The 72089-nt window shown below is 36.6% G+C and overlaps 1 protein-coding gene and 2 long non-coding RNA genes across 4 annotated transcripts; all 3 read left to right on the top strand.

Annotated features, from left to right (window-relative positions):
- The first annotated feature begins 37425 nt into the window (after positions 1-37425).
- On the top strand, positions 37426-38971 carry LOC145823264 (uncharacterized). The gene is made up of 4 exons (XR_014365545.1): positions 37426-38025; positions 38247-38309; positions 38392-38464; positions 38836-38971. It is a non-coding gene; the product is annotated as an uncharacterized LOC145823264 (long non-coding RNA).
- Positions 38972-41551: 2580 nt separating this feature from the next.
- Positions 41552-43311, top strand: LOC114319666 (uncharacterized). Of its 2 annotated transcripts, none has more exons than XR_014365543.1 (3): positions 41552-42118; positions 42203-42281; positions 42959-43311. It is a non-coding gene; the product is annotated as an uncharacterized LOC114319666 (long non-coding RNA). The 2 variants fall into 2 exon arrangements; XR_014365542.1 differs by having other exon boundaries at positions 42203-42368.
- Positions 43312-48943: 5632 nt separating this feature from the next.
- Positions 48944-51193, top strand: LOC145823599 (uncharacterized). Its single transcript, XM_082923087.1, has 4 exons — positions 48944-49318; positions 49493-49692; positions 49779-50220; positions 50870-51193. Exons 1-4 carry the CDS (start codon positions 48944-48946, stop codon positions 51191-51193), a joined length of 1341 nt encoding a protein of 446 aa, XP_082779213.1.
- The last annotated feature ends 20896 nt before the right edge of the window (positions 51194-72089 follow it).

The following is a 72089-nucleotide window of genomic DNA, read 5'->3' as shown; positions in this document are numbered from 1 at the left end:
TGCTCGAGCGCAAGAAGTGCCGCTTGAGTGGAAGAGCAAAATTCTAGGCAACAAGAGTTGGGAAACCAAACAACGAACCTGTTCCAAACACAACCACAACAATCCCATAACCAAGTTTAAGGGAAAAGAAGATAAGCAAGACATATTCAATAGTACGAAACCAAGAAACCCATATCCATATTACAACATGGGTCGGGTCAAAACCAGAATCGCTATAATCTTCTCTCCTTAAAGAATTTCGTCCCCGAAATTTCAAATCAAATTTTACAGTTATGTTTAAACCAAGCACCATAACGATAGATAACCAATTCCAATACCATGACCCATTCCCGGTCATCCATTTTTATCAACTTGATTCACAAGTCCCAATATTGAAGTAAATTCCACATTTTCCAAAACATTTACAACATTTACATTAAATTCGTGTTTCCAAAACATACACAACATATACAACATTCTCATATATCCAAAACATATACAATGTTTTCATATTTTATTAACATAACAAAATTCCATTACATGTTCAAACATCAACAAATAAGTTTGGACATTTCTCACGGACCTCCAACTTGCGTTCCCAAGTTACTTCCTCATTCCCGTGATGTTTTCACAATACCTTCACAAGGGGATCGTCTTGCCTCACAAGACTTGGTCCTAGGTATCCAAGACCCTCACTAGTCTCTTCTTATACGAGGCATCATTATCTACCTCTAAGTTGGTCCAATCTAACATATGCGAGGGATCCGGCTCATACTTCTAAAACATGCTAATATAAAACACATTATGAACCCCGAAAAGCTATGGCAACAAAACCAAACGATAAGCTACATCCCCAATCCGCTCTAAGATCTCAATAGGGCCAATGAATCATGGGGACAACTTCTTACTCTTTCTAAACCTCATCAAACCCCTCTTAGGTGATATCTTCAAGAATACATGATCTCCCACCTCAAAAGACAAAGGTCTCCTCCTACGGTCGGCATAACTCTTCTAGCAACTCTAGGCTGTAGCCAACCTTTTACAGACTTTCTCCATCGTTTTTTGGATTAACTCCAGACCCAACATAGGAGCATCACCCACCTCTACCCAACATACAAGAGATCTACACGGTCGACTATATAAGGCCTCAAGCGGTGCCATACCAATACTCGACTGAAAGTTGTTGTTATAGGCAAACTCCACTAAGGGCAAGTGCCTTTCCTACGAACCCGTAAAGTCAAGGACATAACCTCGAAGCATATCCTCAATGATCTAAATAGTACGCTCGGACTGCCCATCAGTCTAAGGATGATACACGGTGTTAAAAGTCAATTTAGTACCCAAGGCACTCTGTAGGCTCTACCACAACCGAGCCGTAAAACACAGATCTCTATCCGATACAATCGTCACTAGGACCCCGTGCAATCTCACTATGTCCCTAATGTACATGTCAGTAAGGTAGTTTACCAAGTCACTCACGCGTATAGGAATAAAGTGCCCCGAATTGGTCAACTGGTCAACTATCACCCAAATGACATCACTACCATGTTGAGTCCTCGGAAGGCCCACAACAAAATCCATTGTGACATGCTCCCACTTTCACTCGGCTATAGATAAGGGTTGCAATAGATTCGCTGGCCTCTGATGCTCAACCTTCACTTCTTGACAAGTAAGACACCTCGATACAATCATAGTCACATCCTTTTTCATACCTCTTCACCAAAACTGGCGACTAAGATCGTGATACATCTTTCTGCCTCCCGGATGCACCGCAAGGCGTGAATGGTAAAACTCTCGGAGTATTTTCTCTTGGTAAGACTTCGGCACGAACAAACAGTTACGGTATCTCACACTTAGGTCGGGATACATATTCAAGTCTCTTTTTACCTTCCCACTAGAGATCTTCTCCCTGAGGGAATCTGCCACAAGGTCACCCTTCTGTGCTGCTAACATTCGGTTCACGAGTGTAGGTTGTGCAACTACCGAAAATAAAGCAGCAGACTCAATAAACTCGCCAAGATGGAAGTCAAACTCCCTAATAGCACCCAACATTTCCCACTCCCGGATAGCAATACAAGCTACACTGTTAATTGATTTCCTACTCAAGGCATCGACCACAACATTTTCCTTTCCCGGGTGATAATGTAACTCAAAGTCATAATCTTCTATGAACTCCATCCACCTCCTCTGCCTCAACTTTAAGTCTTTCTGTGTAAACAGATATTTCCGACTCTTATGATCATAAAACACTTTAAACTTCTCACCATACAAATAATGCCTCCAAATCTTCAAGACAAAGATCACTACCACTAACTCTAGGTCATGAGTAGGGTAGTTCATTTCATGTATTTTCAACTGCCACAAGCCATAAGCTACTGCCTTTCCCTCTTGCATTAAAACACAATCCAAACCCTCCCGTGAGGCATCACCATATACGGAATAACTCATCTCCTCTCCCGAATAATCAAAATCGGAGTAATGGTAAGTCTAACCTTAAACTCTTGAAATGACTTCTCACAAGACTCACTCCACACAAACTTGATTTCCTTCCTCATCAGTCTAGTTAACGGTGAGGCTAATCCAGAGAAATCATTCACAAACCAACAGTAATACCTAGCCAACCCCAAGAAACTACGGATCTCAAAAGCATTCTTAAGTTATTCCCAATCTTACACTGCCTCTATCTTGGATGAATCTACAGTCACCCCTTCCTCGGAAACCACATGGCCTAAGAACTTAACTTCTCTTAGCCAGAATTCACACTTCCCAAACTTAGCATACAGTTTGTGAGCTCTAAGTAACTCACGTACTACCCGCAAGTGTTCCTCATGCTCCTCTTCAGAGGGTGAGTAAATCAAGATGTCGTCCACAAAAATGACCACAAAATGATCTAGGAACTCACGAAAGATCCGGTTCATCAAGTCCATAAACACAGTTGGTGCATTAGTGTGCCCAAAGGGCATCACTAGTGTAATAACCCCGACCTCTGATTTACGTTAATTCGTGGTTAAATAAGCTTAATCAATAATTGAGAGAAATTCTGAATTAATTGATTGTGTGTGTGTGTGTGTGCAATATTGTGCTTATATATATTTAGCGTAGAAAGATCTGTTCGTGTTTTCGTTTTGGTTTGTGAATTGAAGGCCTCATTGGCGTTCGATTCAAAAATTGACTTGATTTATGTGTTAATTAGAATTTTTAGAATTTTATGATATGTTCAATTGAAATTCAATTTGGAACAATTGAATTAGATTAATTAATGCCACTTTGCTTAGCTTAAGCCAAATTAATTAGGTATCACTAAGTAGGCTTATATAAGGCCACTTCTATCACTCCTACACATTTTTGACACCCTTGTTTCCTCATCTATGAACTCAACGTGAGAGAGAGAGAGAGAGAGAGAGAGGAGGATGGATCTCAACTAGAGGATTGAAGAATTGATGAGCAATAATTTACTAGAATTGAAGGATTTGGACTTAGGAACTCAAAATTACGCTTCTAGCTCTCATCTTGACAAGCCTAGGTAAGGAATGTAACCTTTAGTTGTGTAATTGAGTTAACTTTTGTAAGAATTCAAGTTAAAGAGGTGGACTAACATGAGAATGGGCTAGGATTAAAGAATTGTAACTCAAATCATACATGCATGTCCATATTATGAAGTTTTGAAGTTGTTTTCATAAGAATCCTCACATGCATGTTCATATTTTGGTTGTAGACTAAGAATTCACTATGTCTTTGAGTTGAATATTTCATTTGTTCCTGTTTTGGAAAGCTATGAACTCAAATTACACATGCATGACATGATCACATCATATTCTTACATTTCAAGTTGAATGTTGTACAATTGACATACTTTTGGGCCTTGATTTCATGAAATGATCTTTACACCTTCATATTTTACAAGTTTACACATGTTATCTTAAGTTTTGGGCCCAAAAGGATGTGAAATATAGCTTTGGATTTGAATTTACAGCTGAGGAGTGCAATCTAAAAATTCCAAATTCTGCACTTCCGCTCGAGCGTGAGATTCTTTGCTCGAACGGAAACTTTTGTTTTTGGATTTCTGCTCGAGTGACGTGAAGTATGCTCAAACGTGAAATACATACTTCCAGAAGTTTCATGTTTTTATAGACCGCTCAAGCGGCGAGAGTTGCACTCGAGCGGGGGCATGAGTCTCACGCTCAAGCGTCCATCGCACGTTCATCGAGCATGAAAATAGCATAACCAGCACTTTTCAAAATTTGCAAAACACTAGAGCGCGGGAAGTTACGCTCGAGCATCCCCTCACATATTACATGTCCGCTCGAGCGGGGGAATATATGCTCGAGCGGGGACTCTGTTTTCAAAAATTTGACCAAGTGTTTACCAATGCGTTTTAGTATCCTCATTACATCCTAGGCATTCTTAAGCCAAGATTAAGACATAGTAATGAGGGTAAAATGTAGAAACACACTAAGAACGAAACGTAATGAGTTAAATATATTCCAACGTGTGTTTCAAATGTGTATTTGTTATGTGTTAATGTAGGTCATGCGCCTCGGGTTAAGTGAATTACCTACTCTACTCGTCTACTTGGAGCGATCTGTTAATTGTGAGTAATAACTCTGTAAAGCTATGTTTAATTAGAAGTATTTTCTGACTGATATGATACGATCTGTTTTCTGAAATGCTATTTTATGAATTATGAATGAATGTCCATTTTTTTGAAATGTATTTGTGGCATCCTTAGTTCACGTGGCCCTCGCCCGGAGGTAACAATATCGTAGCCAATATACACGTGGCCCTCGCCCGGAGGTAACAATATCATAGCCAATATGCACGTGGCCCTCGCCTAGAGGTAACAATACTATGGCTTATATTCACGTGGCCCTTGTCCGGGAGTAACAATACCAAGGCCTATATTCACGTGGCCCTTTGCCTAGGGGTAACAATACCATAGCTACTTGCGCGCAAGATATGGACCTTCATGGTTGTCGATACCGACTATACATGTGAGCCTCAGGACCAAGTTGATATGATAGCTAATGGATATGCCACGTATGATTTTATGCAAGATCCAAATATGAATATGATTATGAGCATGAACATGTATATGATCCTATTTTGATTTGAAAATTTGAATATGCATAAGACCCTGTTTCTGATATAAACTATGATTTCTAACTCTGTGATGGACATCATTTGCTAAAACCCCTTTACCTTGTTATTATTCACTAGCTCTCGCTCACTATTTATATTATGTATGTAGGTGACCAAGCACGTGATCAGGGCCAAAGTTGATGGCCTGGGATTCCATTTTGTCATCCACCCTTTGCGCCTCCCAAGGAGGTTCTGGACCAAGTCAAGTTGTGTGGTTATGTCTTTTGAACATTCAACACTTCGTTTCTCTTGTTAATGAACAGTTTGTTTTTGATTATCTGAACATGGGGTAACGTATAATTACTGTACTTATGTGATGCCTTGGGTATGTTTATAAAGTTTAAAATTATTTTGTTCCATGTATGTCTGCACAACTCAATAGATGATGTTTATTTTGTATATTTGTTTCTGCAGCCCCTATCTTATGTTATCCTGTTCAGAGGCCTTTGGTAATCCAAGGATTACTAGCTAGTTACGACGCTAAACACCTAGGAGCAGGTTTGGGTCATGACAACTAGAAACTCGTAATGGCCATACCACGTATAGAATGCTGTCTTCGGAATATCCTCCTCCCTTACCCTCAACTGGTGGTAACCCGATCTCAGGTCTATCTTAGAAAAGTAACAAGACCCCTTCAACTAATCAAACAAATCATCTATACGAGGCATCAGGTATTTGTTCTTGACAGTTTCCCGGTTCAATTTTCGGTAATCTATACAAAGTCACAACGCACCATCTTTCTTTTTAGCAAAAAGAGACGGTGCTTCCCAAGGCGAGGTACTAGGGTGAATAAAGCCCTTATCTAACAATTACTAGAGTTGAATTTTCGGCTTAGTCAACTCGATAGGTGCAAATCTATATTGTGCCATAGAAATCAGTGTGGTACCAGGCACTAGGTCAATAGAGAACTCGATCTCTCGATGAGATGGTAAACTGGTAAGATCCTCCAGAAAAACATCCGGGTATTCACAAACTACCCTTGGCAACTCAACTTGGACTTTATCACACTCGGTACTCAAGAAGTTGGCAAAAAGGCAACTAAGTTCATTTCGCCCACGTGGATCATACACCGGTGATAAGACTCTATCCACCTGGTCCCCCCGATACCCCTGTTTCAAAATAACCTCACCACCAATAGGTGACTTTACACAAATAGGAGACGCTAATCGAGCCAACTTTAACCCTAAAATCGATGCAAATGCAAACGAGATAAATGAATGGGATGCACCAGTATTAATCAACGCATTAGCAACTGAATTACAAAACAAGAAGGTACCTCTTACTACCAAAGGAGCTGGTACCAGATCTGGCGTGGTAACAGCATACACACGCCCTGTTGGCCTCTGATCTACCTACTCTCCTATCGGAGCATAGGCCTACTGCACTAACTGAGCTGAAGAGGCTCCTTGATTGGTCCTTGAGGCTTGCACTAACTATGCTGGCTGGTGACTTTGTGTCTGTCTCGAACCAGATGCATCAAGTGGGCCACCCAATTGTGGGCAAAATCTCTTCATGTGCCTCGCCTATCCACACTGCTAACTAGTGACCAACTGCCCTCTCCCTTGACTCTGGCTCTGAGAACGAGCCAAAGATGATGCAGACCGTTGCCCTCCTCCTCTCTGTGGGCAAGCCGGAGACTTGTGGCCCAACTGACCACATTTGAAACAAGTAATGTCTTCCTGGCCACCCCTCCCAAAACCCGAACTCGGCACTGAAAAAGTAGACCTCGACTGAGCTCCTTGGGACAGCTGTGGGTTAGAACTCCTCTACCTCTTACTGTCTCCCTGAATGTCCTGGCTCCTCCTAGAGCCCCTAATCCTCTCATCTTCCATCTATATCACGGTCTCCAGATGAGCCACCGCCTCTACAAGGCGTCAAGATTCTCTAATCATTGACCTAGCCACCTTGGGCATTAGCCTGGTCTTCAATTCTTTTCAAATTCTAAATAACGGCACTCCTCAATTGCCACGAGTTTCAGAGCAAACCTCGACAGACTAGTGAACACAGCCTCAAACTCAGCCATTGGTGTGCTCAACTATTTGAGCTAAGAAAACTAATCCCTCAACTTCTCTCTGATCGCGGAAGGCAAAAACTTGTCCTTAAAGGCACTGACAAAAGCGTCCCAAGTCCCTCCAATGCGCCCATGTGCATACTTCCACCACTGACCTACATCTTTCTTCAACTGGAAGGATGCCAAGGTCACTCTTAATTCGTCGTCCTTAATGCCAAGCATCTCGAACATCTTCACTATCTATTCTAGCCACTCATCAGCCTTCAGTGGCTCTTTGGGATCACCCACAAATTCATCTGGGTTCGACCGGAAAAACTCTTGCTTCAGAAAAGATGGCCCCGCCTCAGCTACTTGGGCTTGGACTTGATTCTTAGCCCTAAAAATGTCCATGGATTCCCTCAATGCTCCGGCCATTTCGTAGGCTAAGGCGTCCATGGCCTATTGACCAACTGGTTCAGCCACATTAGCCTGATTAACACCCTTTTCCTGCGCCAAAATTTTATCGGTAAAGGCACTTCATGCCTCCTAGGCCTACCACAACTACCACTGTCACTTCCACGTCCTGACATCCTAATAAAGGCAACAAAAGAGATTAACACATTTACAAATGTGTCGAAGCTAACTCACTCGCGTCCTAATGTGGTGGACAATAGTAATTCATTCCACATAAGCACATAGTCACGTAGACACATATGAATTTCATTTCCGGATAATGACCGTCCTACGGCGTTGCCAGAGTTTCGGCTAGAAATAGTAGTGATCAAGTGCCCTTCTAATAGGATTTCTAAAAGCCTGTAGACTCAATCAACATCCTAGAAATTTAAATCTCATACCCATATAATGGCATAAACATGTTAGCACATAGCATTGCAAGCATATAAACATCTCTATCAAATGAGATAAACCTATTGTGGTATTAACCACTCCCTACATACCCAAAGTATTCAAACCCAGTACACTCTGATACGAAGTTGTAATGCCCCGAAAATAATACAATAATTCAATAGTAAAGACTAATACAAAATGACATAAACAGAGTATTAGGCTTTCATTAATTAGAGTCCATTTACAAAAGAGGCATATGCATTACACATTCATAAGCTCTACCCTGAATCTACAACATGTGGCACTAAACTAAATGATCAACGAAATAAATGCCCTATGGGCTTACAACTTTCCAAGATAATGCTTGGTTACAATAAAACAAGTCAGAAGCTCAATCCAAAATAAAACCCTAGGCTTGTACAAAAGTAAATACAAAATAAACAGAAGTGAGCTCTCAGCTCCACAACCCTCCCAAGCTACTGCCTTGGTGGAGGCATATCACAGGCACCTGAAAATGGTTTTTCCCAAATAGGGTGAGCCAAAGCCTAGTAGAAATAATCTAGCACAATATATGGACTTTAACAAGGTTATAAACATGATACACATGACCAATGCTCAAAGATAAAATCATTTATAACTCTTTTTCCAAAACCATATTAAATCCCAATTCATTTTATATCAATTTTTTTCTTGTCATTTCATATCCCATAAATTCATGAGTCATATCCATTATTGTCCAGACAATCTAATTGAGATTACAACTTAGTAGTTTTCTTACCACACAACCATTACATACCAACACTTCAATGCCATTTTACGAAAATTTCGTCCGCAGGAATCGGCACCCATGTATACATATTGTTTTCAGGACTTTCACCCTGGACGCACAGGCCAACTTGATTCAATGTCCATCACATTTCTCCTCCCAAACATAGAGTACATCCCCTTTCTCCTTCCAAATGTCATACATATACAATCTATTAAACACGGTCATATTCAATGACAATCAATAAGAGATTAGTTTCAATTCACCTAATCCTCATGCAATTTCTACAACAATCATAGATATCCTCCACCGATAGCCCAAAACAGATATTTCTAAATAGATATACAATCTTTAAAAGAGATAAATTATTCAAATTCCCATAGCTGATAGATGACACATATCCAACTTCACCATTTATATAAACATTAATCTAATTTCATATTCCCACTTCCAATTTCATTTTTTATGCAAAATAATTGCTTGAACATTTTAGGGCAAAACCCTATTTCTTTCTAAATCTCAACCTAACCACCAAATCATCTATTTTAACACAACACTAGTTCATATTCATTCTCATGATCATTTCCAAGACATCCTTTTTAAAACCCCTCTTTTGAATTTAAACCCCAAACCGAAGGTTTGTTAAGATCACCTCAAAACCCAATGTTTCTCACACATCAAGGAATAGCCAAGTTAAAACTCATAAAGAGTGTAGAGAGTCCTTACCTCAAGCTTAGAAGTCCAAAGGAAGAGATAGAGAAACTTCAAAGACGTTGAAACCAAGCTTTAATCGGATCAAAAGAGAGCTCTTGAGACGCACTACCTTTTTAACAAAGGCACACGGGTAGAGAGATGACTAGATCTAGGTGAAAATATAGAGAGAATATGAGTTTTAGAGAGAGAGTCTCGATCTAGGGCTTTTGTGGAAAAAGATATGAAAAAGTGATGTAAAAAGGTGCTACTGCGAACAGATATATGCACAATCTGCTCGAGCGTAAGAGTTGACACTCGAGCATCAGACACAATAAGTTGTTCCGCTCGAGCACAAGAAATGGCCGCTTGAGCGCAGAATACACACATCTAGTAGTTTTACAAACAGAAGAACATCGCTCGAGCGTAAGAATGGTCACTCGAGCGCAAACCTGCTCAAGCGTAGAATATACTCTCCTAGTAGTTTTGCAACCTGCAAAAGTATTGAGAGTTTGCAAAGCTCGCTCGAGTGTAAGAAGTGCCGCTCGAACGGAAGAGCAAAATTTTAGGCAACAAGAGTTAAGAAACCAAACAACCAACCTGTTCCAAACACAACCACAACAATCCCATAACCAAGTTTAAGGGAAAAGAAGATAAGCAAGACATATTCAATAGTACGAAACCAAAAAACCCGTATCCAAATTACAACAAGGGTCGGGTCAAAACCCGAATCGCTATAACCTTCACCCCTTAAAGAATTTCATCCTTGAAATTTCAAATCAGGTTTTACAGTTATGTTTAAACCAAACACCATAACGATAGATAACCAATTCCAATACCATGACCCATTCCCCGGTCATCTATTTTCATCAACTTGATACCCAAGTCACAATATTGTAGTAAAATCCACATTTTTCAAAACATTTACAATGTTTACATTAATTTCGTGTTTCCAAAACATACACAACATATACAATGTTCTCATATATCCAAAACATATACAATGTTTTCATATTTTATTAACATAACAAAATTCCATTATATGTTCAAACATCAGCAAATAAGTTTGGATATTTCTCACGGACTTCCAACTCGCATTCCCAAGTTGCTTCCTCAACTCGTGATGTTTCCACAATACCTTCGCCAAGGGGATCATCTTGCCTCGCAAGACTTGGTCCCGGGTATCTAAGACTATTACCGGTCTCTCCTCATATGAGGCATCCTCATCTATCTCTAAGTTGGTCCAATCCAACACATACGATAGATCTAGCTCATACTTCCGAAGCATGCTAATATGAAATACATCATGAATCCCGAAAAGCTGTAGCGGCAAGGCCAAACAATAAGCTACCTCCCCGATCCACTCTAGGATCTCGAAAGGCCCAATGAGTCGAGAGGACAACATCCCACTCTTTCCCAACCTCATCAAACCCCTTCTAGGTGATATCTTCAAGAACACATGATCTCCCACCTTAAAAGACAAAGGTCACCTCCTATAGTTGGCATAACTCTTTTGGCGACTCTAGGCTGTAGCCAATCTCTTACGGACAAGTGCAACTTTCTCTATCATTTTCAGGACTAACTCTGGACCTAACATATGTGCATCACCCACCTCTGCCCAACACACTGGAGATCTACACGGTCGGCCATACAAGGCCTCAAACGATGCCATGCCAATACTTGACTGGAAACTGTTGTTATAGGCAAACGCCACTAAGGGCAAGTGGCTTTCCCATGAACCCTTAAAGTCAAGGACACAACCCCGAAGCATATCCTCAAGGATCTGAATAGTACACTTGGATTGCCCATTAGTCTGAAGATGATACGCGGTGCTAAAAGTCAATTTAGTACCCAAGGCACTCTATAGGCTCTTCCGTAATCGAGTCATAAAACGCGGATCTCTATTCAATACAATCGTCACTAGGACCCCATGTAACCTCACTATGTCCCTAATGTATAGGTTGGCAAGATAATCTACCGAGTCACTAATGCACATAGGTATAAAATGCGCCGACTTGGTCAACCGGTCAACTACCACCCAAATGACATCACTACTACATTGAGTCCTCGAAAGGCCCACAAGAAAATCTATCGTGACATGCTCCCACGTTCACTCGGCTATAGCCGAGGGTTGCAACAAATCCGCTAGCCTCTACTGCTCAACCTTCACTTGTTGACAAGTAAGGCACCTCGATACAAACATAGCCACATCCTTCTTCATACCTCTCCACCAAAACTAATGACTAAGATTGTGATACATCTTTCTGCCTCCCGGATACACCGCAAGGTGTGAATAGTGAAACTCTCGAAGTACTTTCTCTCAGCAAGACTCTGACACGAACAAACAGTCATGGTATCTCACACTCTAGTCGGGATACACATTGAAGCCTCGTTCTACCTTTCCACTGGAGATCATCTCCCAGAGGGATTTTGCCTCAAGGTCACCCTTCTGTGCTTCTAGCACTCGATTCACAAGTGTAAGTTGTGCAACTACCGAAAACAAAGCAGCAAACTTAACAGACTCGCCAAGATGCAAGTTAAACTCCCCAATAGCACCCAACATCTCCACTCCCGGATGGTAATACAAGCTACACTATTAATTGATTTCCTACTCAAGGCATCGGCCATAACATTTGTTTTTCCCAGGTGATAATGTAACTCAAAGTCATAGTCTTCTATGAACTCCATCCACCTTCTTTGCCTAAATTTAAGTCTTTTTGTGTAAACAAATATTTCAGACTCTTATGATCAAAAAAACACTTCAAACTTCTCACCATACAAATAATGCCTATAAATTTTCAAGGCAAAGATCATCGCCGCTATCTCTAGGTCATGAGTTGGGTAGTTCCTTTCGTGTGTTTTCAATTGCCGCGAGCCATAAGCTACTACATTCCCATCTTTTATCAAAACACAACCCAAACCTTCCTATAAGGCATCACAATATACCGAATAACTCAAGCCCCTCTCCCGAATAATCAAAATCGAAGCAGTGGTATGTCTAACCTTAAGCTCTTGAAATGACTTTCTCACAAGACTCACTCTGCACAAACTTGATTAAGACTTGGGCGCCACTGATTGATCACTCAATGATGAATGTGTACGGTTGTCAAATGCTTGACTTCCTTAGTAGAAAATCTCAGTGTTGAACCTAGAAACCTTATTTTGGATGAAAATAGTGTTTTTTTTAGGCCTGTGCATCCAGAGACTCGCAGACCCACTAGTGTGGCATGCCGCCCACTAATGTGTCATGTCGCCCACTAGTGCAAAAACTCAGATATTTTCTACCAGCTGTCCCCCCATGTGTATGCACCATTCCAACTGTATGTATACAAATATTTTGAGTTAGACACATGGTTTTCTATATATAGATGACCTCCCCTCATGATTTAAAGGTTGAAAAAATTGAGTGAGAAAATATTTTTAGAAGAGCAAAATTTTGAAAAAATTCTCTCTACAATTCTCTCTCTCTTTTGCAACTTACATAGCCTTTGTTCTAACACTTTAAACCAAACCTAGAGAGTTCTTTGCTGAGGTGATTCTTGAATTTTAGCTCTTGAGACGATTAAGAGTGTGAATTAGTGGTTTGTAACTCAAAGGATCATTTCTCCTTCAAGAGGTATACATTCTAGTTCTTTTGTACCATATCTACACTACTTGTTTTCTATATTTTCTTCCTATTTTTGAGGTGTTTATAACCTATCTTTTTGGGATGAAACTTGTGGTTTAAGGCCATTAAAGGTAAAGGGGTTGACAACCCTTCTTTGAACCTTGCTTCTAAGGCCTTTGCCCTTGTATTTCCCACTTTCTCATCAACTTTTTTTGAGATTTTTACCATTGATTTTCAGAGATTTTTCACAATCAAAAATCATGTTTTCAAGTCCCAAAAGTGGAGGGGTTAACTTCCTCTCATTGTGCTTGTGTGCTAGTTTTAATTCCCTAATATTTTAGCTAGTTGTTGTAGTTGTTTTTTTTCTTAATTCCAGCACTGTTTTGGACTGTTTTAGGACTTTTTTATGATTTAGCTTCATTCATGCTTTGTATAGTGGGCTTGTAGTGTAATGGTCCTCATAGGTTTGGTGGTTTAGGCCTTAGCCATCAACCTATTTGAGTTGATAACATTTTTTTTCTTGCTTTCCATACTTGTTTTCACCTCTAATCATCTCTACAACCTCCCTCTTTTCTTGGCCTTTTATTTGCTTTGAGAGTGGTTTCAAACCGATTGATTGTTTAAGCTTAAGATTGAGGTTGATGTGCTTAATGGTTTAATCTCTTTGGGGATTCATTACCAATGACATGACGTCTCTCTCATGCCTAAAACAACATTTGGTTAGGTACTTCTCTCCATTAGAGGACTTAAAGCTTATTTTTGAACTTAATTGATTAAGGAATAGAAGGTAATTAAAATGAAGTAACCAAACTTAGACTGAAATGGAATAAGATAATAAGCTAATTTTGTATTCAATCAGATGTTAATTGAATACATGAAGACTTCAGTCATTTCATACTTGTTAAGTGATGAAATGGTTCAAGTTTCCAAAGTCAACCACTTTCCTTAATCAATCCATGATAGGAAGGAGGTTTTGTTGATCTTTTGTTATGCATTTATTAAAATTGTGTCCCTTAATTCATAAGACATCACGCAATGAAATTGCATCAATTGATGACTTGCGAATCAAGCCAACCCCTTCTTTTACCTATTCGTTGATAACAAGAGGCTAGATGGACAAACATCCCCTGAAAATACTCTAGTTTATGCTCTGTTTGTCCTCTATTGCTGCAGGAAAGAACCAATATCAGTGGCTAGTAGGCCACTTTTACTGGACGGCAACCCACTATTAGTGGCCTACTGGCCACTACTTCTAGGTTGTCGGCCACTTTTTCCAAGCAGGCAGTGTCCTTTTTCCAGCAGAGCAGAGTAGAGACTGAGGTGGAAAACATGAGCAATTTTCTAACTGTGCAACAGAGGCATTCTAGTGGCAAAACAGAGAGCATTATCGGGTGGACATCTACATCCATGCATAAGCCATCCCTCGATTCTCAGGATCCGTGAAATGATGTTGTAATGTTAGCATGTTGTAAAGAGCGGACTTGTAACTAATTAGTTAGAATAGCTAGTTAGTTTTGAGTTGTACTTATTTAATTAGCTAAAGTAATTAGTTAATTTGTGATGTTGTAATAATTAGCTAGTGTAGTTAATTTATTTCATTTGGTTTGTAATAGTTAATTAGGTAATTACTTAGCTAGTCCATTCATTCGAACCCTCCTGCGTGAGGGCAAGCTTGTAATAATGTGTATGTCTTCCAACCCCACGTCTTTCTTCCTTTTATTTACTTGCTTATGATGGATAGAATCGAACATCATGTTTCATTTAGCATATTCCATGATTTGCATCCATTTGTTTTGCACGAATCAAGGCTCGGTTCATCATTCTAACAAGCATTGTCGTTTATTACTTCATTGAAAACATGTTTAAAATGCATGCTATCAAATTAATTCACATGTCATAAGTAATAGCCGAGCCTATTAGTCGCATCATTGCATGTGTTGCATTAGTTAGGAGAGTGCATGTTTCTAACTCTTTTGTTTCTTTTTGGCTCGCCTCGGAGTACTAGGTGAGCATTTTTGTGCTTTAGCATATCGCATGTGTGTGATTGTTGCCATGTCAAGTATGCTTGCCATGAGGCTAAGTGCTTAATTGATAAATTGCTTGAATGCCTATAGATGAAGGCTTATTGCTTGAATTGGAATAATTTGAGTAATGTACATATGCGATCACTTTTTCAAGTCGTATATATTCAAAACAAGTTTCAAAACAAACATGAATCAAATTGTTCCAATTTTTGCAAATTAGTCTATACTTGTGTGCGCATCACATAGTAATGTTAGCCTAATAAACCGAAATAAGAGCATATAATGTAAATAAATATCACATCATGATTAGTAGAGGCCAATCTTTGATCAAACGAGTAGGGTGCTCAATTCATAACCTTTGTAATGCCCCACTCCCGGGTTGTTAAATATACTAAAATAGCCTTAACAAAAATTACAAGTTTTGCTCCCAAAAATAATAACTACAAAATTGTCTCCAAATGGTACAATATCCTCCAAATATTCTATAGCACAATTACCTCCAAAATAAACAATATTACAACTATCTCCATATTTAATAATTAAAGTGGGGGATCCCAAATCTTTGTATTAAAAAATCTTTCTAATCTCAATTTCGAGCTCTGCTAAAATCTGCTCCGCACTTGAAAAATAAATTGATTCGGGAAGTATGCAATACGACAGGAATACAAGGCTCGGATAAGGAATAAATTAACAAGAATCCAGTAATTCATGTCATTAAATCAACGATACGATAATCAAGCAATTTATCAAATTGCACAACAAATTAACTATAATTTATCTGGACCAAATACCCGGTCCTACTCAGTACATGACCAGTGAATAGATTCATTTATTCACCCACCTCACCCAAGCTCCACGCTTATCCGGGTATATTGGTGTAAACAATTAATAAGATTCACTCGATCCATGTACAGAGTATTTCCATGTCATTCAGTCAGACAAATCACCATTTTAACACAGAAATATTTGTAGGAAACCTTACCAAATGATCAGAATATCAACGATTCGACTATGAGATTATTTTACAAAATCTATTAATAGCCACAATAATCAAGTGGATTACAAATTGAGGATAATTAAAAATAGAGAACTCTTTGCAAAGAGATTTAAATTGAGCATATTGTATACAACCCAAATTTACCGCAAAATAATTAATTCCTTCACCATAAATCTGAAATTGCTTCATGGATCTCTAAAAATAATTCTGATCTCTTATAAAATTACTAACTCTCATTTTAAATATTCCTACGTCTAATCTCAAAAATTTACATCACACAAATGGGGAGAGAGCCGAAAGTAGGAGAAAAGAAAAAAAGATGAGAGAAAATTGAAATTGAATGTTCGTAGAAAGGAGGAAAAGAGGGGTTCAATTTATAGGAAAAAGAAGTGGTTGGTTTAGTAGGAAAACTGTGGGTAGCCCATGGTTTTGTCTTCTCTTTTTTTTTTTATATTGTTTCTTTTTCCACGTGATGGGGAATTGTGGGTAAAATTAATTTATTACTATATCAGAATAAATAACAATAAGATAGATATAAAAGGGATGAGATAAATACAAATAAATAATTTAAAATTAGATTCTTATCTAAAAATTTCACCATTAAATTATCATAATAAACCACCAATACCACTCACTAAATATTAATACTTCAAAAATACAGGGTGTCACAATCTATCCCCCTTAAATTAATTTCGTCCTCAAAATTTCAATCCGTAATGCTCTAAAATTTAATCTCAACTAAAACTCCAAATAACACGGTTCCGCTACACACTTTGATATAAAAATGATTTTTTTTTTCACCTTAAATATCAACCCCTTTTTTTTCATAATACTCACCACCCAACAGATCCCATGTAAGGCCTAATCCCTACGCTCTGATACCATTTTGTAACGTCCCACTCGTGGGTCGTTAAATATACTAAAATAGCCTTAACAAAAATTACAAGTTTTTCTCCCAAAAATAATAACTACAAAATTGTCTCCAAATGATACAATATCCTCCAAATATTCTATAGCACAATTACCTCCAAAATAAACAATATTACAACTATCTCCATATTTAATAATTAAAGTGGGGGATCCCAAATCTTTGTATTAAAAAATCTTTCTAATCTCAATTTCGAGCTCTGCTAAAATCTGCTCCGCACTTGAAAAATAAATTGATTCGGGAAGTATGCAATACGACAGGAATACAAGGCTCGGATAAGGAATAAATTAACAAGAATCCAGTAATTCATGTCATTAAATCAACGATACGATAATCAAGCAATTTATCAAATTGCACAACAAATTAACTATAATTTATCTGGACCAAATACCCGGTCCTACTCAGTACATGACCAGTGAATAGATTCATTTATTCACCCACCTCACCCAAGCTCCACGCTTATCCGGGAATATTGGTGTAAACAATTAATAAGATTCACTCGATCCATGTACAGAGTATTTCCATGTCATTCAGTCAGACAAATCACCATTTTAACACAGAAATATTTGTAGGAAACCTTACCAAATGATTAGAATATCAACGATTCAACTATGAGATGATTTTACAAAATTTATTAATAACCACAATAATCAAGTGGATTACAAATTGAGGATAATTAAAAATAGAGAACTCTTTGCAAAGAGATTTAAATAGAGCATATTGTATACAACCTGAATTTACCTCAAAATAATTAATTCCGTCACCATAAATCTAAAATTGCTCCATAAATCTCTAAAAATAATTCTGATCTCTTATAAAATTACTAACTCTCATTTTAAATATTCCTACGTCTAATCTCAAAAATTTACATCACACAAATGGAGAGAGAGCCGAAAGTAGGAGAAAAGAAAAAAAAAAGATGAGAGACAATGGAAATTGAATGTTCGTAGAAAGGAGGAGAAGAGGAGTTCAATTTATAGGAAAAAGAAATGGTTGGTTTAGTGGGAAAACTGTGGGTAGCCCATGGTTTTGTCTTCTCTTTTTTTTTTATATATTGTTTCTTTTTCCACGTGATGGGGAATTGTGGGTAAAATTAATTTATTATTATATCAGAATAAATAACAATATGATAGATATAAAAGAGATGAGATAAATACAAATAAATAATTTAAAATTAGATTTTTATCTAAAAATCTCACCATTAAATTATCATAATAAACCACCAATACCACTCACTAAATATTAATACTTCAAAAATACGAGGTGTCACAATCTATCCCCCTTAAATTAATTTCGTCCTCGAAATTCCAATCCGTAATGCTCCAAAATTTAATCTCAACTAAAACTCCAAATAACACGGTTCCGCTACACACTCTGATATAAAAATGATTTTTTTTTTCACCTTAAATATCAACCCTTTTTTTTTCATAATACTCACCACCCAACAGATCCCATGTAAGGCCTAATCCCTATGCTCTGATACCATTTTGTAACGCCCCACTCCCGGGTCGTTAAATATACTAAAATAGCCTTAACAAATATTACAAGTTTTGCTCCCAAAAATAATAACTACAAAATTGTCTCCAAATGATACAATATCCTCCAAATATTCTATAGCACAATTACCTCCAAATTAAACAATATTACAACTATCTCCATACTTAATAATTAAAGTGGGGGATCCCAAATTTGTGTATTAATAAATCTTTCTAATCTCAATTTCGAGCTCTGCTAAAATCTGCTCCGCACTTGAAAAATAAATTGATTCGGGAAGTATGCAATACGACAGGAATACAAGGCTCGGATAAGGAATAAATTAACAAGAATCTAGCAATTTATGACATTAAATCAACGATACGATAATCAAGCAATTTATCAAATTGCACAACAAATTAACTATAATTTATCTGGACCAAATACCCGGTCCTACTTAGTACATGACCAGTGAATAGATTCATTTATTCACCCACCTCACCCAAGCTCCACGCTTATCCGGGCATATTGGTGTAAACAATTAATAAGATTCACTCGATCCATGTACGGAGTATTTCCATGTCATTCAGTCAGACAAATCACCATTTTAACACAGAAATATTTGTAGGAAACCTTACCAAATGATCAGAATATCAACGATTCGACTATGAGATGATTTTACAAAATCTATTAATAACCACAATAATCAAGTGGATTACAAATTGAGGATAATTAAAAATAGAGAACTCTTTGCAAAGAGATTTAAATAGAGCATATTGTATGCAACCCGAATTTACCTCAAAATAATTAATTCCATCACCATAAATCTGAAATTGCTCCATGGATCTCTAAAAATGATTCTGATCTCTTGTAAAATTACTAACTCTCATTTTAAATATTCCTACGTCTAAACTCAAAATTTTACATCACACAAATGGAGAGAGAGCCGAAAGTAGGAGGAAAAAAAAAGATGAGAGACAATTGAAATTGAATGTTCGTAGAAAGGAGGAGAAGAGGGGTTCAATTTATAGGAAAAAGAAATGGTTGGTTTAGTGGGAAAACTGTGGGTAGCCCACGGTTTTGTCTTTTCCTTTTTTTCTTTTTTTATATTGTTTCTTTTTTCACGTGATGGGGAATTGTGGGGAAAATTAATTTATTATTATATCAGAATAAATAACAATATAATAGATATAAAAGGGATGAGATAAATACAAATAAATAATTTAAAATTAGATTCTTATCTAAAAATCTCACCATTAGATTATCATAATAAACCACCAATACCACTCACTAAATATTAATACTTCAAAAATACGGGGTTTCACATCCTTCCCCTCTCGTACCTAAGTTTCCGAACCCAATAACGGACACGTAACCTTTGGCACGAGCCGCGGGTTTCCTAAATTTTCCAAAAACGTTTAGGTGGCTACTCTGTATCTAGCAAAGCAGTCCATTTTTGGCATTTTGATTCAAAATCAATTTTCCAAAAGAATTACTAGATTTGAACTCATTTGTGTTTATCTATTGCACATTGCACTTGTGGAATCTGATTCAAAACCACCAGCGGCACCTCCGACGACAGGGAGAAGAGGTAGACAGGCCCCAACACGCGGCCGAGATGAACTCCAAGGTCGAGGTTGAGGCAAATGCAGGGATGCTCAGAGCCAGAGCAATGAGTCCGAGCCCGTATTGAGTGGGGATGGCATCGAGACCCGCGACTCTAAGGAGGTAGTGTGCTGACATTCTAAGTCGTCTGAGAGCGGCGGTGATGATGCTGGCTCGGGGTCAGAGAGCAGAGATAAAACCGAGGCTGGCTCTGAGGCAGAGCGTGGAGACGATGAGACCGGCTTCAGCTCAGAGTCTGATTCTGATAGCGGTGCTGATGGAGACAGTGCCCCTAAGTCCCCTCTAAAGAAAAGGACGAAGCGGCCCTTTCGAGCTTGAGATGAATGGCGCCGGTTTTTGTACTTTTTGCTTAGTTTCTTTTATTTTGGTAGTTCAACACATGTATAGCTCCAAATAGGCTTTTATTTTTGCTTTTGAAAACTTATACTCTCTTTTGTAAAAACTATGATCAGGAGAAACTCTGCAGTTTTATGAAAGAGTTATTGTTTTGCATCATGAGCACCACATCTACAGAATGAAAATGGAGTTGAATTTGAAACCAAAAATAAAAACTTGTATTGGTACGATGTTCTTAATCGGGTAATGAGTCAACTAACGACCAAAATACAAAATACAACTCAATAAACAAAGCAAAAATAGCCCAAACACAGATATGCACACTTGCTAAAACCAAAAGACTCAAAACAAAACCTCAAAACACAAAGACCAAGACAAAACCAAACTGCCAAAACTGCAGACCTACAAATGGACGACAGGCCAAAAAAAATGGACAACTGGCCACAAAAAGTGGGTTGCCAGCCAATTGTGATGGATCCACCAGACAGCTGACAGCTGGACTCCACTCACAGCCTTATCTTCTATAAAAGGTCTTTTTTCGTGATTTCTTTACCAGAACCTCATTTTTGCTGCTATTTCTTCCACAAATGGAGATGTTTCTTAACGAGAAGCTCATGAATTGGATAGCCACTTTAGACGACACGGAAAAGAAAAAATTTTGAGGTTTCGACATAAACGCGCTTTTTCTGTTAAGTCATACTCCACTTTGCTTTCTATTCCTCTATGTTGCGGCCCGATGCTGGGATCTAATTATGCATGTATGTAGCTTCGAAACACAGGAAATGTGCCCGACTCTTGAAGAATTTTGCGCATTGATGGAAACCTGATGCGATGAAGAAATCATGCCTCAACCTCGTTTTGGCTACGCCCAAGCTTTGGGACGAATGTGTGGGCTCACTTTTCATGAAGCTTGGTCGTTGGCCCATAACAGAGAGCTAGATATACCCAGCTTGATTCGTTGGTTTTCTAACATTGGTGACAGAGGCGACCCTCTCTGGCAAGATTTTCGGCAACATGCCCTCTATTTATGTATGCTTGCACTCGTAGTTACGACGAAACTAGCATTCGGTTGATCAAAGTGGCCCAATGTTTGAAAGAAAGTAAGAGTTGTATCAGTTTGGTGTTGCCCGAAACCCTGATGGGCTTAGATGCTTTTCATCCATGAAAGACCACCAAATTTGCAGGGAGTCCACTACTTCTTCAGGTATTGTTTCCCACCCTTTTTGATATATGCCTCGCACATCACTCGGCACTCATGTTTTATTTTCTCTCAAAGCCTTTTCTTTACTTTTCTCTTCAAGCACATCTCTCTATTCTTTAACCTCTCTTATTTTTCATCTCTTCCCATGTATGGCTCATGGATAAGCTGAACGTGGTGGACCCTTACCCCGAGTATTCAACTCAAGCTTATTTCTTCTGCCAGCAACTAGTGGACTTTCCCAATAAGGGATGGTGGTGCAACTAGATGTGCAACAAGTCTGCAGCTAACATAGCTTGGGGTTGCCCCTGGCTCAATCTAACTGAAATGAGTTACAGCATGACCTGGCATCCTGGCATACAGTTGATTGGCCTCACTCACTGCGTGTTCTACTTTCCCTTCCGGTTCAGACGCCAATTCGGGCATGATCAGACCTGCCGAGAGGAGGAGGTAGAATATCTGGCTTCATTCTCGATTTGTGGTTCACACCTGGCTAGGTACCTTGCTGCTTGGAGGATGAGAGAGCTTCTGGGCCCTATGCCTAGTTTTAGTTATGCCCTTTCTGGTGAGTGCTTGGCTTGGCTCGGCTCGAGGATGAGGCACAAGTCAGGCCCACTTTGGCTACAGAAGCTTCCACAAGCACGAGTAGAAGGTGTATGAGCACCTAACTCACCTATGCCCCTAGTTTGTTGCTTTGACCTTTCTTTTCAAGTTTTATAATGTAAAGGAAACTTTGATTTGTATCAAAGAGTTAGAGAATGTACTTGTGTTGAAATCAATAGAATTAAAGTTGTGGGCACTAAAAATTTTCCTTTTGGTCCCAAAAATGGTCTAAGTTGTAAAAGGTAAATTTTGAACAAAATCAACTTTTATTAAAAAATTCCAAAACCATTTTCGAAAACGATCACTACCTGACACGCATAGAATCAAACCCTCAAGATGCACAACCTCGAATCAAAAGATCATAATGCCCCTGATTGCATGCCGTTACTGCTATGCATTGTAACCAGTTTTTCTTCCCAAAATGAATATCACAACCAAACTAACAAATGATGAACAAAGATGACCTGATCAGAAAAATGGACAGGACAGTTGAGTTGGAGATGGTTACGATCGAACTTCAGGCTGAAGTTGCCTACGTATCCCAAAGATAGAAATCAGGCCTTACATAGTTCGGTTCAAGTTCACTCAAGTATTAACTCTCTCCTTTTGCCAAAGTCGCCCTTTAGGGTTTTCAACCTTGCGAGCTCTATTTTTCTTTATTTCTAATTTTTCATGCTCTAATTTTTGCCTAGATTGTCATTCCGAGTTTTCAGCCTAGGGAGCTTTTCAGGGGTAGTATTTCTTCAACTTGTCCATATTGATCGGCTGTAAAAATTCCAAGCCATCTAAGTCTATGAGAATAACTACCCCTCCTGACCAGATAGCTTTAATGATGTAAGAACCAGTCCAATTAGGTCTGAACTTGCCCTTAGGGTCATGGATGGGTGCTCGGTTGTCTTTCAGCACCATGTCTCCCTCTTTGAGATTCTTGGACTTAACTTTTTTGTTAAAAGCCCTGGAAATTCTACGCTGGTAGCCCTGAACATAATACAATGCCTTTAGCCTTCTCCCATCAAACAGCATTAACTCTTCAAATTTGCTCTGTTGCCAGTCCGCCTCCATTATTTGACACTCAGCCATAACTCGCAACGACGGCACTTCAATTTTAATTGGTAAAGCGGCTTCCATCCCGTAGACGAGAGAATAGAGGTTCTATAGTCCCAAAGTGTGAATGACAGTTTATCCAGCCAGTCCCTGTAGGTCCCAACCATCTTCTGCAAGATGTTCTTGATATTCTTATTGGTGGCTTTAATAGCTCCATTGGTTTGTGGCTTGTAAGTGGATGACTTATGAAAATCCACATTGTATTTCTCCAATAAATCTATCACTTCTTTCTTGAAGTGGGAGCCGTTATCTGATATGATCTCGTTCGGAACTCCGTACTGGCAGATGATATTGTTTCTAATAAATTTGGCCACATGCGATGCCTTCAACACAGCATAGGACTGAGCTTCCACCCACTTTGTAAAGTAATCAATTGCCACCAAGATATATTCATGTCTATTCGACTCTTTTGGTGAGACAGCACCGATGACGTCAATTCTCCATACTGAGAAATGCCATGGCGAAGTCATGTTATAAAGCTTTGACAGTGGAATATTCATGAGATTGGCATGAACTTGACATTTGTGGCATTGCCGTACAAAACCAATACAATCCTCCTCCATGGTGGACCAGTAATAGCCTTGCTTGAGAATATTCCGGGCTAGCATCACACCGTTCATGAGTGCCTCGCATTCTCTATCGTGGATAGCCTCCATAAGGCGCTTCGATTCCTCTTTTTCCACATACAATTTATACATTCTCAGATGACCTCTTTTATACAGCTTACCCCCGTAGATGATAAATTGCACAGCTATAAGCAGTATTCCCTGTTTGTCCTTGGCATTTGCCCCTGGTGGATACGTCTCATTTTCTAGAAAGTTTCAAATATCGTAATACCAAGGGTTTTTGTCTTGCACTTCATCTATCGCCGCAATAGTTTTATAAGCTGGCATGTATTTCTATTCAATGATAATCGGTCGTATCTGGACTCCAAGTGGGATGTCCACCATAGAAGATAGAGTTGCTAAAGCATCAACGAACTTGTTGTTCTCTCTTAATAGATGCGTGAATGTCAACTTTTCAAACCTCGGAATTAGAATGTCCAGGGTCTGATGGTAAACCTTCATCTTCTTTTCTTTAACTTTCCAGTCTCTATTTGCTTAAGAAATAACCAAGTTCGAATCCCCGATGACATCCAACTTTATTGCCCCTAATTCTAGGACGGCTTCTAAACCAGTAATACACACTTCATATTCTGCCTCATGATTGGACACTTTGAACTGGAGTTAGAAGGTTAAGGATATATAGGAGTCGTCGGGTGCTATCAGCAACACACCTATCCCATTACCATACTGATTGGACGCTCCGTCAAAGTACACCATCCAAGTTTCCTCTTCAACTTGCAGAATGTCTTTATTTGAGAACAAATATTCCACTGCCTCATCTCCTTTTACCGGGTGGTCTGCTAGGAACTCCACTACAACTCTTCCTTTAACTAACTTGAGGGTGACATACTTGAGATCAAATTCGGAGTGAAGAAACAACCAACGAGCCAACCTACCCATAAGCGCTGGTTTCTCAAAGAAATATTTGATAGGATCTAATCTCAAAACCAGAATTATAGAGTGAGCTAACAAATAGTGCCTCAACTTCTTGGTAGTCCATACCAAGGCTAAGCAAGCTTTCTCCAAAGAAGTGTAGTAGGTCTTATAATCCAGCATCTTCTTGCTCAAGTAGTAGATGGCTTTCTCCATCATATCTTCAGATTCTTGAGCGAGCATGTATCCCATGGTCATGTCTATTACTGACAAGTACAGAATCAAAGGCTTCCCCGGCTCCGGTGGCGACAACACAGGCAGATTCTAGAGGTACTACTTAACCTGTTCAAAGGCAAACTGACATCAATCATCCGATCGAAATTTCTTCCCTTTTCTTAAAGAGACCAATAGTGGTTCACAAGTCAAGGTTAATTTGGAAATAAACCGTCTTATGAATTGCACTTTACCTAGAAAGCCACGCAACTCCTTTTCGGTCCTTGGTGATGCCATTTCTAAGATGGCCTTGATTTTGGAAGGATCTACTTCAATTCTCCTCTGTGTGATCAAAAAGCCTAGCATTTTCCCTGCCATTACGCCGAATGTGCATTTTTGCGGATTTAACCTCAATCTGTATTCCCCGATCCGTTGAAAGAATTTCTTCAGCGCGATGTAGTGGCCCTCTCATTCTTTGGACTTGACAATCATGTCGTCTACGTACACCTAGACCTCTTTATGGATCATGTCATGCAGAATGGTGGACGCATCCCTCTGATAGGTAGTTTCAGCATTTTTCAAACCAAATGGCATAACGCGGTAGCAGTAGGTACCCCACGGCGTAGTGAATGCAGTCTTCTCTCTGTCTTCGGGTGCTAATAGAATCTAGTTATACCAAAAAAACTCATCCATAAATGATAGCAATGCGTAGCCCACAGTGAAATCCACTAACTCATCAATATGCGACAGAGAAAAGTCATCCTTCAGACTGGCTCTATTTAAGTCCTGAAAGTCAACGCAAACCCAAATTCTACCATCCTTCTTCGACACCGGGACAATATTAGCCAACCAAGTTGGGTATTTAGATAATAACAAAAAACCTGCCTCGATCTGCTTGTTAACCTCTTCCTTGATTTTCAGCGCCTAATCCGAACGAATTTTGTGCAGCTTCTGCTTAACCAGTCGGGCCTCGGGGTCAAGAGGGATCTGGTGCTGTACAATCTCAGGGTCAATTCCAGACATGTCTTCGTAGAACCACGCGAAAACATCTTTGAAATCTTGTAATAAAGTAATTAAACGCTCGCGCTCCTCCAAAGACAACGTGGACCCGATCTGGAGCAGGCGCAGATCCTTTACAGTACCCACATTAATGGCAATGATTTCATCAACACAGGGTTCAGCAAATCTCTCCTCCTCTCGATTAATCAAGTTTTTCAAAGCAAAAGGAATTTCTTCCTTTTCATTTTTATTAAAATTTTGAAAATCTTGGTCAATACAATAAACCAACAACATATAAAAGTACACAGAATTTGCAGAGTTCTCATTCAAAAGGTCCAGATCTTCGATTACAGACTCAAAAGAAAAGTTGAATGAAGGCCTAGACAGGACTTTGGTATCCGGTCACCACCCCCAAAAATACCAGAATCAGACTCAAAAGAACTTGAATCTGATCCCGACCCCACAGACTTAGTGGAATCAGATTCTAGCTCATCACCCAATTCAGAACTGGACAGATAGCCTTCCTCCAGCTGCCAGATAAGATGTGGTACCCCTTATACATCCAAAATGCCACTGGCTAGGTTCACACCTGGTTCCTCCTGGATCATGGAGATAGTAAAGTTATCCCTTAAGTTCTCTAGGCCGGTCACAGGATTTGTCAGGAGACTAGCCAATGTTGTCCCTACTCCAGGTTTGCTATCATCTGAGTCACCCCCTGTGCTCTGTTCAACTTTGGTGCTTAGTTTAGCCATTTCTTCATCATCATTGTCCTGGAGCTGATGGTCGAAGAAGATCTCGAACCCGGGGACACGCTGCTTCGAGGAATTTATCCAGGGCTCGGGAAAGCCACAAAAAGGGAAATCCTCTCATTCCTGAACAAAACGGCCATTCAATGTCCCCTGGATTGGCCTGTGGATGAGTTTATAATGTTTTCCAACCTGCTTGGCCTTGGCTTGGCCTCTCATTTCTTCCCTCTTTCTAACCCAGTCCTCTTTGGTGGGCACATAGCCCAATCCAAAGGAATGTGGGTTATGTGGCACATTTGTCAGTGCTGCAACACCTTTCCGACCACTCCTTCCGAGCCCCATTCTTGGAACATGCTACAGTTTGTTCATGAAGTAGATGGATTGGGCACTGACATACATAAATTTGTCTGCGGCCAGAATGGTCTGTACTGCCCGAGCTTCAGCTAGAGTGAATCCTGAGAGAAATACGTCCTTGTCGCCATGGTTGATCTCTAGCATTGGTATAATCACCTCTAGGGGCGAATGGATAGATGAGTTCCCAAAAACAATTGTCACTCCTCCCCCATGAGGGTACTTTAAAATCTAATGGAGAATGGAGAAGACAACCTTCACATGGTGTAACCAGGGCCTCCCTAACAGGAAATTGAAGGAAGCCAGCACATCCAAGACATGAAACTCGACCTCTTGCTCAGCTGGGCCCACCTGGACTCTGACTTGCATCGTGCTCATGACCTCTCTACTTGTGTTATCATATACCCGTATTACTTAGGCTTTGGGAACAAAATCCGCTGGTTTGAGGCCAATTGCATATGCAGCACGAGAAGGACAGACATTAATAGCTGAACCGATATCTACCAACACCACTGACACCCATTTATCTCTACATTCCACATATATGTACAACAGTTTATTGTAAGCCGAGCCATTCGACGGCAGCTCTTTGTCAAAGAAAGTAAGAGTTGGCCTGGCACCGCCTAGAAAAGCCAAACCCATAAACTGCTCAGGTGTGGTGTCAATGGATAATTTAGCCTTGTCCATTGCCAACAATACTACATGTCGGTGTACTCGTGAGGCAATAAGAAGACCCCAGATGGAGATATCAGCTTGAATTTTCTTAAGTTGTTTCAACACTACCTCTTCTTCTAGTTGTTTCTTCTTCTGTTTCTTGGCCTCTTTGTCCTTTCCAAGCGCCTCTGCTTGATCCAGGCATGGTGGTTTAAAATACCGTCCACTTCTTGTCAGATGGTCTATTTCCTCGGCATACCATGTATTGTCTAAAATGCACTCGCCCAGTCTTCGTCGGTATAGGCCAGATACAGACCATTATCATCCCACCATTCACCCTTAACGGCCGACAAATAGTTGTCTGGCTCTGCTCGTATCACTTTCGCATCATAGGTGTCCCCCATAAAGTGTTGTAAATTTACGATTTCCCAACTATTTTCAATTCTTTCTCGTTCAAACTGCCTCAATCCAGCTTCCTGTTCAGTATCCACAGTATTCATAGTGTCCACTTCCTGGGTTGGGTTTTCCACACTGGTGCTCTCTGGCAGTTTTCCTTTCTCATCAACCCTTCCAGCTACTACAGCTATCTCTGCTTCTTTTCCCTCTGGTTTCATTCCAATTCTTCTTTCTTGACTAGCTCACCACTCAGCCATCCAATGTTGTCAGTTGATTCGTTCAGGTTGAACCACTCGATCTGTATATCTCCTTGATCCTGCTCATTAAAGAACTACAAGTTGTCCAAATCCTCTTCAAGATCTTCCAAATCATCCAATCCTAGCTCGAGCTATCCTCTCTGACCACATTGATGTCTACCAAGGTTGGTAACACTAATTTAGGCTTGATTAGACCAGCCGACACAATATAACAACTTGGATCATACACCGTATCAAATAAGTCCTTAGGGCACTCTAGTCACGGATTAGTACCTTCCTCCACAGTCGACTCCCCTTCCATTGTAAGTCTCATCACCACGGGCTTGGGTTGAGGTTTGGACATGTCCATCATGCACAGATCTGCGCCTTCTGGAAGGAACAACGTCGATTTTGGTAGGTGGAATGAAGTAATATATATGTTCGGGTTATAAGAGGTGGCCAGTGTATAGACCAAGTTAAGATTTCGAGGTGGAGGGACTTGATTATGGGCTGGGAGTGGATTTGTGGTTACGTTCTGTTTTTGAGGTGGAGCAATCACCTTGTTGTCAATGAGGTCCTAAATCTCATGACCCAATCGAAAGCACTAGTCAATGTCATGACCATGCTATTGGTGAAACGCACAGTATTTTGCGGGGTTATGTTTAGGTGGGAGAAAATCAAGAAGTGGGTGAGGTTCTAAGGGTTTGAGGTGCCCTTTCTTGACTAGCACCTTCATGGCTTGAGAAAGAGTCATGTACAGTTGGTTAAAAGTCCTCTAGGGTCGAGTAAGGTTGGATGATATTTGTGAGCTTGTGTTGGAAAAGAGGTTGGCAGTCTTGGTTGTGGTGAAAACACTTACGTTTGACGGCCTCGCAGCTATGCTACCACTGGTAGCATTGAAACTACAAACAAATGGCCTTTTTGCTAGTTCTTTCTCATATGTAATAAGCCCCTACTTCATGGCATCTTCGATTTGCACTTCCATTTCATAAAGCTCTATAAATGTAAACAACGGGAGCACAATCATTTTCTGCAATAGCTTGCCATGTAGATTCCAGACGACCATTCAAAAGGCCTCGTAGTCATCATCGAGGCTTTAGCTCTCCATCTTGTCACAAATTTAGAGAAACCCTCCTTCGGCTCTTGGCATGTTGCCTCGAGATCACGAGTTGTGACCTCGTTTTGAGTATTGTATGAGTACTGCATAACAAAGGCCTCGGCCATCTCTTCCTAATTTTGTTTAACAGAATCTTCCAACTTAGCATACCAAATGGCGGTTATACCCAACATGGTGCGACCAAACAAAGATAGTTTCTATAGTCTAGTCAAGCCCATCGGCCGCAAGATATCCGAAAACAAACACAAGTGGACCATCGAATCCCCGGAGCCATCAAATCGATCGATGTACAGCATTTTAAACTGATCTAGTAGTGTAATTGCAGAATCAGTATACCCGTCCTCTATGTCCAAGATGGAGTTAACCCCTTGTGCTCTCTTGAATAACTTTTCTAGTTTATTGACCTTGAGTACAGTTCAGTCAACCTCGAACTCGAATGGAGCCTCGGTCTAATAAACAGGGGTTTTGGAGGCCTGTGTTAGGATTGGCTCTGCTAGATTGCCCTGGTTTTCTTGAACATTGGCAGTATGAACGGTGGCTCCGGGTGCTGGGATAGCCACGGTAGGTGCATGGGATGCGGAGGCCGCAGCTGGTTGTGGTTGTTGTTGTTGTAGCTGGTTATAACATCGGCCTGACGGGCCGCATCTTGCTGTAGGGTTTCAATTGTCTATTGCAGATGGTGTATCAGTTCTTCCACAATGACTGGGAGATACTATGCCATAGGAATAGGTGAGTGATCTCGTACTGGACTAGAAGTAGATGACCGTTCCCGAACCTGACTGGACATAGGTGAATTGAGGCTTGACTGCTGTAAAAACTGAACTAGTGAATTTTATCTGATTCTCCTCCGTCTTGTAACTGGTGGAAGTAAAGTAAACACAGGTTGTCCCCGAACAAGATCCCTGACTTTACAAAGTCTTCTGACTCGGGTCCAGAGTACTTAGGGGATATCTGAACATTCTGAAGCTATGGTTTTAAACTACCTAGCAAAAGAAATAAAGCGAAAAAGAAGTAATCAAAAACCGCACAGCACCTCAACTAAGATGTTGTCAACACAGATATGATCAAAACTATAGGACTGTACTCCACACTGAATTCTACTCCCCAAAACAAATACCAAATTCGCTACTGCTATGCACATTCCTGTACAGCTTCACTGTAAAGCACATACCAGTTAAGAGAGAGCCAAAACACCCCTATGAGGAAGTAGGATTACCCTATCCTAGTTTTGTCATAAACTAGGTTTCACTATTTCAATCAAGCGATTTCATACAATCCTGCATATGGGTGAGCATCTTGTCCTAGTTTGGAACAATCACTATGGCTTTTCTATATACAACCAGGCCAAATGGTCAAAGGGGGTACCTCAGCAAGACTACCTAATATACCTCTCACACATAACACCGAGAAGTGAAAGGAGAATCAAATGGTACAGCAGTAGTGCAGATCCAAGGGTTGTGTCCCCATCATGGCAGAGCCCACGACCGGTCAACCTTTTGGGCAAGCCTCTAGCAGCCATCAAAGAATAGCAAATGGAAAAAAACAGTGACTTAAGCACACCAATGAAAATGCAATGCAAAGAACATAGAAGTGTAGATAAAATTTAACATCATGAAGTTCAAGTCAAGTTCTTTACTTTCCCCAGCAGAGTCGCTAGAAACTGTAGTTCGACTTTTTATGCTCCTTCAGATACGACTAGCCCTACAGTTCGGATTCCCGTTGTTCTGAATCTGATTCCACAAGTGCAATGTGAAATAGATAAACACAAATAAGTCTAAATCCGACAATTCTTTTTGAAAATCGATTTTGAATAAAAATGCCAAAAATTGACTACTTTTCAAGATACAGAGTTGCCACCTAAATGTTTTTGGGAAATTTAGGAAGCCCATGACTCGTGCCAAAGGCCACGTGTCTGTCATCACTAAAATTGTCTCAGCTCGGGGAGTGAGATTCTCAATTCATGACCTTCCCCTCTTGTACCTAAGTTCCCGAGCTAAGACAATCTTGGTGATGACAAGCACGTGGCCTTTGGCACGAGTCACGGGTTTCCTAAATTTTTCCAAAATATTTAGGTGGTGACTTTGTATCTGGCAAAGTAGTTAATTTTTGGCATTTTTATTCAAAATTGATTTTCCAAAAGAATTGCCGAATTTGGACTCATTCATGTTTATCTATTTTACATTGCACTTGTGGAATCAGATTCAGAACCACGAGAGTCTGAACTGTAGGGCTAGTCGTATCCGAAAGGAGCACGAAAATTTGAGCTACACACCTCTTTCCCCGGAAACCACATGGCCTAAGAACTTCACTTCTCTCAGCCAGAATTCACACTTCCCAAACCTAGCATACAGTTTGTGGGCTCTAAGTAACTCAAGTATTACCTGTAAGTGTTCCTCGTGCTCCTCCTTAGAGGGTGAGTAAATCACGATGTCGTCCACAAAACGATCTAGGAGCTCATGAAAGATCTAGTTCATCAAGTCCATAAACACAGCAGTTACATTGGTGAGCCCAAAGGGCATCACTAGAAACTCGTAATGGCCATACTGCATACGGAATGCCGTCTTCGGGATATCCTCCACCATTACCCTCAACTGGTGATAACCAGATTTCAGGTCTATCTTAGAAAGCAACAAGAACCCTTCAACTGATCAAACAAATCATCTATACGAGGCATTGGGTATTTGTTCTTGACAGTTACCCGATTTAATTTTCAGTAATCTATACAAAGTCGCAACGCACCATCTTTCTTTTTAGTAAAAAGAGCTGGTGCTCTCCAAAGCGAGGTAGTAGGGCAAATAAAATCCTTATCTAACAATTCCTAGAGTTGAATCTTCAGCCCACTCTACTCAGCAAGTGCAAATCTATATGGTGCCATAGATATCGGTGTCGTACCAGGCACTAGGTCAATAGAGAACTCGATCTCTTGGTGAGGTGGTAAACTGGTAAGATCCTCCGGAAAAACATCCGAGTATTCACAAACTACCCTTGGCAACTCAACTCGGACTTCATCACACTTGGTACTCAAAAAGGCAACTAAGTTCGCTCCGCCCACGTAGATCATACACCGATGATAAGACTCTATCCACCCGGTCCCCCAAGAAATAAAAACAATCATCACTTAAGGTATATACAGTAACCCTCTGGCGGTAGCAGCCTATAACAGCCCAATAGGATGACAACCAGTCCATACCTAATATAACATCAAAACTAGACATATTAATCAACATAAATGCAAAAATGAGTCGGCAACTGGCAATCTCTATGTCACAACCCCGACACCCCTGCTTCAAAATAACCTCACCACCAATAGGTGACTTTACACAGATAGGAGATGCTAACCGAGCCAACTCTAATCCTAAAACTGATACGAATGCAGACGAGATAAATGAATGGGGTGCACCCATATCAATCAACACATTAGCAACTGAATTTCAAAACAAAAAGATACCTCTCACTACCGAAGGAGCTGGTACCAGATCTGGCACTGTAATACATACATATGCCCTGTTGGCCTCTGATCTACCTACTCTTCCCTTGGAGCATAGGCCTGCTGCACTGACTAAGCTGAAGAGGCTCCCTGATTGGCCCTCGAGGCCTGTGCTGACTGTGCTGGTTAGTGACTCTATGTCTGTCTCGAACCAGACGCATCAAGTGGGCCATCCAATTGTGGGCAAAATCTCTTCATGTGCCCGCCTATCCACACTGATAACTAGTGACCAACTGCTCTCTCCCTTGACTCTGGCTTTGAGAACGAGCCAATGATGATGCAGACCGGTACCCTCCTCCTCTCTGTGGGCAAGCCAGAGACTTATGGCCGAACTGACCACATTTGAAACAAGTAATGTCTCCTTGACCACCCCTCCCAGAACTCGAATTCGACACTAGAAAAGTAGACCTCGATTGAGCTCCCTGGGATGGCTGTGGATTGGAACCCATCTGCCTCTTACTGTCTCCCTGAATGTGCTGGCTCCTCTTGGAGCCCCTCATCCTCTCCTCTTCTATCTGCATCACAGTCTCCAGATGAGCCGCCGCCTCTACAAGGCATCAAAAATTTCTAATCATTGACCCAGCCACCTTGAACATTAGCCCAGTCCTTAATTTCTTTTCGAACTCTAAACAACAGTGCTCCTCAGTCGTCACGAGTTCCAGTGCAAACCTCGACAAACTAGTGAACACGGCCTCAAACTCAGCCATTAATGTGCTCAACTGCTTGAGCTGAGAAAACTAGAAAGACTTAGAGAGAGTTAAGGGTTGAGAGAGAGAAGATTACTTGTTGCCAAAAACGTACCTTAGAAGCTTCCTTATATCCCTCATTGATCATTTCCTTGTCCAGTTGAGCTGTCTCGTTGGCCGAAAGTCTATAGTCTAGTTGCATCGGTCACGGTGATTTTGCAAGCTCCGGCGTGAGAGGTCTTGTTACATTTAATGCCATGACAGCCTCATTCATTGCCTAATGTATGGGTTCAATAACTTTGCAGGATCTTTGCTTGCCACGTAACAAGCTCTCTATCTTTTTTCCTTTTTTTTAGTGAGGTATTGTTAAAATAAAATATTGTTATGATTTGTAATAATATTGTCAGACTTTATATAATTTTAGCTGGATTTTAATTTCAATTTTTTTTTTTTTTATGTATGACATATAGATCTAAAAGTCCAAATGTTAGTCATTCTATTTCAAGTTTTTAAAATTTGTTTTTGAGTTTTAAATTCGTGAATATTTTTTTTTGTTTTTCTAAACTTTTTAAATATTTTTGTCAATTTCTTTCTTTCTTTTTCCTTAAAAACTTTTTAGATCCGCATAATCTAAATAACACTTAAAAAGTATAAAATTTGTGAAAAATCTTTTAAAAAATTCACTAAATACTATAAAATACAAAAGAATACAAAAATCCGATAAAATTTCATATTAATTTTTTTAAGAGCTTTCTCAAATATTTCACTTTTTAAGTACATTTGTTGCCTTTTTTGGCTTTCAAAGGTTAATTATGTAATTTTAAGCGTGCTAGCAAGGATCAATAAGTCCTTACAGAATTTTAATTGCCAACCAATTATCAAACGATTGTGTTGAAATTCTTTCAGTCTCAATGAAGAGGACTTTTACTGGCGGCTTGCTTAGGAGAAACTTATAAGTGATGACAAGTACAAAGAACAATTCAGAAAATGAAATTCATTGAGTAAATAAAAACTTACAATGAGCTTACAATGACCCAGTCTCGAAAAGGTTTACAGCAACAACTACTTGAAACTACTCCTAGGAAATGAAGTGCAGTATAGGAATTGAAGAACTGGAAATGTAACAACTGGAAAGATAAATATGAAGTAAATAACTGGTTTCTAGATTTGAGTATGGGTCCTCCTTCTATTGGCCTTCTCTTCTATTTATACTCTCCAATGGTAACCGTCGAAGTGGACATCAAACCGTCGAAATGCCCTTCCACGATCATTGGTTATGGCCCTAAACAATTTGCTCCCACTACGCCTTCCTTGCAGTTGGGCTTCCCTTTTGAATTTGAATTTGAATTGCGAGTAACCGTTGGGCCATGTCACCCCGCGCCTTCTAACTGCTTCCATGCTACGCAAACCCATCATTACCAATATGAACTGCCATGTGTTTGTCGCTGATTAGAGACTTGCATTAACTCTCCAAATTACCCTTTACGTGCCACGTGTTAAGTTGTGATTGGCTTATATAAAATATGTAGCCAACAATATCTAAATTAGATGCATATAAAAAAAAAAAAATTGACTATTAAAAAAGTTCACTAAAAAAATGAATTGAAAACTGAAAAGTGTTTATAAAAATTCATAACCAAATAGAATGAATGATTTTGTTTACGATTTTCAACCACTTGATTTAATTATATTTATCTTCAAAAAATAATATAATATTTTTAAAATTATGCTTGTCATATATATATATATATATATATATTTTAAATTCAGTGTCTATAATGTTGGGACCAAATTCCCAAGACCCAATGATATCGATTATAGATTAGACAAAAAAAATTACAATGATCTATAAAACCTACAAGGCAGAATTAGGGTTTATACTTTCGAGATCTGTCTGGTTTGATATCGTTTAAAACACGAATAGAAGATTGTAGTTGATAAATTTCAAATTTGGTTGCACCTTATGATCTTCTATCTTGTGGGCTAAAAAATGTGAACCTCTTTACTCTGTCTCGAAAACTCGAAAAATTATTATGCTTTAGAGAGCTACAATGACGCATATATATAGGCTACGGCAAGAACCATTAGGAGTAGATTAGGATTAGGACTCCCTATGGAATTAGGAAAACTTAATTCAACCTTAATTATAATTCCTAATTTCATAAATTAGCATTTATACCGCTAAAGAATTATTATTGCACTTCCATCTTAATCTCCAAATTATATTTTGAGTTCCACATTATTAAATACTTATTTATCTCTCCACATTAAGATTACTAATACCCCTCAATTAAATAAATTACTAGCAATTATATTTAATTGACTTCTTAATATTTCCTTGAGACCTTCCACTTAACTTATTTGATATGTTGAATACAAAATCCACATGCTGGGTTTGACATAATCAAAACTTATAAGCTTCTTCAAGGGGTATTATCAATCCCTAAACTGAGATGTGGATTCTGTCAATAATCAATATCCACGTACACATAAAGTGATCACCCAACTCACTGAGCTTATTGACCCATAAAGAATCTCACTCTTTTATGAATCAAAATGACCAACACTAGATGCACGTGATTATTAATTATTTTCATATTAAGAGCAGTACTCGTAATAATTATGTGATGTAAATTGTCTCATCTAATCAACACATGAACAGTTATCCAAAGACGGCCATACTCAGTACACACAAAGCATACTAGCACAATGAGTTGAACTTTACCGTTTTCTGTAGTCAAGACAGATTTACTCAAACACCATGTTACAGTCGTACTGATGGTGTGTCCAAATCCATCTTAGATTGTGAACCACTTATATATTCTACAAGAATTAATGATCTGATCTTCCGTGCATAGCCGTACTCTACACACCAGATCACATACATCGTAAAATAAAAGACACACATGCAAAATATTAGACAAATAATATAATGCAAACATTATTCGTATTGATTCTCATTAAAACTAGACTAATTGATATGATTAAAACTAATACTAAATCCCATTATACAAAAAATATGGCTTTTAGTATATTTTTCTAACATATACGTAAGTTTGTATTCAGCATTTGAAAAAAGTTTATTAAAAAAAAAATTAACAAATTATTAAAAAAAACTTCACCAAAAATAAAAAATATACTAAATAAAAACTCAAAATATGATTTTAAAAACTAAATAACCAAACAAATTTGGATTTTGGTTTTTGCACATTGGCGATTTCCTAACCATTTCGATTAGCAGCAGATTAAAGTTATTTAGTTGGTCAAATTGATTGAGTGTCGGGTTAGGAATCAAAAACCCACTCCACCCAATTCGGCCAACATATAAAGATAATACACTTTTTTCAAGCACGCACCTTTTTTTAGTAGTCTAAACCTGAGTAATAGGACTCATTAAATCAATATAGAGTGGCTAGAAAAAAGAAAAAGAAAAAAAAAATTCAATTTAGTGACGCAAAAAATGATATATACATAATTAAATTTTTCATAATATTACTATTTGATTAATACACTACAAGAAATAAGGGTTTTGGCGACGTTTTTTTAACGGCGTTTTTTTAAACGTCATTTTTATTAATATTTAACGACGTTTTAAAAACGTCGCATATTTGTTTAATTAAAACGACACCGTTTGATGATCAAAGGCGTTTAAAAACGCCTTCAAATGCGGTACGTCACACGCGCTTATTTTGAATCTGATAATAAAGCCTTTGTAAACCTTAGGTCTTCAGACCTCTCAATCCTCTCTAGCCCTTATCCTCACGTCGCCTCTCTCTCAATCCTCTCTAAACATTGAATCTCACATTCAAATCTCACAGATTCACCAATTTCGAAGCTCTACCTCCACCGCCATCTGCACCGGCGAGGTAGCGAGATTCATCGATTCACCGATTTCATAGATTCACCGATTCAAATCTCACAGATTCACCGATTTCAGATCGATCTGCATCGCCACCGCGATTTCGATTCAGATCGGTCTGCACTGCCACCCCGATTTCGATTCTCTCTCTAGATCTCTCTCTCAGAGATTCATCTTTGATTTCATCTCAGAGCGATTTTGATTTCTCTTCTCTCTCAATTTCAAAGCTCCACCGCCACCACCATCTATGCAAGCTTCCATGGCTTAGCACCTCATCTTCTTATCTCTTCTACTTTGTATATACATATACATATATGTATATTTATCGATTCTCTCATGTACATACACGTATCTGTATAGACACCGATCGATAATGGAGCAGAGCTTCTTCGATTTGATCTATTTTCTACACTGCCCAGGCCTCGCCGAGACATTCCTTGACGCTTTACTCTCCTCAGTCCCGATTTGGCTCGCTGTCATGATCGGCCTTGTTATCGGTTGGTCCTGGCGCCCTAGGTGGACCGATTTGGCTCACTGTTATTCCTCAAGGATTTTTAGTTGTTAATGATATGATATGAATGTTTTCAGCTGATTTACCCGCTAGATAAATTCTAATTCTGAGCAGTCTGATGTTCAGAATTTTATTTGTTGGATAATCATAAAGTTGGCTTTCACCTTATTACATGGAGTCTAAATGTTGTCATTTTTGGATTTGTAGACTGTTGTTCATCGAAGTTTTGCAGTAGTAGATAATCTTGGTGAAGTTTCTGCAAACGCACAGGTTATAGATTTCCTATCATATGCAGTGTATTGTGCTTTGTATCTTATTTATATAACTGAAATGATCTTTGGTTGGGTTTCAGATTCAAACAGTGTGCTTCGATAGCCTTGGTCTTATGCTTGCGCCTTGAACATTTTGTTCAGAAACAATCTAAGGTTTTTACTTTTCATCTTCAGATTTTAAATAAGTTCCATAGTGCCACTGTTAATCTTCATCAAATTGATATTCTATGATCGTCCCAGCCTTTTGTGATAGCTAAGTTGACCATATTGTACATCTTACTGCTGCAATTCAACATTGTAGAATTCTTTTCCCCTGTTTACATTATATTGCAATATGTTTAATATTGATTAGTTTGCTAAAAATTTCTATTTTATATAACCTGTGCTCCCCATGAATATGTGATTGAAAGGTATAAAAAATTTATGACTTTTTAACTGATGTGATGTATCCAATTTGCTGATGTGATTATGGCACTTATGCTTTACTTGGCTCCCTAACTGATAATTTTTCATTAATATGAAAGGTTGCAAGCAAGTTTGCCTTTTGTTGTGCCCCCAATCTTCTCAGCAATCGACCTCATTGGAGTTTATCAAGGTTTGAAGCATGTTCATCTGCAGACATTAACTAAGGTTGGTCTTTTATGCTTGTACTAAACTAACGGTCATTCTATTGACATTATTGGGTGTGTATATGAGAACTTCAATGAAGGTGTTTTTTTTCATATGTTTTTTTTTCGTTCTATTAGTTTGAGTGTTTTTTTCCCAATTCTGGGAATTACTAACAGATAATAACTTAAAACTGTACCAACTAGTCTGCTTAATGAGAATTAAAAGGCATATTGATCACTTCATTGTAATTGAATAGTATCCACGTGTTAAAGAGTAAGAAGTGCATTAGAAATTGTTGGGGGTTTATTCAGCAAAATGGCAGCCATCTTACAAAATGGTTATTGTTACTATTGTTGTAAGATACTACGATGCATGTTTCTCAAAAAATTTCCAAGAATGTGTTTACTCCTATTTTTGCTGAATATCAAATGATTTTAACTTGAACAGAATGTTATCTAGATTAGTGATTAATCACACCATTGGTTGTAGAATTGGTCTGTATAAGAATTGCCAATTCATGTTCCACAGTGTTCTTTTCCCTAAATTTCACAGATATAACATGTATGAATTTATGATCAATGATTTGTTAACAAAACACTTCTCCCACAACAATTCCTTCTCACTTAAGGTTTATTAGGTTTCTCCGTAATTCTTCGCAGACCAGAGTAATTTTTAGAAGTTTTATCAGCAAGTTCTAAGTTAACAATCAGTAATCACATTTTGATGGATCCTTTTGATATGCTACCTGTTGGCTCGTAGAGACCTACCATCCACTACACGGCTGCTCTATGTACAAAGCTAGAGAAGCCAGTAGTCTTTATTACCTATTAGTTACTCATTAGTAAACTTTCTTCCGAATTTTTATCACGTCCTTGCTCCTTATTGTTTTTATCTAACAATTAATTCATCCATATTAAACTGTGATAGAGGACATCACTTATATGTGTTCCTTGAAAATTCAGAATTCGGGTCATTATCTTCTAGCTAATGCTTTCATAGTTTAACCATGTTCTGCAAGTTAGTTGATGCTCCAGATTATCAATGTGATAATTTGAACCACTGTTCTAAAAATCTTTTTAAAAACAGAATGATTTTTGAATGAAACTTACAGAGGGCTTATGATGCAAGGATATTCATGCATATTTACCTGATCTAATTTAATACAATTTGAACATGTTATGAAGATCGAAACTCATGACTATATGGCAATTAAGTAATTAGAGGAAATTTTATTGCTTAATGCAATTTTTTTTTTTTTATTATTTTATTTTGTGGTAGAGGGATAAAAACAGCACCGCTTTACTAAGTAGACCTAAGATAGGGGACAAGCAACCATGTAGGCCAGAAGCAGAGTGGTAATGTCCATAGGATGGTAATCAATCACTCTCATCCTGTGTTGCCAACTTATTTTTCTTTAAAATTCTATCAACTACATATATAATTGTATGAAACTACACATGGACGAATTAGGTTACCCCATGAGCAGAATATTACTTGGATTCATCATGCACAAAGTATACAGATAGAACTTAGAAGCACCTCTAAACCTCACAGCCAAACCAAAAATAATAATAAACATTATTATGTTGCTGGTTTGAAAGGAATTACGCACTGTATATGTGCAAGCAATTCAACTTTTGCGGGCGGCGATAGGCCTGTGACAAGAGAAAAGTGGGAAATGCTTTTCCTACATAATCACCATATTTGAAGGGGGGAAAAAAAAAAAGAATCCTACAAAGTGATAATAAGGGTACATTATAAATCAATGAGAAGTAGTCATCTGCGAATTTTGAAATAAAAGGAATTGCGCTGTTATTTGATTCTAAATACAGGATCATAGCATGTACGGCATTGGTCAGAAAAAAAAGAAAAAAAAAGGTTCTTGATAACTTCGAAATTAGCTACAATATTATAATATCAACGTAGTGAGGAAAACGGTGATTTTTTCTAATATTGTTACATTTCTTACTAAATTTTAGGCTAAAGAGCTTCATATGTGGAAGCAAGAAGAAGCTCGAAAGTTCGAGCGAGCCCGGTTTGCAGAAGAGGCAGCTCTTGCCATTGCTGAGAAAGAAAAGGCTAAATCCAGAGCTGCACTTGAAGCAGCCGAAAAGGCACAAAAACTAGCTGAAATGGAAGCACAGAGAAGAAAATATGCAGAGTTGAAAGCCAAGCGTGAGGCGGAAGAGAAGAATCGGGCATTGAATGTTTTATCAAATAATGATGTCCGCTACAGAAAGTACACCATAGAAGAGATAGAGGCGGCTACTGATAAATTTTCAGGGTCATTAAAAATCGGTGAAGGTGGATATGGGCCTGTTTATAAAGGCAAACTTGATCACACTCCAGTTGCCATCAAAGTTCTTAGACCTGACGCCAAACAAGGGAGGAAGCAGTTCCAACAAGAGGTACTATGTTATTGCTGGTTTTTGTCTTCCTTGCATTATGTAATTCTGAGGGGATATGATTTAATGATTAATCAAATAAGGGATCAAATTAGAAATTTGAAACTCTTTCAAGTATGTCATACAGTTTGGTGATTGACAATAGAATGACAAGAAAATAGGCTTTTGGTGCATGTAATTACCTTTGTGCAGAATTTATTCGGTGACACCTTCTTCTTTTTTTCCAACAAACCTAAAGTACGACCTTATAATCCAATTACATTTCCTTGGCCAATTATTGTTTTGTTTTATGTATTTCAAGCTTTAATTCATAATGAGGATAATTAAATTTGACAAAATATTGGCACCTTATAGAATCTCCCAATTAATATAAGTGACCTTATGCATAAGTTTAGGTATGTGTAGACTGCTGTAATTGCATTATATATATATATATATACATCAGACAAACTTGTCTAATACCAAATAAGCAGTGTTTGTTGAGGGAACTAGATGTTGCTTTGTATTGAAGCAGAGTAACAAAGGTCTAAACAAACAAGTTACATGTTTGCTCATAATGCCATTAGATTCTTCCATTTGCTTCCACCCTCTGTGATGCATGATGAGAGTTCTATCTTAAAAATCCTGTTTGTTTCCAGGGAAAACATGCATATGGGACCGAGGTTTCGAATAAATTAGTATATCAGAGGACTCGGAACAGATGGGACATGGGTCCCGCATTATTTGCACTATCCGTTTTCTTACAGATTTACTTCTTGTGCATGGCCGATGGTCATATCTCAGAATATGCAAGGTTCTAATTTTCTACCTTCATAGTTTATTTTTCTTTTCATTTCTCTACCTAGAGTTTTTCATGCTTAAAAATTCTTGATCGCAGGTTGTGTCCTATTTCATTTACAAGAATCTTACATTGACTTCGATTCAATTTTGGTACACCTTCCAAACTGGGTTTTCAGGTAAGATTCTATGATGATTGGTTTCAGTCTTTATATAATGTTATTTTCACAGCCATGCCTGTGATTATGGTTGTACTTTTTGAGAAGGTACTTGCATTCTTTCTATTTAATGTTGATTTATAATTTGAGTTTTTGTGCCATTGATTTGGATTAATGATTTCATTGTGGAAAGCCCCTAGTATTTGTATAATACCAATTTAGAGTATTTACACTTCGATTTAGAGTATTTACATTTAGAGCACCTCCGAGCCTTGCTATTTCTCTTTTATCTTTTCTTATTCTTCTTCTCTTTTTTTAATCAAATTTGAGTGTAAAATTGGTTAAAAGCTTGATCTGGTATGGAAACTCAAATCTTTACTCATTTCTTTTCATAAATCTTTTTGAAAAATTCCGAACTTACCCTTAAAATTTCATCAAATTTGTCCAATCCTTCCTCTTTTTAAAATTTCATCAAATTTGTATAAATATACGACTCTTGGAAATTTGGTGAAGGATTTGGTTCAGCTTTGATTTAGTAAAAAGTTTATTACTCCCTTGATTTGATACAAGTTTAATAAAATGATTGAAGTCCACTTTTTGCTTTCATTCATCAAGATGCTCTTACCATTCGTTTTTTTGTCATTTATTTTTGCAACCAATCTAAATGTGACTGAATGATCACATATGTTCTTTGGCAGGATGTCAGTGCTTCCCTTTCCAAAAAGTACCCCCAGTTGTACGAGGGAATAAGAAATACCTTCTTCAAATGGAGAGTTGTGGTGACCTTGGCTTTGTTTTCATTTACCAATCATTAGTTATATACAATTTTGTGATCACTTCCAGTTCTAACAGTGTTGATTTGAATGGCAAGATGTTTGGCCTTTGGGATGTCAGTACAATGATCTTCAATTGTCTTGTAATAACTGTTAATTTGCGGCTTCTTCTGATGTGCAACACGATTACGAGGTGGCATCAAATAACTATTGGAGGAAGCATTGTAACATGGTTTATATTATGTGGATAAAATGGAATTAAACAATTTGGGTTAATGAGCTGGGTGTCATTTATATTTGGAATGATCTGTATTTTTTTAGTTCAATCAAATAAAATTAGCTTAATTTCAAAAAAAAAAAAAAAAAAAAAAGAGAATATGACGGCGTTTTTACAAATGCCTCTTAAACCCTACATACTAACGGTCATACAAGAAGATATGACGGCGTTTTTTCAAAACGTCGCTAAATGTCGCCAGTGACGTCAGCATGAGTTTAGTAGGACATTTAGCGGCGTTTTTAGAAACGCCGCCTATACTAATTTCACGGCGTTTTTAAAACGTCATAAAGTTATAGCGACGGCCGCGTCCTCGGCGTTTGGGGCTAAGCGTCACAAGAAGAATTGGCGGCGTTTTAAACACTTATAGCGGCGTTTTTTAAACGCCACTAAAAGTTGAAATTCCTGCAGTGATATTTCCATCAAAACATCTATTTGCAGCAATAATATAGCGAGAAATGTGAAATAATAATAATTTCAAAATTTATTCATTCAACCAAAAATATCGAAAGTAAGATTCGTCTCTAAACTCGTTGATTCATGAACAATATTGAGAATAAAGACTCAACAATGATTGATTTTCAAAAAAAATACTTAAAGTTGGAACACAGAACATAAAAAAATTGAAGAACCCTAAAGCTTACAAATAGCATTTATAAGTAAAAGCAAACCTAACCTAGTAAGAACCAATCAGAATTAGTAATTTTGTAGTAAGCAAAATAAAAATAAGGAAATATAACAAAAATTATCAAAAATAAAAATATTATAATAAATGAAAAAAACTACTAATATATGCTAATACGATAATGTCATAATTGAATGTCAGAATTGACGGAATCGAATTCCAAGGTCTACACTAGGAGTAATGGAAGTTACAAATATTTTCAAAAACCACAAATTCTCAAAATCGAAGGCCTAACGATGAAATTTGTCCAAAATTTGCTGGGGCCCATGAAAATTTGATGGATCATGCTTAGAATCGTATTTTCCATCAACCCACTAAATTTTACTCAATTCCAAATCCGACCCATTTTTTTCCTTGCCTGTGTATTTACTGCAAGAATTGGGAGGCCATGCAAACTACATCAAGTAATGTTAAGGATCTAGAGTTCAGACATAGAAAAATATCAAAAAAATAAATAAAATAGTTTGTAGTCTCAATTCATTCTAAATTTGAGTTTCACCATATAAGAGTTGAATGCAGACTACACTTCTTATATTTTTAATAGTTTTCTGTATCTAAATTCTTAAATTCTAACAATACTGGTCCATATTAAGACTTGCATTAAATTCTTTGAATGTGTGTGTGGTATGGAAGCCCTTATCTCAAAAGGTGGTGGGGAGTGCAAAAAATAGAATGCCCGAACATCAGATTTTCATTTTGTTTGCACACTACAAAAGCGTCAACAAAAAATAAGTTTTGATTGGTTTGAAATAGAAGTATTTGGAATTTTAAGCGAAAACAATACAATTTGTAATATAAAATTGAGAAAATTACAGCACAGTAGGAAGTCAAAAAATTATTTATCAAAATGTTGCATAGAAAAATACAACTCCATGTATTTATAATGATTTTTGATCTTTTACACTGATTATATATATATATATATATATAATTTATAATTTTAAATTAATCAATTTTTTTTTATATAATTTTAAATCAATCAAATCTCATGTCAAACACTTTTATTAATCAAGCTCGGATTGAGGAATGAGTTTGGAATGCAAAGCCGAACAAACTCGAATGGGTTGTAAATTGTAATGCAACAAACTCGTATTGCCAAAGAACATATTAGTTTATTTAATAAAAAATAAACTATAATTGTATTTTTAAAAATAAATTATTTTTTGACAAAAATGATAAATTAAATAGGTTACGATTATCAAATCAATCTAATTTTTTGTATGAATAAGTTACACAAAGTGCCTAACAAAATAAATAATTTAAATTATTGAAACAGTACCCATGATGAACCTCATTGACCAAAACAACGCCCTCCTGGACTGAAGGGAATCTACCTCCTAAATTTGGAACACTTTCTCACAGTTCGTAACATTTTTAAATCAATAAAAATATCAAGTTAAAGCGTTACATAGATTTGCCAAGAATCATTAAATAATTTTTTATATATATAAATATGGAGAAAATTGTATCGATGGAATGAGGACTGAAGAGTCAGAGTAAAAGTGTCCTTTTAAGTAACACATGCTTGAAATAATAGTGTTTGTATGGTTTGATTTTTCAAAAACTAATTTAGATGAGTTATCATTTATTTTTAGTGATTTTTTTTTTAATTTCAATCAATTTGTATGAATTTTTATTTATTTTTAGTGAATTCTTTTCTTATTTCAGTTAAACTGTTTTACTTTTTAAATGTATCTAAACTTGTTGCATTTAAAAAAATTTAAAAAAAAATGACCAAAATATGAAAAAAAAAAAAAAAAAAAAAATCAATGAAAACAAATTAAAACTGAAAACTTAAACCAAACAAAGCTATAATTTTCTGTCGTGCCATTAACGGCTCCTGTTTACATTGTTAATATTCTATTTCATATAATTTGATCCTATTAAATAGGAATCTACACCTATTAAAAAATCATTGCTTTGAGAAGTTTAAATCATTTTGTTTAGTAATAATTTTTAAAAACAGTTTTTGAATTTTTTTAGGCAAATTCCTTTTACTTTTAAATTCACTTACTCTAAATATAATTAAAAAATAAAACAATGTTGAATTTTTTTTAAAAAATTCACTAAATACAAATATATATATATATATATATATTGAATACATTTTTATTTTTTAAATTTCTTTTATTTTGTTGAATTTTAAAAAAAAATTACCATTTAGGTGTATTTAAAAAATTAAAAAAAATGGCTAAATTATGAAAAAAAATTCCAGGAAAGACAACAAAGTACAAAAAAATAAAAGCTGAAACTATTTTTGAAAATTTTAAATCATACACACCGAAGGCTGTTTAGTGCAAAAAAAATTATTTTTCTTAGAGTTTGGGAAGTGACTTTATTTATAATTTTTTTTTAAGTGGTCACTGGGAGTCAAGTCTATCTGTTTTATATAGTTAATAATTAGACTTCGTTTGAAAATTAATTATTTTAATAATTTTTAAATTTTTTATTAAAAAAATATTTTAAAAAAAAATAAATAGAATAATGTAATAATTTTTAATGACTTTTTAACATTTTAATTAAAATAGTCTATTGACAAATAAGGTGTAAGTTGAAAGTTTGAACCCATTTGGCATTTTTATGGGGTCATCAATGGAATCGGTTGGGTTTATTGGGCCTGCAACTATTATATTCATGCTCCATATATTAATGAGTTTTTCGAATTTTAATCAGTCAACGGGTTAGTACAAATCGGACTTATTTAAAACAAATTAACACCATATCCCATACTTAAGTCCAAATCTTACATGTCAAAATCAAACTGATTCGGGTTACACATTTTTTATTAGACTTATATTATTAAGTTATAAACATTTTTATTTTATTTTTTTAATAATTCATCTTATCAAATTAATTAATACTATTGAAACAATCAAATTAAAGTATAAATTCACCAAATTAACACATTATGACATAACGGGATGGTCGAGTTGGATTTACCCATACGAGCTTATATGGGCCAAGTTCTTGAGAGGACTCAAGTTTCAAATCTTTATCTAAAATTCTAAATGATTTTCTCTAGGATGGAAGGAGTTAAAAAATGATTTGGACGAATTAAATAATATCGATTTTTTTTTTTTTTTTTTTTTTACAGACCAATTAATGACCCCATAGACTGGTCTGATTGGGGAGAAAGAAGGGGGAGCAAAATTTCAAATGAACCAACTTCAATTTTTCCTCGAACTTCTATCTGACTACTCTTTTGGACTTGGAATTTAAAGGCTACCCTTTTACTTGGTCGAATAATCAGAGAGGGGTTGCTAATGTGAGAGAGATTAGATAGGACTACTGCGAATGTAGAATGGAAAACTCTTTTTCCATGCGCCCAAGTGTTTCACGAGCTTCAAATTGGGTCAAATCACTGTCCTTTAGTGCTAAATTGTTGTGTTCTTCTTAAACGGGTTCCCAGGAATTTTAAGTTTGAGACAATGTGGTCTACTTGCCCATTTTGTGAAGAGGTGATTCGTACCAAGTGGGCTGAACCTCAAATGGGGTCCCCTATGTACCAACTGCTCCATAAGCTTAAACTGTGTAGGGATAGTCTTAATGCTTGGGAGCAAAGAACACTTCGGCAATAATCAAATCCAAATTTTTCACCTTAAGTCAGACTTGGCAACTCTTCAAGCACAACCGTATTCGGATGACAATTTGGGGAATCAGTTGCAAATAAAAGCTGACCTTGAACTGCTTCTTGCGATGGAACAAATGTTCTATCACCAAAGGTCTCGTATACGCTGGCTTAATTTTGGGGATAAGAACATTAGCTTCTTTCGCGCATCTATGATTCAGCGAAGACAAAGGAATAAAATTCTTCAATTTCAAACAGAGGATGGGACTTGGCTTACTTCAGACAATGAGATTAATCATCACATGCATGGTTTTTTCAGCAATCTGTTCACTAGTGTTGGCCAAAGAGATTTTGAGGAGGCCTTATCGGTGGTTGAGCCATTAATTTCGGATGATATGAATTCCCAATTGACTGCCCCAGTTTGTGATAAAGAAATTAAGGAGGTATTTCAGCTAGGAGCCTTCAAATCGCCTAGGCCGGATGGTTTTCTGGGTTTTTTCTATCAGACCTATTAGGAAGCTGTGGGAGATCAGGTGTGCAGAGCGGTGAAAAGTTTCTTTTTGGGAGGTCATTTGCTCAAAGAACTAAATCAGACAAAGTTAGTCTTACTCTCTAAAGTTGCCAACCCGGTAAAGTTGTCTCAGTTCCGTTCTATTACGCTATGTTTGGATTGAATGATTTGGAGAGAAAAGAAATGAAACAAAGAGATATGTATTTCTCTTACTTGTTTGGATAATTTAAGTGAAGAGAAATGGGAAGAAATGGAGAGGAATTGAGAGAAACACATTTCTCTTATAAGCCTCATTTTCAATCTTTCCAAAAGTGGAGAGATTGGGAAATAAACGAAACCATTATTTTCATAATACCAATTTTGTCTCTATAAAAATAAAACAAATAAAATGATTGAAAATATAAAAAAGTTATTTTGGTAATACAACATAAAATAATTTCTTTTCTTTTCTCTTAATGAAATATAACCAAACAAGAATGAAAGAAATCGCAATCATTTCTTTTCTTTTATTTCTTTCTTATCCAAACAAAAATGAGAGAAATCACAATCATTTCTTTTCTTTTCTTTTCTTTTCTTTTCTCTTCTAACTTAAGTAATCCTTTCTTTTCTTTTCTCTCCTAAATTCCCAAACATAGTGTTAGTCTTTGTAATTTTAACTTGAAAAACATTACTAAAATCCTGGCCAATAGGCTGAAAAAAATTCTGAAGGGTCTTATTTCTCCAAACCAATCTGCTTTTTTTCCCGAGCGCTTAATTCAGGATAACATCATTGTAGCCCATGAGGCTTTCCATTTTTTGAAGCTTAAGAAGAAAGGGTTTGTTAGGCACATGGCCATTAAGCTTGATTTCAACAAAGCCTATGACCAAGTTGAATGGGATTTCTTATCAGCACTTTTGCGGAAGATGGGTTTTCACACTGGTTGGATCCGTTGGGTTATGGAATGTGTGACTACGATCACTCTGCAAATGGAGAAAAGAGGGCATCTGTAGTTCCAACTCATGGGCTACGTCAAGGTGACCCATTATCCCTGTACCTGTTTATCTTGGTTGCACACATGTTCTCTCAACTTTTAAATCGGAGTCTTCGAAATAACTTGTTTTTGGGTTTGAAGATGGCTAGGCAATGCCCTACCTTGTCCCATCTTCTTTTTGCGAATGATGTGCTTCTTTTTCTAAAAGCTGATGTGGCTGAGTGCAGACATGTGCTAGATATTCTAAAGATCTATTGTGAAGTTTCTAGTCAGTTGGTAAGTTTTGAGAAATCTAGTGTCCAATTTTCCGCCATCACTCCCTTCACAGTTAGCTCCTCTATTAGCACTGCGGCTGGCCCCAGTGTTTCTCATCCCAATTCGAAGTACTTAGGATTACCTTAATTCTGGGGCAGATTAAAAGCGGAAGCCTATGAGTTTATAATTGAGCAGATCCTCTCCAAATTGCAAGGATGGAAACAGAATCTATTGTCACAAGCTGAGAAGGAGATCTTGATTAAGGCAGTGGTTCAGGCTATCCCATCTTATGCAATGGTGTGCTTTGCTTTTCCTAAAAAATTATGTGCTAAGCTCAATTCTTACATTAGAAATTTTTGGTGGACGGGTGAATCAGAGGGAAAGGGGATTAATTGGTTAAATTGGGGTCATATGACTTTGCCGAAACATCAAGGAGGTATGGGTTTTAGAGACTTTAATTCTTTCAATCTGGTGCTTTTAGCTCGTCAAGGATGGTGATTATTGAAGTATCCAAATTCGTTTTGTGCTCGCCTGTTGAAAGCAATTTATTTCCCCAACACTTCTTTCATGCAAGCTTCCAATGGGAGGAGAGCGTCATAGGCTTGGGCAAGCATTATTCAGGGCCGTCAACTGCTTCAAGAAGGTGTTTGATGCACGTGAATGATGGGGCTGCAACCAATTTTTGGGAAGACAAGTGGATCCCATCCATTCCTGGGTTCAAAGTAATTTCACTGAAACCTGAAGGGCCTGGGATTCAACATGTACAGGATATTATTGATGCCCAATCGAGGAGCTGGATGATTGAGTCTTTGGAAAATTTGGTGTCTGAAGCCGAAGTTAATGCTATTAGCTTAATCCCAATAGCTATGGAGAATACGGCTGATTCACTGGTTTGGCATTTTGAGTTCAAAGGAGATTATTCAGTAAGGTCGGATTATTCTATAGCTTCAACTAAAGTGAGCATGTGTCATTCTTTCACTCCTTCTACCTCTTTTCAGCCACCTAAAAATTTTTGGAAGTTGCTTTGGGCTTTAAAGGTTCCTCCCAAACTCAAAAATTTTTGGTGGCGGGTGTGTAAAAATGGGCTCGCTACAAAGATGACTTGTATATGAGGCGATGTGCTGCTACGAATCTTTTCCCGGTTTGTCAGAAGTTACCTGAAACTATTGAACATCTTCTTTTTGGGTGTGAATGGGTCCGCGCAGTTTGGTTTGGATGTGATCTCAAGTTCCTAGTTGTTAGAGGACCTAGTTGCTCGGTGTTACATTGGTTTTATGACCTGTTAGAGCAAATTCACTCAGTTAAAGAGTGGGAAATTCTTATTAGCTTCGTTGTGTGGATTGGGTGGTATATATGGAAAGATCGAAACAACTTGGTTTTCAACCATCATCCTATGGAGCCCTCTTCGACATTATATCGAGCTCAAGTGGCGAAGGAGTAATTTGACTCAGCCATTGTCTCTGGGGCTATGAGGCAACACCACAGTTCGCTAGATAGTTTACCAAGGGTGACTGGCTGGCAGGCCCCCAACACTAGTCCTTCAAAATAAATTGTGATGTGGGACTAAAAAAGAGATCTCATTTGGCTTCGACCGCGGTTCTTTTGCGAGATGCAAGGGCAAAATTGATTGATGGACATACGGGTAGTTGGAGGGTCACTTTCTCGTTGCAAGGCAAAGCATTAGCATTTAGAAGTGCCTGTCAATTAGCACTTGCTTGTAACCTCAACTCGGTGGAGATCGAAGGGGACAACAAGGATGTTATTCGCCTGTGCGCCTCTGAAGATATCCCGCCGTGGAAGTGTGGAGCCATTATCAAGGACATCAAGCGGTTAGCGACTCAGGGGCACTTCTATTTTCGTTGGAGACCTAGAACTGCCAACAAAGCTACTCATTAGGTGGCCCAAGCTTCCTTTCATGGCTGTCTTCCTCTTAACTGGGTTGGAAATCCACCAGCTGCTCTGGAGTTCTTCCTTAATTTTTCTTAGATTTTCTCTTCCTTGTGCTGTTCTGGTTTCTTACTTTCTTTGATCAAGAAACTAAAAATAAATAAAAGTACAACCCCCCTGACCCCATTTGGCATTTTTATGAATTCATTGAATTGAATTACAAGCCGTGGCTCTCCTTCCAAATTTCTCCCCACAACTTTCTTGTGCTAGCTATTGTCATTGAAGTTTTGATTGAAAAAGGTGACATGGTGGTGACCTGCATGTCTTGCATAATTTTCCTAGCCTTTTTTTTACTCAAACTTTTGCTTGTCTTCTTTTTTAGGTACATAAATTTTGCTTGTCTTCAAGTACAATAATATAGGATTTGGGGTAAGTGCTATTAACATTATTATTTTTAATGATAAAAAGGTAATTTTTTAGTGTCATATTCAAAAATTATTCCCAACCGTCAGATCTAGATAAGGGAAAAAAATACATTTAGAGAAAAATGCAACTTGAATAGTAAAGAATAAAATTGGATATAAAAAATGAAATAATTTTATCAAAAAATTAAATCATTTTTGTAATTTTATTTATCTTGATATTAATTCGACTTACAATTGGACCCTATTTATTAAGAGATCAAACTTTGCTCATCGCACAATGTGATTATCAATTAAATAGTGATGATGAAACACAATATACTGAATTGCCTATCAACACATCTAAAAGTTCTCATACTAATACACGATATTGAATTATTAATTACTAATACATCTAAAAGTTTAAATTATTAGAAAGAGAGAAACTCTATATTACAAATGTGGTTTGTATTATATGTTCCAATTATGATATTTGAGATTTTTGGTTATGATCTATTTTGATGTTACTTATATTTTAGTTATGATCGATAATGTCTTTGGTTATGTGTGTTTGGTTGTAACTTATTATTTTTTTAGTTATCACTAAAAAAATTTAGTTATGACATTTGTGACACTCAACATCACAAATGTCATAATTTGTATATGGTATAGATCCCGAAAAAGATATCTATGTATAATAGCATGACCCCTTTATTATATATATATATATATATGAGGAGGAATAAACTGGAGGGCGTTGTTTGGGCCAGTGGATCCCAGTATGAGTCTTGTTTTGATAATCTGAGTTGTTCATTTTGTCGAGTACTTTGTGTATTTTATCCATATAAAAAATTAGGTCAATCCGATAATTATAACTTATTTAATTGATTGCGTTTGTCACTATAAAAATTGATGATTTATTTTAAAAAATGCAATTGTTGTCTATTTTTTTGTGACAAATACGATAAATTATATATACTACAATTAACAGATCGACTTAATTTTATTTTTATTTTTTGTAACTGAAATACATAAAATGCCTGACAAAATGAACAGTTCGGATCATTAAAATAGAACCCGTGATAGGAATCACGGGGCTCAAATAGTGCCCTCCAATCCAAATTTTGGACTAGAAGGCATTCTTCTCAATATATGTATTATTTTTTGATTTGACTTCTCTCAAGTTGATCATCTCAACTTGAAAAAACGTTTGGGTTTGTTAGGCCTATTTTAGGTCTTATTTCGTTGATTAAGTCATTTATATTTTAGGACTCATTAAATAAAATATTTATGTAAAAAATCAAAATAAATAGACATTGGTAGTTATATGTATGAATCAAAATGAGTATTCTTAAAAGTATGTTTGTAATCCATTTTTATAAAATAAATATAATTCAAAAATATAGCTATTAATGTCTAACCATTTTGATTTTTTGTGTGAAAATTTTATGATTCACATCACCGAAATTAATAAAAAAAAATAGACTTATTTAATTAAAACGCTCTCCCAAATTGAGATGTAAATTTTTGAGAAGCTAAACCTCATCTTTAACATTACCCACAAGATGTCATGTGGCCAATGCTAAGCGACAAAAACATAAAATCTGTATTGACTTCTTCAAGTCTATACAATGTACATCCCTCAGGTATATACACCACCATAACCATCTAACCTGACTCTAGTTCTAACTAATTCTAAACTCAATACAATCTAACTATAGTTAGTTATTGACGAATAGATTACATGGAAAACTCTATATATAATGTATGGATATGACTATGAGCGTACATTTTCACAAGCTTAAACTTAAGCATTCTCTCTCTCTCAATCATGTCCGTGAGGAGGCTGTACAATGCTTCTCTTATGGGAGTGTGAGTGCACTTATGCATGGTTGATTTGGCCATTTGTTCCTCCAACTTCACTGATCAATTAGCTCTGCTCAACTTCAAATCATCCATCAAAAATGATCCCAACAATGTGTTGAGTAACTGGACAAAAGAAATACTCGATATTAGCAACAATAGCTTCTATGGTCATCTGACAGATGAAATAGGCCATTTGCGTCGCCTAAAAACCCTTTATTTATATCTTAATATGTTAGAAGGAAAGATCCCATTGAGCTTACACCACTGTCAAAGGCTTGAAGTGATATCTCTTGCGGGTAATAAATTTAGTGGTAGAATTCCGAAAGAGTTGAGCACCTTACCCTCTCTGAGTGTCCTTGCTCTGCGGACAGAATGAACTTATAGGTACTATTCCACCTTCCTTTGGCAACATTTCAAGCTTAGAAGGGTTTGGGCTAGATGTGAATCACATTTATGGAAACGTCCCAACTAAATTGGCGCAACTTCCAAATTTGAAGGTAATTGACCTTGCATTCAATTATCTCACAGGCCCAATACCTCCTGCAATTTTTAAGAAGTCTTCAATGGTTCAAGTTGTCTTGACTTCGAATGCCTTTTCTGGAAACCTTCCAACAAATAATGGCATTTTCCTTCCTAATCTTGAAGTCCTCCATTTGGATGCCAATCAACTAACTGGAAACATCCCTTCATCTCGTTGCAATTCTTCTAAGCTCACTAAGCTAATTCTAGCTGCCAACTTGTTTACTGGACCAGTACCAAAACATTTAGGCGATCTAAAACACCTAGAACTTTTGCATTTATCTCAAAATCAACTGACAAATGAACCAGGAAGTATTGAACTTAGTTTTCTCACAGATTTGACAAATTGTACTTCCTTGGTGGAGTTGGTAGTGGGACAAAATAAATTGAGTGGCATCCTACCCAATTCTATTGGAAATCTTTCAAACTCTTTGGAAATACTTTCTGTTTCTCGAAATCCACTAATTGGTACAATTCCTAAAGAGATTGGTTCTTTGAGGAATGTGACTGTACTTGCATTGGCTGGCAATAATCTGGATGGAAACATCCCCTCAACTCTTGGAGATATTAAAAGCTTGCAAAGGTTGTATCTTGGCGGTAACAACTTTCATGGATCAATTCCAAATGAGATTTGCCTTTTGACCAACTTAGGGGAACTTTATGCAGAGGAAAATAAGTTATGTGGATCGATCCCAAGTTGCATTGAAAATCTTAGAGGTTTGCAGGTGATGAAGCTTTCTCATAATAAATTGACCTTCATACCATCGAGTTTATGGAACCTTGAAACTTTAAGGGACTAGAATCTTTTGTTCAATTCATTAGGTGGAAGCCAAGATCCAAACATAAGACCATCAAAAGTGTTGGAAATCGTGGATTTATCTTGGAATCAAATCTCAGGAAGCATTCCGAGAGTTATTGGGTCATTTCAAAGCCCAACTTCTTTGAACTTGTCTAGGAATTCATTCTCAGTACCCATTCCCAACACAATGGGCAATTTGATAACATTGGATTACTTGGATCTTTCACACAACAATCTATCTGGACAGATACCTAAATCTCTTGAGGCACTTTCACATATCCAATACATGAATTTCTCTTGCAATAAGTTGGCTAGGGAGATTCCAAATGAAGGGCCTTTCATGAACCTCACATCACGGTCTTTCATGGAGAATGAAGCACTTTGTGGGTATCCTATTTTGAAAGTGCCACCATGTGCAAGCAATAGTTCCAAGAAGTCGATGATTAAAATTAATCTTCGATACATTCTTCCTATCGTTGCATTGATGCTAATCTTTTCTATTGGTGTGTATATTGTGAAAAGAAATCATGGAAACAATGTCCAAAGTGAAAATCTGATAGATTTATATGCAACAACAAAGCACAGAATGATTTCATATCTAGAGCTTCGACGAGCCACAGATGACTTCTGCGAAGCCAACTTGCTTGGAGTAGGAAGCTATGGCTCGGTATATAGAGGTATACTTTCAGATGGGACAATTGTTGCCGTTAAGGTTTTAAATTTGCAACTTGAAGGAGCTTTCAGAAGTTTTGAAGTAGAATGTAAAGTGTTGCGAACAACTCGACATAGAAAGCTCGTTGGAGTTATAACGGCATGCTCTAATCCTGAGTTAAGAGCATTGGTTTTGCAATATATGTCTAATGGAAGCCTTGAAATGTGGTTATATTCTCATAACTCTTGCCTTAATCTCCTTCAAAGGATTGGCATCATGATTGATGTAGCATTAGCTCTAGAATATCTCCATTATGGTCAATTAGAGCCTGTGGTTCATTATGATTTGAAGCCGAGCAATGTCCTTCTAGATGAAGACATGGTTGCACATGTTGCTGACTTCGGCATTGCAAAAATTTTAGCTGAAAACAAGACTGCAATACAAACCAAGACTTTAGGTACCATTGGCTATATTGCTCCAGGTAAATGTTTTAATTACCTTTATTTACTTTATATTTCTCATTTGACAGACTTGTTACAAATCAATTTTCTATGTATTTATTATTAATTTGTTTGGCATGCATGTCTTGAATGTAAATTTTATGTTTTAAGTTCGCCGAAAAATACCGTAGATGGCTGTTGTTAAGTGCCAATATATTGCTTTCATCAAGAACAATGTCAAGTTGAGATAGGTTTAGACTTTTCAGTGCAACTTTAATGTTGAACCACATGCCTAATATTGACACTAATTACTAGATTAATTAGATTACTACGTTAAAGGATTATCTAGCCAACAAAAAAAAGAAGAAGAAAATACGAGGCAATGAATCATTTTAGAGTAAAATACACTAAGTTCCTAAAATATATGTTCTGTCATGTTATTTTCATCGCCCGAGTTTTAATTTTGTCAATTTTATTCCTAAAATTTTCAATTTCAAACAAATTGGTTTAATTTCAAAGGGATTGTTTAAATCATTAAAATAGTAATAACTACAACTATAATCCTCGAAGTGTGTTTCATGTCACTTATTTTCCAAAAGTCTTCAATTTTGTTGCTTTGGTCACTAAACACTAATTAAGAAGACAAAGCATAGCCTTACAATGCTATTGGATAAATTTGATAAATTTAAAATTTTAGAGACTCAAGTGGTATGACACACATACTATTGGTACCACAGATGAATTTATATTATTATTTTGTTAATGTTTAGACCGTTGGGTGAAATTGGAGAAGCTTGACTCAAATTTAAAAAACTTTATCGACAAAAATTCAAATTTGGTATATTAAAGTGACACAAAATGCATATTTTATGGATCATAGGTGTGTATGTTATCGATCATTTTAACCAATTTTGAAATAAAATATTTTGCTTAATTGAGCTACCTCCTTAAAATGTTATATATCATCTATTTTTTTTCACCGTTTTATATGACTAGGATACTTGGCAAGATATTAGTTGTTTTCATTAATTTTTTCATAATCATCTTCAAATAAGGAAATCAATTATAAGTATCCATATAGATGGCAATATAAAATGGTAATGAAGATCAGTGATATATAACAATTTTCATATTTTATACAGAGTATGGCTCCGAAGGACAAGTCACAACAAATGGTGATATATATAGCTATGGTGTGATGCTTTTGGAAACATTCACAAGAAAGAAACCCACAGATAAAATGTTCTCTGCAGAGGTTAATTTAAGGCAATAGGTGAGCGCATCACTTCCCAACAAAATTATGGAAATAGTGGATGGTGGTTACATGGTTACATGGTTACCTCAAAAAGCATTCTTCTTGCTATTTTAGAGTTGGGTTTAGAGTACACTAGTGACATACCTGTGGAGAGGAGTGACATTAAAAACGTTCTTGTCAAGCTGAATAAGATCAGAAAGCAACTCCTTCACATCCAAAGTATTTGACATGTTGATGCAGAGTGTTTGGCCATAGAGTTTTCTAGAACTCATTGACAAACATAGCAAAGGCAAGAGGCACTAGTAGATGTGAGTTAGCACATGCTCGGAATGATGTAGAATTCAGTTGAAACATTGAAAATGATGTCACAATCAATCTCCATCTATTTGCCATGGCGTACAATGGATTTTGGTCAAATTCTAATATTTAGGTCTCCAATTTCGTGACTTCCCTGTTTTTGAAAATAATTGATTCGTTAATTACTTGGTGTAAACGAATCTGTCTGAGGTTTGGTTTTTCCCAAAATATGTAATTTTTATTCTAGTTTCTAGTTTTGAGATTAACTCAAGTCTTTCTATTTTTGGTAATTTTCATATTATCTTTGATTTAGGCTTGATTAGTGAGTATTACCTTAGCTTATCTCCTATTGTATTGGGGCTTGTTCCCTATAAATAATGGTAGTGAGTCTTAGAGCAGAGCATCTTATTTTGAGAGAAATAATATATGTTCAAAAGAAAGTATCTCTTTTATGAAATTTGTAGTTAATCTTTGTATTTGAGTTTCATCTCATTATTCTACCTTGCTTCACATGCACATGCATGTACACTTGCAATATTGTATGTGTATGTATTTCGTAACATCAACTGCAAAATATATAATCTTGCCACAAATTGGCATAACAAAAAATTTCGTAACCAAACCACAAATTTTTGCAACATCAACCGCAAAATTTTAAACATTTTATAACATAAATTTATGGTGAGATTACACATTTTATAGTTAATGTTATAAAATTTTTTGATAAAATTGCACACTTTTGTGTTGGGGGTGCATACCATAGGATTTACCATATCTCTTAAAGGACATGGTACAATTAATCCTTTGTTTCAGTTGTTCTATCCCTTTTGTACCTAGGTAGGCCCTTTCAAACATTTATGAAAATATTTCTCCTGTTGATTCTAGTAGTGTTTTTTTTTTCTGTTTATTATTATTTTTTAATGAGGTGATTGCTAAATTTAAAATATTGATAAATTCTCATAATTATTTCATAATTCTTAGGTGATATAATAGAGATCTTCCATTACAAAAGTAAACTGCAGAAGATCTCCACCCGATTCGTGACGGGAACTTTTGCATCAAAGTTTTACCATCCTAAGAAAAATCTTGTACCAAATACCAAAGCAGTCCACTTCAATAATGCCTTTGGGTACCAAAGAAGTCATCTATAGAGTACTTTGAACAATGAAGACACTTTGATTCGAAGGTTGTGCTCAAATAACAAAAACATAAAACTTAAAATGGACATCAACACAACATTTTTTCATAATCAATCCAAAATATTTTATAACTTCACATCTAATAAGATTCAATTGAGAGCATTCAAACTATTTAGAGCAAAAAACGAGGTAAGCAACCAATTTTCTTACATCCTTGGAAGATTACATTCCATAGTAAGCTGCCAAATTTCTTGGTCTTCTGCATTATCCAACATCCAATTGATCAATGCAATTGAACCAATATAATGAAAAAAACATGGAGCAATTTCAGAGCTTAAAAACAGTTCAAAAAGTTGTTGTTCTAAAATATAAGAAAAACAACTAGCATACCTTTACAGTGCAATACAAAGCTTGATATTGGGTTACTTCTTCTCTCCGCCACTTTTGAGAATGAAAAAAATGCAAGAAAAATTAAAAGAAGTAAAATAAATTAGAAAATCTATATATTGATTAAAAAGCAATGTATTTCAATAATCAAGCAAAACAACCAAACAAATGAAATATTTTTTAACAAATTTATGGCTCAATAATGAATCAGTCAAGAATCAGCCAATTCACAACTTGATTTGTAAACCCAACTAATTGCCACCTTTAAGAAAAATTTGTGATCCAAAACCCAACTAATAAGCACTTCTAAGGTAAACACAGGGGATCATATGAGTAAATTAAGTTTAATAAAACAACCAAAAACTTGGTTAAGGGGACAACCTAAAAACCACCTGCAACACCTACTACTCTCCCTCTTCCCACCTGCAAAAAACCTGATTATTGATTTATAAAAATAAAAATATAAAAAAAATCCCAAAAATGTGATTGAGAAACAAGTTTTTTTATGGGGACAAAGCATGAAGACATCATCATGAGAAAAAGTATCTGTTTACACCAAAAAAAAAAAAAAAATTAACATTAGAAAAATGCACAACAAAAAACATGATATACATTCAATATACCTTGTATGAAAATACAAAACTATAGCCAAGTAAGAGTTACAGTTACACAATTTCAAAAAAGAGACACACACACACACACACAAAGACAGTGACAATTATTGGCTATTGGATTACACAAATACATCCTGACAATTGAATTCTTTAATTTTGAAAAATTGAACACCGGAGCAACCGGTTGACCATCCATCTCCAATATTAACGTATTCTCTCTCTTTCTCTCCCTCTCTGTACTTCCACTCTTTCGTCTCTCTCGCTCCCTCTCCCTCTGCTACTCCCTCCTTCGAGTGATCTCTTCCCCTACTCTTCTCGCTCTCTTCTTTCTCTACTGCACTCATTCGTCTCTCTTCGTCTAGCTCAACTGACTGCGGGTTCTAAGTGGTTGTTCTGTTTAAAACCCTAATCTAACCCAATGAGCCTCCATTTGGTTTCTAAGAAAACAAAAAAAAAAAAATTATTTTTTTTAAGAGCAATCAACAAATTATGCCTCGCTCTGATTATTCTGAAACCCTAAACCCTCTCCTAAAACTCTCTTCTTCCCCATTTTTTACTCTCTTTGGATATTTTTGAAATCATCCCTCTTCTAAAACTATACTCTCTGATTTTTACCCTATTTGCTACCTCTAGTGTTCTATCTGAGTTTATATTTAGTGATGTTCACATGAAGTAATAACTTATGGTGGGACCTCCCAGTATGTAAGTTGGGGCAAATAGTTATTTCAAGTGTTTTTGGTAATGTTTAATGCTTGTTGTTCTAGTTGAATTAAATATCCATCTCAAGTAAATCATTAGTTTGATTGGTTTTTTAATATATATATATATATATAAGCGAAATTAGTTCACATACAATAGAAATACTTCCAAAAATGCTAATCAAATAGTGCTTTAACTTCACTTGTATCGTTGTTTAAGCATGAGCAATTGACAAGATAACGGGGAAAGGACTCCAACTAACAAAAAAGTGTGAAAAGCTAAAAAGAATTGAAGTATATGATTTTAATTTTAGCTAAAAAGCAGTCGACATGAAGCTTATGTTTAATAAAATGAATTTGCTCCGCATACTTTTTTCAAAGTGTATTGATGCTAAGATAATCCATGAATTATTGTCTTCCCGCTAAGCGTGGAGGCTTTCCTAGCAACCATGAAAGATTAGTGTAAACTTTAGGATTGAAGTAGTGGAAAGTGTGAGAAAAGGAAAATTTTGAATATTTTTTTTTCCATTCTTTGTTTAGCATGATAAATGATAATGTTGGAAAATGAAAGATTGTTAAATTTAGTGTACAACCTATAGCAACATCGTAAGTTGGTTTTCAATTTCTTGCAAAATATACATAAATGTTTCTTGCAAAAAATAAAGATTTTTTTTTTTTCAGTATTTTGTCACTTTTGATTTCTGGGTCCTGTTACCATGTGCACCTTATATCTTAACCATTGAATCTTCACAAACTAATCTAAGCCATTGAATAATTTAATGGAAAAAACTTGAAACCTTCTCAACCAGTTGTTGTCCTGACTGAAAAGTTCCTCTCTCTATTTTTCTTTCTCTCTCCTACATTCTCCCCTGTGAGAAAGCCCTAACGTTTTTCTCCCAACGCGACTCCGACAATTTTCTCTCCCTCCTACAACGCTACTCAAAAGACCTTCCCACAAAGTCGAAACTCTTCCATCTCCATTTTCTACAACTTAATCTAGTATATATGTTGATCCATTTTGTGAGCCTTATTCCGATTCTGTGTTAATATAAAGAAATAGTTGAAGTTTGTCCATCTTCTTGTGTTCTTTTGCTGATATATTCTCTCTCTCTCTCTCTCTCTCTCTCTCTCTCTCTCTCTCTCTCATTGTGTTATATATGGTCCATTTTGTGAACTCTTCTTTGCTTGTTGAATTTTTACTTCTTTTAAGTTCATTTTTTGTGGGATGAAACCCATATGACCTATTTTTTATAACTTTTACTAAACCTTCATCTTTTGCTGTTTGGAAAACTCTATTCACTTTGATTTTTATCCAATTTTGTCTCTCATTCTTCATATTATCTTAGAATTTTGAACATTGGGATAGTGAAACTATAACTTAAGGGTTTTTTCCAAACTTGGTAACGATTTTAAACCATTTTTCTCTCTAGTGTTTAAGACGTTTGAATTTGATTGGATTTAAGCTATTCCAAACTGTTCTAAATGATTTTTTGATCATAGTTAAGATAATCCGAAGAATGAGAGACTGTTCGAAACTATTCCAAATTGGATTTTAAATATTTTTTTTTTCAAATTGTTCTTTGAATTTTGATTGCATTTAAGATGTTCGTAAAAATGCGTTAGCTTTTTTTTTTTTTTTTTTGGATCAACAAAAATAAACTTTAGTGAAGAGCATTTGGAGAGGAATTTGAATGTGCTGCCCTTTTTACTTACTAGAAAGAAAATAAGTAAATCTTTTTGGTAAATTAGTGTTAAGCATGAAATCTTTTAAATTATTTTGGGTACCAAAAATGGTTAAAATCTAACTCACTAAAATATATCAGATATATCTTGGGTATCCAATGATCAAATATATCTTACTGAAATTTTTTGAATTTTAGCTCATTCAAAACCTAGCACATTGGTTGGGGAATGCATTGTGCTTCACATTAATTTTTTATTTGCTACATTCATTTCTACAGATCAATGTTTATGTGAGATGTAATAACTTTAAAATCTTTTTTCATTCTTCTTTTGTAACCAATCATTGGATATATGCAAGTAATGCATGCACGGGTAATGCATGCACGGATTACGTTCCTTTTGAGTTTTCTTTTTAATTGTAATGGTTTTAAATTATTTTCGTAAAAAAAATTATAATAATAAAAATTTTAAAAAATTTTAAAAAAAAATCTGAAAGTGGTATTACTTGAGGTACTTGTTCAATAATTTCATTGTCAAGGATTTGGATTATTTGATTTGCTTGAATTTTATGATTTTACAATAAACATTGTTGTGTTGAATATATTTTTGTAAGTGAGTGCTTTGTGTCACATGTTCTTTTGTGCATAATTACATACTCATTAGGCACAAAAGCCATATTGAGTGCTTTTTTCCCTTGGTTAACAGCACTTACATGGTGACACAAACTATGATCACCCATTAGGCATATAACCCTAACAAAACATGCACATTTTGTTCATTTCATAAAATCAGGCATAAGTGGGAAATTCTTTTAGTAGTTTAGTTTGTTTAAAGACTTTAGAGGTGCAATAATATTTGCTATAATCTGGGTTTTGCAGGGTTTACAAGTGCAATTTTACATGGGGGAGACTTTAGATCATCCATTTTCAATTATCAAATGCACACATTTAAACATAATTGTTATACAGAATTTGTCACAAAAACAATGCGAAAACAACATGCTTGAGCAATCATATCATTCAGAATAAATTTCATGTATGAATTTTATATTTCCATGGCATTACTCGTTTTATTTTCCAACAGTGCCCCTTTGAAAACCTTATCAACGAAAATAGCTCCGCAATTCGTAGTGCTGATAGTGTTTTGTTTATTTCTTAGTCTAAAACCAAAAATGACGCAAAAATACAAAGACAGTTTTTTTTTTTTTTTCTTTGTTGTGTTTCAATGAAAATACAAAGACAGTTGGGTTCATATAATATGGTCATTTCCCAACAGAAAATCTGCTTTCTACTCTAGGAATTGGAAGAGGTTATGGTCTATTCTTTTAACCCTAGTTAAAACTTAAAACATATTTTTCAAAACATAGGGACTTTAATGTAATTGCGGATCAAGTGGCAGTGATTGTGGAATATATATTTTAAAAATAATAAATTATCTATTTATATTCAATCTATAGAAAATTTTAGCTCAAAGTAATCTTGGATTGGATTTATATGCAGTTTTACAATATATGATGAAAGTAAATGTACTACTTCAAGAGCTAAATGATTATATTTGTGTGTTTGTGTAGATTGTTTGTTAATGTGAAAGGATATGTGCAAAATGACATTCGTCGTGATATATTATACCCTTTCTCCCCATAATCTTAAATTTCCTTAAGCATAACTCATTTTCATATTCTATTTTCTTTTGTCGCAAGTCCTCAATTTCACCATCTTTAAATAGAAGTAAAGGTATACCTCCCTCCCTCCTAGTAGTAGCACTAACGGGTGTGCTAATTTATGTGCGTTCGTTTGCTTTCTAATTGATAGCAGGGCACTGGCGGGTGTGCCAATTTATTTATTTGCTTGTATTTTATTTCCTTTAATTGATAGCAGGGCACTGGCGGGTGTGCCACTTTATTTCTTTGCTTTCTTTTAATTTATAGCAGGGTACTGGCAGGTGTGCCAATTTATTTATTTGCTTTCTTTTAATTGATAGTAGGGCACTGGCTGGTGTGCCAATTTATTTATTTGCTTTCTTTTAATTGATAGCAGGGCACTAGCGAGTGTGTCAACTTATTTGTTTGCTAGTATTCGCTCTCTTTATTTCTTTGCTTGTATTTGTTGTATTTTGGAAACATATTTTTGCTTCAATCTTTTTGAACAACAAGAAGTATATAAACCAAAGCTTAATTTTTCTTTTTCTGTTCTTTCTTTTTTTTTTCTTCTAATTTTTTTTATCAACAATTAGATAGCTACATTTTTTTTCTTCTATTGAGAAGATAGTGAACTTTGATACACACACGCGTGCACACACAAAAATTGAAGCCATGAGTATATGAACTAAGGTAAAGAAGAAAAATAAAATTCAATACAATTGAAGGAGTAATATTGACTTTAATCATAGATTTGTGTCGGATGTAGTCCCCCAACCACCCCTTCCAAAAAAAAAATGATAAGAAAAGAAAACAAATCAGCATCTGTCTTTGGTAATAGGGAACTTGTCATGGAGTCAGAAAAGATATAACCATTCTTTGAAGATGGAGTGTGGAATTTCCTAAGTTAAGTACTCATACTAATATTGACAAGAAATATGTCACTACTCTAGTTCATTTGTATTAAAATGTAGAAAGTTCAGGGGGAAAAACAAAATCTCACCAAATTTATAATTTCAGAATATAGATATTTAGAATTTTACATTCAAGTTCCTACGAAGTGTTAATTCAACAAAATTCAGAAATTGGGTTGGCTGTAGATGATTGGATCTTTCCGTTTAACATTGTGAGATGTAAAATTGATATGAGAATAGTATTTAAGGTAAGGGAGCTATTTGGGTGTGCAACCCGTTAAAAGTTGCACATCATATGCAACCTAAGTATCTGCCATTGGATTACAAACAATTGATTAGGACCATTGAATTGTTTAATGGTAGAAAATGGGAAACCTGAGCAACCAGTTAACTCTCTCTCCTCCTATTTTTCTCTCACTTCCCCACAACGATTATGCTTCTCTTTCTCTCTTTTTCGTCTCTCGCTCCTCCTCCTCTGCTGCTCTCACCATCTCTGTGTAACCCTTAATTTCCAGCAATAACTAGTAGCCTCTGTTGAGTTCCAGCCACAATGGGACTACAAGACTTTGTTGGCTTCCATCGTTGAAGTGAAGATGTTCTCTCCAACCAGATAAATATCAGGTATATGTGGACCTCTCTCTCTCTCTCTCTCTCTCTCTCTCTCTCTCTCTTTATTGCCCTATTCACTTCAATGATTTCCCTCTACCAAAGCCTCATCCTAACTCTAACCCCTCTACCACTTCCAAACTCAAAATCCCTCCATCTGCAACAATAACCTCTCTCTCTCTCTCTCTCTCTCTCTCTCTCAAATCGATTTCTGAGAAGCCCTAAAAATCTCTCTTAATTAATTTTTGGCATGCACTGACTTTCTCTTTTTTTCATGATCGATCAATTTCTCCATCTCTTTCACACTTCTAAAATCAATTCTATTTCTGCTCCTTGTAGTCATAGTTTCATTTTCCAAGTTAATTATAGAATATGTGGTGTGCTTTAATAATTTAAAACACACACATGCACACTTGCATTGCATAGTTGGTTTGTTAATCCAACTCTATTTGTACAAGCGCAAAGGGAAAAAAAAGAGAGAATTAATATTGATGAACACAAGAAAAAAGGGAAAAATGACGAAATGAATGAAGAAAAATAAATGTAGGAAGGGGGTGGGTAATTGTTTATGTTTGGAAGGACATTGTCAATTCTTCCTTAATGGCTTTAATTGGCTATATTCTTTTCTATTTGGTGATAATGGGTTTAATGTATTTTTTGAAAATATATGATTTTAATGTTTATAGATTTTGCATGTTATGGTGATTTGGTTAGAATTTAGTTCTGTTCATGACCATTGTTGAATTTAACAAATGGAATGTGTGGAAAGTGAATGATATATTCTATGTGTAGAAAAAGTGAGATTATTGTGTTGTTCAACATTACTTGAATTGAGATCTTTTTATCTGTTGCTAGTGTCTTAATTCCACGGTCTACCAATTTATTGTCATTGTTGAATTAGTAAGCTTTTGGCTTCTATAATTTTTGGATTTCAGCTATATTTTTCTATATTGTTCATTTTGAATAAAGAACTTGGAAATATTATCAAATATCAAGGGCCCTTGCTTGGGTTTTGATTCTCACCGAAGTAACTGTCATTGTGGATTGTAACTCTTAGTTGATTGGACATGCTGAAGAATTAAATTGACAATTTCTCTTGTAGTGTGGCAGGTATAACTATCATTATGGATTGTAACTCTTAGTTGATTGGATATACTGAAGAATTAAATTGACAATTTCTCTTGCAATGTGACAGGTATATATGAGTTTAATATATGGGATTCAAGTCTTGTTGAGCCAAGTTTCTATATGCAACTATGTTGATTTCCATAATTATGAATAATTTTTTGCAAATAACTTCTTTTTTATATGCAGTCTGCCCATGGTGGCTAGTTAGTAGCTCATTCTTGAATAGAAAATTGATTTACCGAACAAGTCTAGAAAATGAAATAAATATATCAATAACTCAATAAAAATGAAATCATCTCCAAGAACAAAATGTTTGTTATGCTTAATAGCTTTAGTTTGATCTATATTTGTATGAATTTTGCCCTTTACTCAAGTAGTTTTTTCTTCTGTAAAAGACATGAAGTTTCTTGTCACGGATGTTACAAAAATGCAACTTTGTTGATTCTCATGGAACCTTGCATGATTTTTTGCAAATAACTTCTTTTTTTTTTATCTGTCATTCGTATTACTGTTTAATTATTCTTCATTTTGATGAGTTTGATCCAATATTTTTTTTGAAGGCTAGAAATAGTTAAAATGGGTTATTGACGTCCTAGACGGAACCTTTTCTCTCTCACATGTTATACTCACTTTCTCCAAGTTTCTTGAGAAGGCATATATTAATTTGTACGTGATAGATATTACTAGGTATGCATTTAATTGTTGATTATTTTTCATTGTTGAATGTATGATCAAGTCTTTTTACTAAATTCTCTAGCTTTTTATGAACCAATAATCAATTGCTTAATGAATTATCTATATATATATATATATATTTTTTTTTTTTTTTTTTGTGGTGTTGATAGACTAATTGGGGTTTGTAAAAAATATTATAGGGTTTTGAGGGTCGTTGCATTTGGCGGTTAATGCTAATGCATCTGAATGAGTTATCTCTTTAGAGTGTTTTCCATATATGCATTGATTATCAATGTTACAATATGTTTTTTTTATTGAGTCTCAATGGTTTCTTTATAGAGGATCCCTCAACTTCTCCCTAACCGTGGGAGGCAAAAACTTGTCCTGGAAGACACAGACAAAAGCCGCTCAAGTCCCTCCAATGCGCCTACGGGCATACTTCCACCACTGACCCGCATCTCCCTTCAACTGGAAAGATGCCAAGGTCACTCTCAATCCGTCGTCCTCGATGCCAAGCATCTCGAACGTCTTTGCTAGCTGTTCTAGCCACTCATTAGCCTTAAGTGGCTCTTTGGGATCACCCACAAATTCATCTGGGTTCGCCCAGAAAAACTCTCGCTTTAGAAAAGATGGCCTCGCCTCAATTACTTGGGCTTGGACTTGATTCTCTACCCTAAGAATGTCCATGGATTCCCTCAATGCTCTGACCTTTTTGTGGGCTAAGGTGCCCATGGCCTATTGACCAACTGGTTCGGCCACATTGGCCTGACCAGCACCCTTTTTCCTACACCGGAATTTCATCCAGTAAAGGCACTTCATGCCTCATAGGCCTACCACGCCTACCACCGCCACGTCCCCGTCCTGACATCCTAATGAAGGTAACAAAAGAGATTAGTACATTTACAAATATGCCGAAGCTAACTCACTCGCGTTCTAATGCGATGGACAACAGTAATTCATTCCACATAAGCACATAGTCACGTAGACACATACGAATTTCATTTCCGGATAATGACCGTCCCGTGGCATTGCCAGAGTTCCGGTTAGAAGCAGCAGTGATCAAGTGCTCTTCTAATAGGACTTCTAGAAACCCATAGACTCAATCAACATCCTAGAAATTTAAATCCCATACCTATATAATCGCATAAACATGTTAACACATAGCATTGTAAGCATATAAACATCTCTGTCAAACGAGATAAACCCATTGTGGCACTAACAACTCCCCACGTACCCAAAGTATTCAAATCCGGTACGCTCTGATACCAAGTTGTAATGCCCCAAAAATAATACAATAATTCAACAGTAAAGACTAATACAAAATGGCATAAACAGAGTATTAGGCTTTCATCAATTAGAGTCCATTTACAAAAAAGGCACATGCATTACACATTCATAAGCTCTACCCTGAATCTATAGCATGCGGCACCAAACTAAATGATCAACGAAATAAATGCCCTACAGGCTTACAACTTTCCAAGACAATGCTTGGTTACAACAAAACGAGTCAGAAGCTCAATCCAAAATAAAGCTCTAGGCTTGTACAAAAGTAAATACAAAATAAACAGAAGTGAGCTCTCAGCTCCACAACCCTCCTAAGCTACTGCCTTGACGGAGTCATATCACCGGCACCTGAAAATGGTTTTTCCCAAATAGGGTGAGCCAAAGCCCAGCATAAACCATCTAGCACAATATATGGACTTTAGCAGGGTTATAAACATGATGCACATGACCAATGCTCAAAGATAAAATCATTTATAACTCTTTTTCCAAAACCATATTATATCCCAATCTTTTTTATATCAATTTGTTTCTTGTCATTTCATATCTCCTCAATTCATGAGTCATATCCATTGTTGTCCAGACAACCCAACTGAGATTAAAACTCAGTGGTTTTCTTACCACACAACCATTACACACCAACACTTCAATTTTCCATTTTACAGAAATTTTATTCGCAGAAATTGGCACCCATATATACACAATGTTTTCGGGACTTTCACCCTGGACGCACAGGCCAACTTGATTCAATGGAGTCTATCCGCTTTCTCCTCCCAAACGCCATATATATACAATGTATTAAACACGGTCACATTCAATGACAATCAATAAGAGATTAGTTTTAATTCACCTAATCCTCATGCAATTTCTACAACAATCGTGGCTATCCTCCACCAATAGCCCAAAACAGATATTTCTAAACAGATATACAATGTTTAAAACATATAAATTATTCAAATTCCCATAGACGGGGGATGATACATATCCAACTTCACCATTTATATAAATATTCATATAATTTCACATTCCCACTTCCAATTTCATTATTTATGCAAAATAATTACTTGAACATTTTAGGGCAAAACCCCATTTCTTTCCAAATCTCAACCCAACCACCAAATCATCTATTTTAACAGGACACAAGTTCATATTCATTCCCATGATCATTTCCAAGACATCCTTTTTAAAACCCCTCTTTTGAATTTAAACCCCAAACCCAAGGTTTGTTAAGATCACCTCAAAACCGAATGTTTCTCACACATCAAGGAATAACCAAGTTAAAACTCGTAAAGAGTGTAAAGAGTCCCCACCTCAAGCTTAGAAGACCAAATGGAAAGATGGAGAAACTTCAAAGACCCCAAAACCAAAGCTTTAATTGGATCAAAATAGAGCTCTTGAGACGCACTACCTTTTTAACAAAGGCACACCGGTATAGAGATCTTTAGATCTAGGTAAAAATGTAGAGAGAAGATGAGTTTTAGAGAGAAAGAGTCCCGATCTAGGGTTTTGGTGGAAAACAGATATGAAAAAGTGAAGTAAAAAGATGCTGCTGTGAACTGATATACGCACAGTTTGCTCGAGCGCAAGAGTTGTCGCTCGAGTGTCAGACACAATAAGTTGTTCCGCTCGAGTGCAAGAAATGACCGCTTGTGCACAAAATACACACATCTAGTAGTTTTGCAGACAAAAGAACATCGCTCGAGCGCAAGAATGGTGCTCAATCACAAAAATGGCCGCTCGAGCTCAAACCCACTCAAGCGTAAGAAACACCGCTCGAGCGTGGAATACACTCTCCTAGTAGTTTTGCAAACCTGCAAAAGTACTGAGAGTTTGCAAAGCCCGCTCGAGCGCAAAAAGTGCTGCTCAAGCAGAAGTGCAAAATTCTGGGTAACAAGAGCTGGGAAACCGAACAACCAACCTGTTCCAAGCACAACCACAACAATCCCACAACCAAGTTTAAAGGAAAAGAAGATAAGTAAGACATATTCAATAGTATGAAACCAAGAAACCCATATCCAGATTACAACAAGGGTCGGGTCAAAACCGAAATCACTATATCAAAAGCTCGAGACATATGAAGCCAATCCAAACTGCAAAACAAAACGAACTAGTCCTTCTAATTTTCTGCAACAAATCCAAATTTCAAACTACATCATGATGTCAAATTCCAAAAAAACAAAGTTTTACTAAGACCTAAAATAGATTGCCACAAGATCTTCTTCAAATTGACAAATGCGATTTTTTTTCCAATACCAACAAGTGACCAAATACCACACCAATGACCTAAAATTCAAATTCAAAACAATCTGTATCATTTGTGCTACATTGACTTTGGAAACAACATTTCTTTTTCCCTTTAAACTTGGACAATCTTTCTTCCAACGCCTTTTCTCCTGACAATTGACACATTCATCTTTTGCAGGATTAACTCTAATGCCTGCTAACTTTGAATGAGATCTACCCCTAACTGTCAAAGTGTTACTAAATGTGGCATTGAAGTTTTATTTTCTTTCTTCTTGTACTCATTGTTAATCAAACTACTAGACACATTTTTAAAACAAATTTCATTCTTACCATATAACAAAGTAATGATAAGATGATCATATGTGTCAGAAAGAGAATTTAGCAATAAAAGAGCTTTATCTTCATTTTCAATATCAACATCCAGATTCTAAGGATCTGCAAGTATCTTATTGTGACCATTCAAGTGTTCAGATATCGAAATGTCTTCTTGATGTTGGAAATGAAAGACTTTTTCTTCAGGTAGAGACGATTCTCTATACTCTTGGTCATGTATTTATCTTCCAATTTCTTTCATAATTCTTTTGTTGAAGTTTCTTTCATGATAAAGTATTTCAGCTCTTTTACTAGACACAATTGAATCATGCCACAAGCTTAGTGATTGATTTGTGTCCATTCCTTCTCATTCATATCAGACAATTTATCTCCCAAAGCGACGCTAAGTTCTTGTTGGTAGAGAACATTCATAACTTCGCATTGTCACATGCCAAAGTTATTGTTTCCATCAAATTTCTCCACCTTGAACTTAGCACTAGAGATTGAACTCCTCTTTCCTGGATTACTTGTTGAAGCTTTTTCTTCAGCCATTTTTTCTTTAAAAAAAAACTAAAACTAAAACTACCAAAAGAGCCCACTTCGGAGATGACTATGACAATTTGGTATACCAACACCCTTCTCAAGGGTCAAATTGAAATTTTTCAAATTTTCGGGGCCAAAACATAAATTCAAAAATTACTGATGACGTAGCACCTTGCTAACATGGCAGTCGGTCAACGCTGATGTAGCGGATGGTCAATGTTGATGTATTGTTTGACTGGGTGTTAACGTGACACAAAATATTTCATAGTGATGTCACAATGATGTTATAGTGATGTCACAAAATATTCTTCGGCTCTACTCAGCTTCACGGCTCGGCTTGGCTCAGTTGGCTTGACTCGATCTGTCTTCTCGACTCAGATGGTTGACTTTTTCAAGCCAACTTTGACCTGCGCTTGGGAGAGTTTTCGATGTTCGTTTGAGGTGATTTTTTTTTTTTCAAATTGCTTTACTCGATGAGAGCTACACAATGGTGTATTCAAAAATTAGTTTCGGCAACTTCAAAATCTCACAAAATTCTGAAACAAAGATGCAAAAAGCTCTGTTTTGCATAACGATGCTCTGATACCAATTGTTGTGCCAGAGGGCTTCAATTATGAATACACAAAACAAAGATACACAAGACTTACAAAACAAATTCTAATTCACTTTAAAAAATTCAAAATAAATCACAAACAAATATAAAGGGGAGGTAAACCCTCCGAACTCACAGTCACTCTCAAATTCAAATATTTTCTATATCTAATACAACACATTAGCTTCGTATTTATAGGGTTCTGAGGAGGATGCGTGATACCC

The sequence above is a fragment of the Camellia sinensis genome, chromosome 4 (genome assembly GCF_055761805.1).
Source record: "Camellia sinensis isolate YWXY chromosome 4, ASM5576180v1, whole genome shotgun sequence".
Taxonomy (NCBI): Eukaryota; Viridiplantae; Streptophyta; class Magnoliopsida; order Ericales; family Theaceae; genus Camellia; species Camellia sinensis.
The sequence above is the reverse complement of the archived record's forward strand: the minus strand, read 5'-3'. Positions and strand labels throughout refer to the sequence as shown.

Bases quoted from the DNA above. Each gene is read 5' to 3' on its own strand.
- LOC145823599 (XM_082923087.1), top strand. From the start codon at position 48,944: ATGGGATTTCTTATCAGCACTTTTGCGGAAGATGGGTTTTCACACTGG. The intron at 49,319-49,492 runs GTAAGTTTTGAG...ATAATTGAGCAG, and splicing joins GTGAAGTTTCTAGTCAGTTG to ATCCTCTCCAAATTGCAAGG. The intron at 49,693-49,778 runs GTTAAATTGGGG...TGGTGCTTTTAG, and splicing joins GAGGGAAAGGGGATTAATTG to CTCGTCAAGGATGGTGATTA.